Source organism: Capra hircus, chromosome 15 (genome assembly GCF_001704415.2).
Source record: "Capra hircus breed San Clemente chromosome 15, ASM170441v1, whole genome shotgun sequence".
In the NCBI taxonomy this organism is placed as follows: Eukaryota; Metazoa; Chordata; class Mammalia; order Artiodactyla; family Bovidae; genus Capra; species Capra hircus.
The window spans coordinates 58,093,384-58,164,986 of NC_030822.1; the positions used below are offsets into that span (position 1 = coordinate 58,093,384).

Consider the following 71,603-nt stretch of genomic DNA (forward strand, 5'->3'; position numbering starts at 1 on the left):
ATTAAAACTAAATTTAGAAAAAAAGGAAGGGAGCAGAGGGATTGCTTAGAAGCCAAGGGGTGATAGGAGTCTACCAGGAGGGTGGACGTTTCCTGACCGGGCGGCATGGTGGGGAGGAAGTAAGACTGACAGCTGCAGGTGCTGATTGAGTGACTGGCGGCTGGAAAACTCTTTACTGGGCACTTAGCATGTGCCACACTGTGTGCCCCTGAGAGGACAGAGTCTCTGCTGTTGAGGACCTACCTGTCACCTCGCTTGTCACCCCTGTGCAGGGTGCCTGGGCTGCTGGAGGGAGCTCTCCAGGACGGGGACTCTCTGGGGTATTGGGAAGACAGAGGGACATTTGACTTGGATCTTAAAGGATGGTGGCAAGTTGATCACATCCCTGGGCTGTTTTAAAATACATATATATTTAAGAGATTTATTAAAGCATCTTCTCTCGAAGATGGAAGCACATACACATTAGAAACATGTAACCATCATCTTCCACAGTCAAATTAAAATGTGATATATTTTTCCTGTTTTCATAGCTGAAAACTTCAGATCTTAACTGAACTCATTCACCCTGAATATTTAATTCATTCTTCCTGAAAGTATCCAGGACAACAAATAACCAAAAAGCAAACTATTATGAAAAAAAAGTGCATAGAAAAGAAGAGGTGTAAAGAATACCCCCTTTCTACCAACCCCCATCAAAGGCAAACAATGGCATTTTGCTCTTGCTTAACCTAGATAATCTTCAAAAATGACTGACATGTAATATTCTTAACAACAGCAACAACAGAATCTGATATTTAATACGTATTCAAATAGCTTATCAGTGTTTGAAAATGAATACTTGAACAAAGGAAAATGTACTTTGTATCAAACATGTATGAAGAGCCCTGTTTTGCAGCATTCTGTAAAATAAACAGGACAAAAAGCTGGTACAGGGTTTATTGACAAAGGCAGAATTTCTTCAGGCAGGTATATAAGGAGGCTTGGTTCTTTCCCAGGCATCTTCACTGCCATTTTATGGTTAGCTAAACCTACTGGGGGGGTACTTCAAAGGCTGGATACACAGCAATCTATGGCATGTTGCTATTGATGTATTCATAACAGTTCCTAACACAGTTGATCAGAGAAGCTTTAAAGTGATGAACAAGGCAAAGAACAGAAGAACAATGAACAGGAGGCAGCTGGAGTCCAATGCCAGGAGGTTATCTTTATAGGAAAATCAGGTAATTGATCCAGACAGTCTTTGATTCTTGGCAAATAAGTGAGAGAACTGATAGCAACCAGGCAGCTGAGAAAAAAGTAAAAAAGCCAGCAGCAGAAAAGTGGAATCAACCAACCCAATTGATTAGAAATTCCTCTGCATACCAGCATTAACCTGATTGTAAACATAAGAACAGAGACAGCAAAAAAGAACACAGGCATTATCAGCCATTCTCTGGGATGAACAGTAATTGCCAGTGACTTCACACTGAGTGTTGACAGCTGGCATTGAGTTTGGGCGTGTTACCTCCGCGGTCAGTAGCATTGCCATCAAAGGTTGACACCATGTGTCCTGTCCCCAGGATGATCGTCAGGTGCGGACATCGCAATAGTTGCAGCATCAGGTGCTATAGGACTTGTCACGGAGGCTCCGCTCCAAAGTCACGGACACCACTGGGAATCCAGAGGGCCTCTTTCTTGGCCAGGCCCCTCACAAACGCCTTCCGCCCCGCCATTGGTTATCGATAGCTCCGTCACTGTGTACAAGCCAAACGACGAGACTTCCTGGGCTGCATTTAAAAAATGATTGCCGTGGCTCTAGGGAAAAGGCCCAGTCTTTATCTTGACTCTAAAGGCTCTGCCTAGGACTTCACTGGTGGTCTAATGGGAATCCACTTGCCAATGCAGAGGACACGGGTTCAGACTCCGTCTTATGTCTGTGACAAGCTCTCTTTTGCACCTGGTACTTCTCAGAGCACTTCCTCACAGATGTAACTGAGCACCTTCTGTGGTCCTTTGGTTCGTGTGTGTTTCTTCCCGTTATCTTTGGAGCAGGGATTGAGTGTGATTTTTGCTCAGCATTGTAGCTTTGGTGCTTGCACAGTGCTTGGCACATAGTACATTCTCAGCAAATATATATTGGCTGACTGGTGGACTAAAATAATTAGTAAAAGGGGGGATGGTCTTTCAGGAATAGAGGCCAGCAGGAACACAGGTGCTGTGGTTTAGTGTAGGAAGGACTGGAGACTGGCTTATGCGAAAGGGGTTAAGCGAAGAAAAAATTAGGCTAGAAAAGTATGTTGGATATACTTGGAATAAACCGTCTGTGCCCTGCTAAGAACACCCTGGATTCACATTAGGTGCTCCCATTACATCTTGTTCCTCCCTGTCAGAGACGGCACTCTAATTGTTGGCTTGACCCAACTAGACTATCAACTCCTTGAGGGCAGGGGCTCTGCCTGACTCGTTCGTTAATGTAACTCCAGAATCTAGAATGGTATATCTGGTACTTGGTAGGAAGCAACAAAAACTTGCTGAGTGAATGAGTGAGGAAATGAATGAATGCTTTGTATCATGGGAGCTTGAGAGCCATGGTAGGTTTTTAATCTGTTTAGATTTGCTCTGGGAAATGCTGCTTTGGCAGCATGGTAGGAAAAAGAAGGGTGCATTTTCATTTATTTTATCCTTTCATGTTGATACTTGAGCATCTAGATTTCCTGAAAAGGAAGGAGTAAAGGTACAGACTGATTAGAATGGGATAGATGAGAAGCAGGAGACAAACTGGGTGGGTGTTAGAGTCACTCTGGGGAAGATGCTGGTGGATGGTCGGGGGTTAGCTGGGGGTAGTTGGAAGAAGGGGTAGACTTGAGAGATGACCTATTTGAATGACTGCTGGAAGGTAAGGAGTTGGGAGCAGGCAAAGATGATCCCAAGATATTCACGATTTCCATTTGCCAAAGAAAAGTCAAATTTCTTGCTGCAGAGAAAAGGGGCTAGTGAGGGGAGAAGACTAGTGAGGGGGCTAGTGAGTAGCAGTCACCTCCCTCTCCAGTGTTCTTGCCTGGAGAATCACAAGGACAGAGGAGCCTGGTGGGCTGCAGTCCATAGGGTCGCACAGAGTTGGACACGACTGAAGAGACTTAGGACACACGCATGCCAGGCCCTGCAGGACCCTTCTGAGGGGCTGCCCTCCCCTCTTGGAAATGCTTGGGCACCCCTTATTCTAGACTTCAGGCAAAATAACAAGACAGAAGGGAGTGCTCCGAAACAGCATGCTGATGAAAGTAAGCAGCTCATTACCATATGAGACCACATAGATTTCTTTTCCTTCTAAAACACATTCATCTATTTCTTTGTGTTCAAAGCAAGCAATATGGCAACAGACACTTGGGGTTTCTTCACTATTTATTGGTATGCAATAATGGTCTGGAATAAGTTAGCTGGATCTAGCATTTTCCCAATTTTCACTCATTAAAGCGTCCTTCTTATTAGATTTAGGAGTCATTCATTTAACTTCTTCATCGAGATAAACACTCTCCAGAGGATTGGATGGAAGGGGATGTGCTTGGGGCTCATTAGACTGTGGGATGGCAGTAGAGGGTCTGGTGGCTTGAACTAACCTCGGTGGGATGATCCAAACAGAACTTGAAGGAGGCGGGGCTATTTGAGGGGATGCGGGGATACTGTGGGTGTAGGTGGACCATGCCACAGATGGAGATTCCGTGAGGTTGATGGACTCATTGCTGATAGATGAAGCTAAAGAGGTGGGATAGATGGGACTAAGGGGGATATACAGAGTGTTCCAGAATCTCAAGCCGGCATTACACCAGACATGTTTTCCTCCTGGAGCACCAACCTTTCCCTCTCCAGAGGATAAAGTGAGAGCAATTATGGAGGCCATCTAAGCAAGTTGGAAATCCACAGGGGAGGCAGTCAGAGAAGATCATGGGCAGGCTTAACTCCACAAAGGCTGAAGCTGTCATTCACTGGCAGATGCGAAGGGGAGATAATGATCAAGCTGGAACTACATAGGCACTGGCTGGAGTGGCAGTCACAGGTGGGATTTCTTTTCTTGGAGCCTGCCCATGCAGTGAATATGTGGCTTGTGGGGCATGTTTGGGAGTGGGGAAGACCCTGGGCCAGATGTCAGGAGACCTGGGCTTGGTTGGCCTCCAATGTGCTATGACTTACTCGCTTTTCAGAGCATCAGCTTTCTCCCTTAATAAGAGATGGTAGATACAGTGGTGTCTTTTAAAAAACTTTATACATATGAGAATTCCATATAACTTGAACTTGGATATTTCCATTTGGGTAGGGGAGAAAGATCACAGTGTTTTCTCTCTGGAGGTACCAGGTCCCAGCTGAAGGGCGGTTGCAAAAGGCCCTTGTTTCTTTTTTTCTTTTTTTTTGAGAGTAGAAACTGATGGAGGAGAGAAAGCAAGAAAGTAAGGCTCAAGAGGAGGCTAATCTGGAGAGGTGGTCCAGCGGAGTCAGGGAATATCAGTGCGGGGAGGCCAGGGAGAAGGGCCAGGACTAGGGTGAGACTACATCTGAATCTTCGGGGTGAAATTACAGTGGGGTTATGCTTCAGTGGGTTTCGGATAAAGCACACTAGGGCACCTGATTTAAGATGGCATCATTCAGGTTATTCAGGTGCTGACACTCGATTTGCTAGTGAGTACCTTCTTAAATTCTGAACCCTACACTCCCACTACCTCACTCTAGAGGCAGATATCCTGTCCAAACCAGCGGACTGGCCAGAGTGACCCAGAATGGCTCATCTTGGATGGAGGGAGTTTCAGAGAGATAGAGACGAGAGACTTCTTGGACAGCCAGGCTGAGAGAATGGCCAGGAAGGGGCCATATTCTCTGCCCATTTTTAAGCTTTTTTTTTTTTTTTTGCCATTGAGTTGTACGAGTTCTTTGTATACTTTCTCATATATCAAATATATGATTTGCAAAATTTTCTCCCATTTTCCATGTTGCCTTTTGACTTTACTGATGGTTTTATTTTGTGTGCAGTCTTTTATGTAGTCCCAGTTTTTCATTTTTGCTTTTGTGGCCTTTAGTTTTGGTGTCAAATACAAGAAATCATTGCTAAGACCAATGTCAAGGAGCTCATCCCCTGTTTCTTCTTGGAACAGATCTTAAATATAAATCTATAATCAATTTAGAGTTGATTTTCATGTATGGTGTAACATAGGCATCTGGTTTCATTTTTTACACATGGCTATTCAGGTTTCCCAACTCTATTTATTGAAAAGACTATGTTGTGTTGTTGTTTAGTTGCTAAGTCATGTCTGAATTTTTGCAACCCCTTGGACTGTAGCTCGCCAGACTCCTCTGCCCATGGGATTTCATGGGCAAGAATACTGGAGTGGGTTGCCATTTCCTTTTCCAGGGGATCTTCCTGACCCAGAGGTGAAACCTGGGTCTCCTGCATTGCAGGCAGACTCTTTGCCCACTGAGCCACCAGGAAAGCCCAAACCCTCCCCATTGTATATTCTTGCCTCCTTTGTCACAAATGAATTGACAATGGGTTTACTTCTGGGCTGTCTATTCTGTTCCAGTGATCTGTGTGTCTGTTTTTATGCCAATGCTATACTGTTTTGATTACTATAACTTTGTAAAATAGTTTGAAATCAGGGTGTGTGATGCTTCCATCTTTATTCCTCTTTCTGAAGGTTGTTTTGACTATTTGAGAGTCATTGTGGTTCCATGCAACTTTTAGGATTGTTTGTTCTATTTCTGTGAAAAATGCCATTGAAAATTTGATAGGGATTTCGTTGACTCTGGATTGATTTGGGTAGTATGAAGATTTTAACAATATTAATTCTTCCAATCCATGAGCACAAATTTTGTGTCTTTTACAATTTTTTTAATCAATGTCTTATGGCTTTCCTGTGTACAAATATTTCACCTCCTTGGTTAAATTTATTCCTAGGCATTTTATTCTTTTTGATGCAACTATAAATGTGATAATTTTTCTAACTTATCTTTCTGATAGTTAATTATTAGTATATGGAAACACAATAGATTTTTGTTTAATGATTTTGTATACTCAGACTTTACTAAATTCATTTGTTTCCAGGTAAGTCTTTATTGGGGCTCTTTCTGCAGCAGCGGGGAGCAGGAACAAATAACAGGTTCCCAAACTTGCTTGCTCCCTGAGGGGCAGTGTTTCTTATATGGGGTGAGGGTAGGGGTATGTCCAGGGGTCAAGCTGGAGGGGTGGCTTAGGTGTTTTGCTTACCCCTTAGGGCTGTGGTGTGTGCAGAGGGCAGCTCTTCAGAAGTGGCAGTTGGGTTTTTGTTTTTTTTGTATTTTTTGTCTAGAATTTGCCCTAACTGCACACCCATGCCATTATTTTTTGCTCTAATAGTCTTCAGGATTTTCTAGATATAATATCATGTTATCTGCAAATAAGGAGAGTTTTGCTTCTTCCTTTTCAATTTGGATGCCTTTTATTATTTTTTTCTTGCCTAATATGATTTGACATCCAATATTATGTTGAATAAAAGTGGCAATAGTGGGCATCCTTGTGTTGTTCCTGATCTTGGAAGAAAGATTTTAGGTTTGCACCACTGAGTATGCTGTTAGCTGTGGTCTCTCATTTTTCTCTAATAATCTCTTCCCATGTTGATATAGTTCAGTTCAGTCGCTGAGTCATGTCTGACTCTCTGCAACCCCATGGACTGCAGCACGCCTGGCTTCCCTGTCCATCACCATCTCCCCGAGCTTGCTCAGACTCATGTCCATTGAGTCAGTGATGCCATCCAACCATCTCGTCTGCTGTCCTCCCCTTCTCCTCCTGTCTTCAATCTTTCCCAGCATCAGGGTCTTTTCAAATGAATCAGTTCTTCGCATCAGGTGGCCAAAGTATTGGAGCTTCAGCTTCAGCATCAGTCCTTCCAATGAATATTCAGGACTGATTTCCTTTAGGATTGACTGCTTTGATCTCCTTGCAGTCCAAGGGACTCTCAAGAGTCTTCTCCAACACTACAGTTTAAATGCATCAATTCCTTGGCGCTCAGCCTTCCTTATGTAGTCACATCCATATGTGACTACTGGAAAAATCAAAGGTTTGACTAGACGGACCTTCGTTGGCAAAGTAATGTCTCTGCTTTCTAATATGTTGTTTAAGTTGGTCATAACTTTTGCCTTTGATTATTTTCCAGAGTTCTAAAAAAGTTGATTCTGACAAATTTTTGGCCAGTTTTCTCATTGTTATGGAGGAGACAATTTTTGAGAGCCTTTACTCTGCCATTTCACTGGTATCCCTTGGACTATACTTGAAATGCTTTTCTATGTGATTGCCTTCTCGTTTCTCAGAAATTCAGCTCAAATATCTCCTCCATTGTGAAGCTATCTCTGGGTCCTCTGGGTAAGGAGTAAGCTATCCCGTCATTCTCCTGAACCTCTGTGTTCATGCCTCTGTTATTTCACTTTTCATAAAAACAGTTCTTTATATCTGTTCCCATCTCTCCTCCCAGACTGCAAGCTCCTAACTGTGACTTATCGTTCCCCAGGCCCAGGTTAGTTCCGGACACACAGGAAGTATTCACGTATGTAGGCTGAAGAGTATTGTCCGGAGACCTCAGTGCCTGGCCAAAGGCTTCTCAGCTCCAGTCGTCTTGTTCTCCTGCTTCTGTGACTGCCTCATAGTTGACCTCTGTCTCTTCACTGTATTGTGTGTGGAGATTTCTGTGTGATGATGAGAATGATGATACTGTAATAGCAGCTAATATTTACAGAGTCTATGTTAGACAGGAGATATAAAGCTACAAGAATTTTTAAAATATATTTAAAAGATCCAGTATTGATGTATTTTGGTTGTACTGGGTCTCCCTTGCTGCTCCTGGGCATTCTCTAGTTGCAGTGACTGTGGTGCACAGGCTTCCCGTTTTGGGGAGGCTTCTCAGGTTGTGGAGCATGGGCTCTGGCTGCAAGGGCTTCAGTAGTTGCAGCGCGTGGGCTTGGTTATTCCACGGCATGTGGGATCTTCCCTGTCCAGGGACTGAACCCATGTCCCCTGCATTGGCAGACCGGATTCTTATCCACTGTACCACCAAGGAAGTCTGCTAAAAGTTTTATCTTCAATAGCTAAGAGTTTGATACCCAGTAACTCATTTAATTCCAGCATCAGCTCTGTGAGGCAGGTACTATGATCATAACCTTACAGGCGAGGCTGGATAAGGGAAGGAGCAGAAGTGGGGTTGGATGAAGGCTGACTGTAAAACCCATCTTCTTAACTGTCCCATCTGAGGAATCTTTGAGAGGCACTGGAGGAGAAGGAGGAGCCACACTAGCCTTTCCCTTCCCTGGGACCTCTTCTGCCTCCTTGGCTAAACAGATGAGGCTCCCAGGTGTGTTTAGCCCATCCTCGTGCTTTGAAGCAACATGGCACTGAAGTCTCCTTTAGCAGCTGGTTCCCAGGGCAGTGAGGCAGAGAGGGCCCATTTCCCTGGCATTGGGGTGACAAGCGCAGCCCAGAGAAGAGAGGTGACAGGTTCCTTGTCATCATCCCAACTGCAGCACGGAGACAGCCCCAGACTGCTGGGAAAGCCAACCCACACAGAGGTAAGATCTCATCTGCAGGGCTCAGAAACATTTCAACAAATGCTGATGTCAGTCTCTTGAATACAGCCCTGTCAGCAGGAAGGGGGAGGGTATTATGCCAGCATGCATGGGGCACACTTTTTGGCACAAGGGACCTGGTTGCTAAGCAACAGGAGCTGGCTTCCCCTCCTCCTTGTAACCTTTTTCTCTGTTTCTAAGCTTCCAGTTAGCAGATGGGAGGGGCCGGGGCTGCCCAGCCCAGCCTAGCCCTTGGCCCCCTTTCCTGCAACAAGGGGTCTATTCATGGTTTCTGAGCAGAGTTCATTGTCTCTCTTGTGTGTGTATGAGTGTGTGTGTGTGTGTGTGTGTGTGTGTGTAGGACGATGAAGGGAGGAGCCATGTGTGAAGTAGGGAGACCTCAGCCTCCAGCCAAGCTGGCCAGGCTATTTAATCAATGCTGATCCAAGAACAGAGCCAGGACATTGCCTAGCAGACCCCCAGGCTTTCATCAGTGCCACTGACCCACATGGTAAGGCTACACCCTGTTCTGGCCGCTCTCTCTTTCAACCCCACCCTTGACTCCACCCTTGGACTTCTTTGTTGTTGTTCAGTGCCTAAGTCGAGTCCGATTTCTTGCAGCCCCATGGACTGAGCATGCCAGGTCTCCCTGTCCCTCACCATCTCCCAGAGTTTGCCCAATTTCATGTCCGTTGAATCAGTGATGCCATCCGACCATCTCATCCTCTGCCACCCTCTTTTCCTTTCGCCTCTGGTGCACAGGCTGGATCCTAGAGGGGCCCCGTGTGGCCAGCCTTCTGGTTTCATTTTCCCTGGGGGCTGACATCGATTTCCCTCTCTCATCCCCCACATGGCGAAGCCAGGTGCTTTGCCCATAGGCAACTCTTGCTGCTGCTGCTGCTAAGTCGCTTCAGTCGTGTCCGACTCTGTGCGACCCCATAGACGGCAGCCCACTAGGCTCCCCCGTTCCTGGGATTCTCCAGGCAAGAACACTGGAGTGGGCTGCCATTTCCTTCTCCAGTGCGTGAAAGTCACATCAGCCAGTAAAGGAAACACCGGTAGAGGCAGCAAAGTGGACAGGACGCGGGGTGCGCCCGCGAGCACTGGGCCTATGGGCGGTACCCGAGAGGCCTCCAGCTGCGCGGCACGGGGCGCCACCCGCGCAAAGAGCGCAGAAAGCAGCCTCAGGAGCCTGACGGCGGGCCTAGCAAACGCCCCCGGCTGCCCAGCAGCGGCGGGGGTCTCTGGGCGCCTTCGGAGCCGGTGCCGAACTGGAAGCCGCCTCTAAGTTACCTCAGACGGCCGGGTTTCGCAGAAGCCGCTCCCTCTTCCCGGGGCTCAACCGCAAGTCGCCTCGAGTCTAACGGCGGCTCTGAGGAGGACTGCCCTCGCCCCACCGCCTAGCGCGCCACTCAGAGGCTAGAGGCAGGGGGAAGAGGGGACTCTTAGTAAATCATTATAACTCAAAAGGAGGACCTGTGTCATTAAAGACCATTTTTGCAGGCTACCACAGGAGCCTGGACAGGTGAGTATTGAGTTGGGGTAGCGTCCCCGGTGAGGCCAGTTTGTTCAGAGTCTGAATGTCAAGCCAGGCTCCCTTGATCTGAGACAGGAAAAAAGGCTGAGCGTGCCCTGGAATTCTCTCCAGACCAAGTCTGTTGACATGGGAAGGTGGTCTGCAGGGGAGATGGGCATCACTTCAACTTTAGGGACTCTTTCAACTTGAGTGGAGTAGAATTTCATTGAAGAAAGGATCCATAGCATTTACATATTTCTAATTAATACACTGGGCTTCCCTGGTGGCTCTGACGGTAAAGAATCTGCCTGCAATGCAGGAGACCTCGGTTCGATCCCTGGGTCCGGAAGATCCCCTGGAGAAGGAAATCGCAACCCACTCCAGTATTCTGGAGAATTCCATGGGCAGAGGAGCCTGACGGGCTACAGTCCATGGTGTCACAAGAGTCAGACATCACTGAGCAACTAACACACTATTAATATATTATTATACTTAATATTTGTGGTTTACCTTATAAAACCCTTTCAGCCACATAATCTGTTTAGTTTCTTCCTTCCTCCTTCCCTTCCTCTTTCTTTCTCTGCCTTCCTTTCTTCTTTCTTTCCTTCCTTCTATTCAGTGTGCATTAACCGAATTCCCGCTTTGTGCTAGGACTTGAGCCAGACCCTGGGATCCTAGACCAGAGAGAAAGGGGAGCGAGAAAGACAAGTAAAGGAGCGTAATATAGGGTCCCAATAGGTGCCCTGTGGGCTGAAGAAAGCTTCCTGAAAAGATGGCGCTTGAAGGGTCCTAGGGGTCAGTGTGTGGAAAGGGAGAGCAGTCGCCGTGCCTTCATGGAGTGAGAGTGTGTGAAGGTGTGAGGATGGGCATATGTGTTAACATGACCCGAGTCCTGCTGCGGAGGAGTTAGTGCTGGCAGGTGAGGATGGAGAGCTGAGGAGGGCGAGATCACAGAAGATGCTACGAGCCATGCCAGGGTGCTCCTGAAGGCTACAGAGACCTACTGGGTGCTGTGACGGTGAGGTTAGCTCGCTCATGTTTGCAGTTTAGAAAGATCACTCCGGCTTGGAGAAGGAGTGGAGACAAGGCTAGAGAGGGGAGGCTACTCAGTAGGAAGCTGGATTTATCACTCTTATTTCATAAATGAGAAAATTAAAACTTGGAGGGCTGATGAGTTATCACATTCACACAGTAGGCTGTAGACCTGGCTTTGAACTGCTGGTCTGGTGGTTTTTGCCAAGATCTTATTCTCCATTACTCTTCCTCATGGGTCATGAACTTCAGACAAATGTCTGACCTACCCTCCTCTAAGCTTTCTTACTCCCATTCCTTTGCCTCCTCAGTACCCTTTTTCTGAAACACCCAATGCCCATATATGTCATTTCAAACCCTATTCATCTATGAGGGCCTGTCTCAAAGGCTGCCTCTTCCAGGGAGCCTTTCTTGATGTTCCCAATAAGAAGAAAGCTGTCCTTTTGAATCCCAGTGGTAGCTGAACGGAACTTCCCTTTTGTGGCTGAACACAACTTACTTTCAAGGACTCACACGCAGATTCTCTGGGTTGGTGGTGGTGGAGGTCCACATTCATTTATCTTGAACTCCTTACAGCACCCCCATCGTGGCCTGTCCACTTGGGCTAAATGCTATTTACTGGGTGAGTGACTGCATTGTTCACTGGGGAGGGGCTCTTCTTCCTCTGAGATGGGAGGGAATGATGAAGGTGGGATCTTAGGATCTGATGAGGGATGTTGAGGGACTCAGTGGATGCCCTCCATGCTGGTGAGGGGGCGGTGAGAAGTGTAGGCTTCGGAGTCAGCCCAGTCAAGGCTCGGGTGTCTGCTGGGACACTTACTGCGTGGGTGAGAGTAAGGTGAGTATGGCAAGGGGTTCCAGGAGAGCTGGGAGGCCCGGGGGTCTCTATGGGGACACACACCAAGTCCCCAGGGTGGAAAAAGACTTGCAAGTGGCAGCGAGGGTGTGGCTGGAGTTAGAAAGTGAGGACTTGTGCTGGGTGGAGACTTTCTTCTTGGTGAGTGACTGACAGCTGTTTCTGCAGAGCCCGACGCTGGATGGCCAAGCCCCGCAGAGGCTCAGGATGCAGAGGAGAGGCCAGAATCTGCAGAGCCAGGAGACTCGCTACGGGAGCCTGAGACCCAGCAGCAACCCAGTAGGCCAGACTGGGCCACCAGGGAGTGACAGGGCGGGGCAGTGAAGGGACGATCTTCCCACATCCCCCAGCTTCCTTCTCCCCAGATTGTCCTAGGTCAGCCTTAAATGACTGATGGCCAGAGGCTTTCTCACTATCCATCCTAGACTGCTTTCTCTCTGTTTCCCATTTGGGGGCTTGAGTGGGCTCTGAGGCTCCTGTGATCAGAGCTCTGACCCCCCTGACCCATCCCATGATAATGGGTCAGGGGGAGGTGGACAGGTGCAGTGGGGCAAACTCTTGCCGCCGCTTGGTGGCTGTCTGGCTGTCTGGGGTGCAGTGGGCTGGTGGTCAAGGGCAGGGCCCTCAGACACTCCTCTGCTCTCCCCACAGTCTCTGGGGCAGGCGCTGGTGTGTTGGGCGGCGCTGCTGGGCAGTACTGGGAGCCCTGGGGCTGCTGGCTGGTGCAGGCTTTGGCTCCTGGCTTCTAGGTCAGTACTGGGACCTTCAGTGGCTAGGGGAGGGGCAAGAACGGATCCTGGGGGTGCTGGGAGAGAGGAACAGGAAGTGAGTGGGTGTCTAGGGCAGGTGGGGTGACTGCCTTTCCCATCTACTCTGACAGCAAGTGGCGACGGGATGCAGGTCCAGCCGGAGGGCCTCGGGCTCTATGCAGAGGAATGTTTTCATCCTATAGTGAGAAATGTGCTTGAGCAGGTGATCCAGGGAGGCCCTGGTCAAGCTTCACCTGGAAATCTTTCCCATTGTGAGAGAGAGACAAACAGACAGAGACGAGACAGAGGGTGTGATGCCTCTGCGTGTTGGGAGGGACCTGCCTAAAGCAGGGTGGTAATGAGAAGTCCCCAGAGGCTGCCTTCCCTCCCTCTGCAGCAGGTGTCTTGTTCTGCGCCTGGGCCCCCTCCTGAGGGAATCCCTTCCTTTCCCAGCCTCTTTTCTGTGACCCTCTCCTTGTCTTTGTCTTCTGAAGTGCTGTATCTGTGGCCAGCTGCCTCTCAGCCCACTCCTGGAGCCCTGCAGGATGAGATGACTTTGAACTGCTCTGAGGCCAGCAGTGAGGAAGCCCTACTCCCCTCGATTCCCAGAACAGGTGAGCCACACCCCTAGGCGGGGAGACTGCCCTCCCCACCCCCCAGGCCCAGGGCCCCTGCACAGTGCTGGGATCCCTCCAGTTTGCTGTCATCCCCCTGCATCTCCTGTGCTGTGAGGGTGAGGCCCTGGTCCAGCCTCCAGAAGCTGATCTCTGATTCAGGGCTTTCAGCACTTCCTGGGGACTGTTTCAATCCCTAGTGGGGGCACGGCTAAAAACCCAGGCTGCCAGGAGAGGTGGCAACTTGCCATCTGGACAGAGGGAGCCTGCCATGCAGGGCAAGAGGAGCCAGGTGTGTGTTGGAGGCCAGTGCGTGGTGGACACGGGTCTTGACCCAGTAGCAAAGAAGGTGTAGAGGGCTGGAAACTTCACACCACACTATCTCCCCATCCCCAACCCCCCATTTTCTCCCCTCCCCTCCAGGTAAGGGTGGAGGGTCAGAAGATACCGTGCTGCCAAAGCTGGGGTTAGAAACAGTTACAGAAATTATTTAGGATAGGCTTGCCTGCCTTTGCTAGCTGTGTGTGCCTCTGGATACATTACTTCTTTGAGCTTCCATGTCCTTCTCCATGAAGTGGAGATAAAAATATTTACTGCGCGAAGCTGTAAGCATAATAAAAACATAAAATAAAGGAGCTTACCTCAGAGCCCGGAAAAAACCAGATGCTCAATAAGTGGGCACCATCACCAGTACTGTCACAAGATTTGAAATTAGATGCTGCTGCTGCCAAGTCGCTTCAGTCGTGTCCGACTCTGTGTGACCACAGAGACGGCAGCCCACCAGGCTCCCCCGTCCCTGGGATTCTCCAGGCAAGAACACTGGAGTGGGTTGCCATTTCCTTCTCCAATGCATGAAAGTGAAAAGTGAAAGTGAAGTCACTCAGTCGTGTCTGACTCTTAGTGACCCCATGGACTGTAGCCTATCAGGCTCCTCCGTCCATGGGATTTCCCAGGCAAGAATAGTGGAGTGGGTTGCCGTTGCCTTCTCCAGAAATCAGATGACCTGGCTCCATCACTTGCAGATCCTGTGACCTAGGGCAGGTTGCTTGACCTTTGTGCCTTACTTCCTGCTGCAGAATGGGGAGGATGGGCATTCTCATGCCATTGGGTGGCTGTGACCCTTGGTGATGGAGCACGTGTGAAAGTGTTTGGTTAAACACAAACCTGAAGGGCAGCACAGAGAGGGGTTCTTTTGTTCTCAGCATTGGCTGGCTCCCGGGGAAACAGGGAGCCCGACATTGGGTAACCAGGCGATCATGAAGGTCTCTTCAGGGCCCATGGTGAGGGGTCCAGCTCCTCCATCCCACTGCAGATGGGAAATGGCTTTCATGCCGGGGTCTCAGTATCTTTCAGAATAAACACTTCTGAGGACTTCTTGCTGGAAGTACAGCTGAGGGCCCGGCCAGACTGGATGCTGCTCTGCTACGAAGGCTGGAGCTCTGCCCTGGGGGCGCGGGTCTGCAGGAGCCTCGGACATCTTAGGTAACTGGGGCCGGGCCTGGGGCCTGGGGAAGGTGGAGGGTGGGTGGGTCAGGGAGGGGCTCTGAAGACCCTGCCTGCTACCATCAGAGTACTCAGGAAATGACAAGAGGTCATTTTGGTTGTCTCCTGGTCTCTGGGCATGATGGTGCCCAAGCCTGTTTCTCTCCTTTGGGGATCCTTGCTTTTCAACAAAATATAAATCCCAGCAGAAGTCATTCATTGTCAGTCTTGCTCAGTCACTAGCCTGGTGCAGTATCTCCTGTACATTCTGTTATGCTAACCCCCCGTCTCTTGTATTGCCATTTAAAGCCAATTTCCGCCCATTCTTTCCCCTTTCCTATCAAGACTCACTCACCACAAGGCAGTGAACCTTTCTGACATCAGGCTCAACAGTTCCAAGGAGTTTGCTCAGCTCTCTCCTAGACTGGAAGGCTTCCTGGAGGAGGTGTGGCAGCCGAGGTAGGGCTTCTCTGGAAGGGGTGGGCTTGGGGGTGAGACTGAGTGGTGCTCCTCACTTCCATGAACAACCCAACAAAAATCTTCCTATCATGAGAGCCTAGTGGTAAGGACACCAGAGGCGTAAGATAGGATGACAGAGAGGAATATTTCATTTCATACTAGTTCTGCCCTTATACATAATTTATTTGCCCCTCACAAAAATGGCAGGATTGGGTGTTATTGTCAGAGGATTTGAAATGGTACTCTTATTCCCATTTCACAGATGGGGAAACTGAGACTCAGTGAGGTAAAAGGCCTTGAGCAAGGTCACAGAACTGATAATCGGCCAAACCATGTCTTGAAATCAGGCTCTTGCCTCCAAACTAGTTCCCCTTACCCCTGCCACACTTTATTTGGATGGTTCTGGTATCTCAGGAGAGAGATAGTGGACTGCTTGGAACCCAGAGACTCTGCAGAGAAGAGAGGGTTCTGGAACGGACCTTCCCCCGATCCTGGGGGTGGGCGTCCTCAAACTTTCCAGCAGTCCTCTCAACCCTGCTCTGAAGCCTTCTCACCTCTGCAGCCACTGTTCCCGTCTAACCTTAGCCCCTCTGACCCAGCTCCTGCCCCCTGATGCTCCATCAGGGGAACGCAGCGCTCCCGCCTTAGATATCTGAACAGGCAAAGGGAAACAGCCGTGGACAGACTCGGCCAGGAGAGCCGGAGGGCTGTGGGTTTGGGAAACCAGTAGCACCTGAGGATCCAGGTGTTGGATGCTGGGGGCAAGAGATGAGCAAACAGAAGAGAGCTTTGGTCCAGAAGGAGCGGAGGTTTATGCTAAGAAAGAGGAGGGGAGAGGAGGGTGGGCTGTGAGTACACAGCGCTGGGCAGAGGGCTTGGACTAAGTGGAGTCGGCTTGGGCTGGAACAGGAGGTGAAGGACCATGTCCATTCACTCACTCCCCTATCCACGCTGAGCATGCCTGGGGCTTCAGTGGGAACAACTGAATTTTTACATCCATCAGTGCTCCATTTGTAATTCTGGGCTCTGCCCACATCGACCCCCGGAATGGTCAGGCAGAGCATGCTTACTTCCTGGGAGACCTGCTATGAGGAGGGGTCTGAAGGCTTGCGGGGGTGCAGGAAGCAGACAGCTGTGGCCACTGAGTGGCCCTGTCTGCTGTCCCCCAACAACGCCCCCTCCTCCAGGCCCCAAGGGGTGTTGGGCTGGGCTGGGTCCTTGTCCAGCTCCTTGCTGGTGCTGCCTCTGGTTTGCAGGAACCGCTGTGCTTCTGGTCAGATCGTCTCTCTCAAGTGCTCTGGTGAGTCCCCCCAGGGTCTGGGAAGGAGGCGGTGGGAGAAGGAGGTCTCCCTCATGGCCCTGGGGTGGAAGAGCCCCAGTGGGAGGCTCGCCTGCTTCTGGGGGGATGTCTTGCCCACCCACACACTGGGCCCTTCCTGCAGACACAGCTTTGCCGAAACAGAGTGTCGCCCCATGGATGCCTCTGTTCTGTCCCCCACCAGCTGCTGATCTGGGCAGGTGACCTCCTTACCTTACTCCCCGCCCTAGCCTCTGACACACCCTCCCTTCTTACGGAGCATACCAAAGGGGGAGAAGCAGCTTCCAGAATCTAAGGAGGGCAAGGAACTAGGGGCCAAGTAGGAGACAGTGTGTGGAGTTCCTTTCTCCCATCTTCCCAGTCATCTAGCCATCTTCACGTGTCATCTTCAGTTCAGTTCAGTCGCTCAGTCATGTCCGACTCTTTGCGACCCCATGAATCGCAGCACACCAGGCCTCCCTGTCCATCACCATCTCCCGGAGTTCACTCAGACTCACTTCCATCGAGTCAATGATGCCATCCAGCCATCTCATCCTCTGTCGTCCCCTTTTCCTCCTGCCCCCAATCCCTCCCAGCATCAGAGTCTTTTCCAATGAGTCAACTCTTCGCATCAGGTGGCCAAAGTACTGGAGTTTCAGCTTTAGCATCATTCCTTCCAAAGAAATCCCAGGGCTGATCTCCTTCAGAATGGACTGGTTGGATCTCCTTGCAGTCCAAGGGACTCCAACACCACAGTTCAAAAGCATCAATTCTTCGGTGCTCAGCCTTCTTCACAGTCCAATTCTCACATCCATACATGATCACAGGAAAAACCATAGCCTTGACTAGACGGACCTTAGTTGGCATAGTAATGTCTCTGCTTTTGAATATACTATCTAGGTTGGTTATAACTTTTCTTCCAAGGAGTAAGCATCTTTTAATTTCATGGCTGCAATCACCATCTGCAGCGATTTTGGAGCCCCCCAAAATAAAGTCTGACACTGTTTCTACTGTTTCTCCATCTATTTCCCATGAAGTGATGGGACCGGATGCCATGATCTTCGTTTTCTGAATGTTGAGCTTTAAGCCAACTTTGTCACTCTCCTCTTTCACTTTCATCAAGAGGCTTTTTAGCTCCTCTTCACTTTCTGCCATAAGGGTGGTGTCATCTGCATATCTGAGGTTATTGATATTTCTCCCGGAAATCCTGATTCCAGCTTGTGTTTCTTCCAGTCCAGTGTTTCTCATGATGTACTTTGCATATAAGTTAAATAAGCAGGGTGACAATATACAGCCTTGACGTACTCCTTTTCCTATTTGGACCCAGTCTGTTGTTCCATGTCCAGTTCTAACTGTTGCTTCCTGACCTGCATACAGATTTCTCAAGAGGCAGGTTAGGTGGCCTGGTATTCCCATCTCTTTCAGAATTTTCCACAGTTTCTTGTGATCCACACAGTCAAAGGCTTTGGCATAGTCAATAAAGCAGAAATAGATGTTTTTCTGGAACTCTCTTGCTTTTTCCACGATCCAGCAGATGTTGGCAATTTGATCTCTGGTTCCTGTGCCTTTTCTAAAACCAGCTGGAACATCAGGAAGTTCATGGTTCACGTATTGCTGAAGCCTGGCTTGGAGAATTTTGAGCATTACTTTACTAGCATGTGAGATGAGTGCAATTGTGTGGTAGTTTGAGCATTCTTTGGCATTGCCTTTCTTTGGAATTCGAATGAAAACTGACCTTTTCCAGTCCTGTGGCCACTGCTGAGTTTTCCAAACTTGCTGGCATATTGAGTGCAGCACTTTCACAGCATCATCTTTCAGGATTTGAAAGAGCTCAACTGGAATTCCATCACCTCCACTACCTTTGTTCATAGTGATGCTTTCTAAGGCTCACTTGACTTCACATTCCAGGATGTCTGGCTCTAGATTAGTGATCACTTCCTTATCTGTTGCAAAACCTGGAGGGTGTTATGCTGGAGGGAGGCAGTAGTGGCCGATGACCATGGCGTCTCACTTCTCAATCCATCAGGGCCTGAGCATTTATTAAGCACCTACTGCATGCCCAGTGTCTTACCAAATGCTGGGGCAGATTTGAAAAGGCTTGGGTCCTGGGAACTTGCAGCCCGGTGATGGGACCCCACTAACAGCCTCTCTGGTGGCTTCTTCCACCTGCCACCTCACCCATGTCAGCATCTCCTGCCTCTCCTTCCCCCGGGCTCAGTGCGGCCTCCGTGTGCAGTTTCAGGCTGTCCTGCCTGTCCAGCTGGCGGGTCCATGCAGGGCTGGTCAGCCACAGAACGGTCAGGCCACACCAGGGGGCTGTGGTGGAGCGAATCATCACCCACCCTCTGTACAGCGCCCAGAACCACGACTATGACGTGGCCCTCCTGCAGCTCCACACCCCACTACACTTCTCAGGTAAGGCTGTGGTGAGGGTGGAGGGTGGGAGCCGCGAGGGTTCCTAAGACCCCCTGTGCTGTGAACCTCACAATGGTCACTTCATTTGGGGACTGTCATGGACTCTGGCATCACGGGGACCTTGGGTTGCACCAGCTCTTCCACGTGCTCTTTTGGGGGCAAAGGGTCTGGCCCTTATCATAGCTGGGTGGCAGGTGGAATTTGCCTCGAGGTCCCCAGAAGAGCTTCCCAGTGACTCCATCTCCAGCAGGCTGCTCCACCCAGTTCCTAGGCTGGTGCCAGGTTCCAGCTGGGTTAGGATGGATGACAGTTAACTACATAGTTGCTGGGCTTCTTACGTGGCCCTAGTAGTAAAGAACCCGCCTGCCAATGCAGGAGATGTGAGAGACACAGGTTTGATCGCTGGGTCAGGAAGATCCCCGGGAGGAGGGAATGGCTACCCACTCCAGTATTCCTGCCTGGAGAATCCCATGGACAGAGGAGCCTGGCAGGCTACAGTCCATAGGGCTGCAGAGTCAGACACAACTGAAGCGACTTAGCACACAGCACGTGTAGTTAATAGGATAACAGTTAATAAGTAGCACTATGTTATGGTTAATAAGACTTACTTTACCAAATATCCTTTCACCCAACCCCCCATCCTTGTAACAACCCTTTCACCTCCCCATCCTCATGACAAGCCTGATGGGGAGCTGAGGCAGGTGTGTCCAGATGAGGGAAGTGACTCTCTCCCAGTTCAGGAGGCAAACAGGTCCCGGGCAGGGCGCCTCCTCCACAGTTGTCTGCCCTTGAAGGCCAGCTCTGTCTTCTGCATGCATGCGCCAGGCACGCACGCACACCTGTGCATGCCCTCACACACTCATGCAAGGCTCACATAGGTACACAGGCACACCTACTCCTGCATGCTTACTCTCACACCACACACACACACACACACACACACACACACACTCATACACACTCAGCACTCCTCCCTTCCATTGGTTCCTGTTGGGGAATCCCCAGCAACATATGTTGCTCTATACTGTTTAGAGTCTACCATACGCGAGTGCTCTCTGCACTGTTGTTCAACAGCTAATGCTTCTAAATTGACTTAAATATACTTAAAGGGAAATTTGAGGTTTCCGCCAGACTGGAGACCTTATGACTTAGAGTGAATATAACAACCACAAAAATGTATAGACTGGAAGCAAAACAGTGCTCAAGTCCCAGCTTGGCACTGTGCTCTGCAGAACTACTGACTCAGGCTGCTCTCTCTGTGCTTAGAAGGGGAGGATGGAAGTCCAGAGAGGCACAGAGCGGCCCAGACAGTCTCTCTCTCCTCATTGCAGAGCGGCTGAAAGAGAAACGAAGAGGAAATACTTTCTCCCAGTGAAGTGGTGTTTATCTAATGGCAGGTCTATACGCTCTGTAAAATCAGGTTCAAGCTCACCCATAGAACGGGTCCCATAGGATTGGAACCATGTCCCAAGAGGATCTAGACACCCTGGGGAAAATCCAAACACGGTCCTCATTAGGAGAGGTTAGGTACAAGAGCCCAGCATGAGTTTCCATCCCTCATTGGTCCCAGGTGGGAGGTATCACGTGTACCCCGTCCAGCCTAGGACGCCAGGTACACAGCAGTTTCCACACTGTCCTCTGCGTGAATGGTGACCCTCAGGTGGTACAGAGCCTGGCCCGCACAGCCACGCGGGAAGCTGGAACTAGACTGTTTGAAGAAAGGGGCGAGGAGGACTGGCCGGCCTTGGTCCTTGCGCCCAGGCTCGGAGGCAGAGGGGCGGAGCCTGAGTGGGGCCCAGGACCACTGCCTCTCTGCACACACCGTGGGCTCCGTGTGCCTGCCGGCCAAAGAGCGGGATTTTCCGAGGGGCTCGGAGTGCTGGGTGTCTGGCTGGGGCCACACTGACCCCAGCCACAGTGAGTCAGCTCCCAGGGCCCTCGGTGCACAGGATGGGGGGTGGGGGTTGGGAGGCGAGGCATCTGTCCCCAGAAGTGAGGCACCGCGGCCTCCTCCTCCCTGGCCACAGGGCACCACGAGTCCCCTTCTCCTCTGGCATCACCCTCGGTCAGACGGGGGCCCCAGGGTCCTTCCGGGAGAACAAACTGGTATTTCCCCCGAAACCAGGCCATTTCTTCTCCCTCCCCGCCTCCCAGGAGTGCCAGGGCCTCAGCATCAGGGTGTATGTGTGACGCATACCCCTCCCTCCAAGTCTGATGGACCCTCCTGGCCAGAGTCCTGGGCTTCCATGTCCCTGGGGTCCCTAACTCCCTCTAGTGCCTCCGCCTCCCCCGTCTCCATCTGTGACCCTCCCATCTCCCATCTCCCTCCCTGCAGCCCACAGCTCCGAAGTGCTCCAGGACTCTGGTCCCTCTTCTCAGCACCCAGCTCTGCAACAGCTCTTGTGTACAGCGGGGCCCTGATGCCCCACATACTGTGTGCTGACTACCTCCACGGGAGGGCGGATGCCTGCTAGGTGTGGCCGAGGGCCTGCGGGGCGGGGGCTTCGGGCTGGGTGCCTGGCCGATGTCTTCTCTGGTAGCAGAGGAGGAGCCCAGGCAAGCGGGCAGCGCAGTGAGGGTCAAGGAGGGCTGAGGCGAGACCGGATTCATCCTGGAAGCAGGACGGCTTGGAGTGCAAGGTGAGCGCCCAGCCTGGGGTGGGGGCGGGGAGCACGCTGGTGCCCCTCCACCAGGAGGGACTTAACTGCCCGCTTCTCTGTGTCCGGTGGCTGGATCCCTCAGGGGGACAGTGGGGGTCCCCTGGTATGCCTGGATGAGGACATGTGGCGCCTGGTGGGGGTGGTCAGCTGGGGACATGGCTGCGCAGAACCCAGCCACCCCGGAGTCTACGCCAAGGTTCCCAAGTTCCTGGACTGGATTCAGGACGCAGCGGCGCAGGTGAGTGGGGGCAAGTGGAGAAGACCGGTTTGTGAAAGACCCAACCCTCGAAACCGTGACCCTCGCCCCTTGGACCTGGGCCCTGCTGGGGGGCAGGGGAAGGTTTCAGACTGCGAGGAAGTGATGCTTATGACAGCTGAATCCATTCTATCCGTTTAAGCATTCACTCGGGAAGAATCGACCCGAGTTTGTAGCCCAGGTTCCTAAGCTTGGTAAAATTCAGTGTCCTGGTTATAACCATCCAGTCTATCTTATATGCTGTGATATGTGAAGATTACATGGAGTAAGGCCTGCCCAGCTCCAGGCTTGGAGTGAGTGACCCAAGTGTTACGATGCATTTATTTATGACCATTACTCTTCCCTGGTCCCGCCTGCCCTCCCTGTACTAGGGAGAGAGCTCAGCATCTAGCAGTCTGGTTTCAGCAACTAATTCATTCTGTGTGGTCCTGAGCCAACCTCTCCACTTCATCCTTACAGTGGGAGAGGCAAGTGAGAGAACAAGAGCATGTGATTTGTATAAAGTCCTTTACGAATGCAGGGCGTGCATCTTTCTGCAAAGTTGGGCTCAGGGCAGGTAGTGGATAATACACTTTGTAGAGTTTATAGGTCACCTATGTATCCATCTTCTCATTCAAACCTTACAAAAACCCTAGAGAAATGGATATGCTAGTCCTGTTTGATAGAAGTGGAAATGAAGGGGCTGAGTGGTTAAGTGATGTTTAAAAAAATTGTTCTTGGAGTATAGTTATTTACAGAAGTGTGTTGGTTTTGGGTGTACAACAAAGTGAATCTGTTATACAGACATATATATTCACTCTTTTTAAGATTCTTTTGGACATATACACACAGCTATATATATAAAATAAGTGGTCTGTTAAAATGCTAGTTGCTTGGCTCATGGAGGGAGGAGCCACGCTGTGGATCAGCTCCTTTCTCTTTCAGCCCAGGACTCCCTTCCCCACTCCTTTTGATTAGTTTTCTCCCTCTCACTACACACCAGCATGTTTCCTGGGCTCTCTGGCAGGTCCACTAGATGGAGGAGAAGCAGCCCCAGATGCAGAAGGCATGGAAGGATCTCTTTTCAGTGCACAGGAGACAGTCACCACCCACCGGCCAGCCTCTAGGCCACTGTGCCTGTCTCCGTGGGCCCTGATTTCCAGTCTCTCTATCTCAGTGGAGTGCCTCAAGGACGGGAGAGAAGCTGGGACTGGGCTGGGAAGATGGGGTAGCAGAGGGCTGGGGCAGGGGGAGCAGCTGGAGAGGAAGAGGCTGTCAGTGGCAGCGAGGAGCCTGCCCTTCTACACCATCCCCTCTGCGGTCCTGTGCGCATCTTTGGGAGGACGCCCAAGCCTGCCCTGGGCCTGCCTTCTTCACACTCTCAGGCCGGGGAAGTGCCTCCCCAGAGACCCAGACTGGGAAGCTCCTGGGCAAATGGGGTCAAGACTGGGTCAGCCCAGGTTCAGCCCACGGAGCCAGGATCCTCCCAACTCCCTGTAGATCTCACCGGCTTCCTGCTCTCACTTGGCTCTGGCTGGCTCTGCTGCGCTAAGGCAGGAGACCACTGTCAGAATACTCCGCTCGGCATTGGAACAGTGGGGAGGTTTTAAAATGACAGTTCTGTGAACTGGTCCAGGACTTCCGGTATTAAAGCGAAGTACGGTCTCCGTCTCCTCCTCCCATTCCCCCTTCTCTCTCTCACACGCCCACGGGAAGGTGGTAGTCGAATAATTTCCTCCCATGCATGTTTCTTAAAGCTCTGGAGCTCGTCTCTCTAGTGCTTATTTATGTACTTCTTTACATTTGGTAGGACTTCCCTAGTAGCTTCGAAGGTAAAGAATCTGGCTCCAATGCAGGAGACCCAGGTTCGGTCCTTGGGTTGGGAAGATCCCCTGGAGAAGAGAATGGCAATCCACTCCGGTATTCTTGCCTGGAAAATTCCATGAACAGAGGAGCCTGGAGGGCTACAGTCCATGGGGTCACAAAGAGTTGGACATGACTGAGCGACTATATTTGTTCAATCTGCATGTCATGATTGGCAACAAACAATGTTACAGATATCCAAGTGCTCTGATCCTGCATGTCTGAGGGCCACTGAGTCAGCGGCTCCCTCAGGGAGGGTCTGGTGGCCCACAAGACCTATCTCTCTTCAGCTCTTGTTTCAGGACTGGGTTTTCTGGCTTAGGGGGATGTCTTTCTGAGTTTCTGCCCAGTTAGCATTTTCCTGGTTAAGCTTCTCCCTGACTCTCTCCTCTCTAGCAATTAAAATGCAGTTGGTATCTTGTTTCTAAAAACTGCAATGAATTTTTTATGGTGCTTACCCAAGGAAATGCAATTAGCATTTAGCAATAACACAGCTTATTTTCATGAGTTTGTTAGCATTTTTTGAGGGGTAGTACAAATGAAGATTCATTTCTGGAGGGTCTGCTTCCTTTGCAGGAAGTGCTTAGAAAGTAAGGGCCACAATTTACTGTGGTATTATCACCTGGGGAAGTGGTTGCTGGGAGTCTGCTGCCAAATTGCAGAAGCAACGTGGGAGGGGCCCCAGCAGGTGGAAGGTAGCCTCACCCTGTGTTCTGAGAGCCCTAACCTCCAGCCCCCATCCTGAGATCAGCATTTACTCCTCTGCTCTAAGGCTCCACTTCAAGAGGCAGTTCCAGGGCAGCCTGTCTCCCTGGGCAGGCAAGAGTTACCAGCAAATCCATCAGCAATGGTCTTTTTTTGTGTTTCTGTCGTCCCCTATATTTGCTTATTTAGAAGGTTTTTATTTACCGTAATCATTATGATCTGTTAATAATCAGTAACATTTGGATACTACTTTACGGTTTAGCAATCCTGCTCATGTGGTCTCTCATTTAAATCTCACACCATCTATGTGGTGGAGATATTATTTTGCCCGTTTCACAGGTGAGAATATTAGTTCAGAAAGATTTAAGTGACTTCCCAGTACCAACCAGCTAATAAGGGCCAAAGCCAGGATGGGAACCTTGAGTCTTTTTATGCCAAATCCATTTCACTGTTTTGCACACAGATGAACGAGATGGTCCAATATTGCACAGAAGTGTAGAATAGAGGGCTGGTTTAGTCACCTGTCCATAGTAATGCATAGCTATCTCTACTTTTTATACGCGAGGAAATCAAAACCAGGGAAGCTGAGTGGCTCCTGCTTGAGTCCCTTCCTGAGCAATGTTCTTACAGTCAGTTCTGCATGATCTGACTCAAAATGTTACAAATGAGTATCTTCCACAGGAGGACAATAAAGAGAATGCTGGTTAGAGAATTTGCTAATAGCAATTCCCTCTTTGCCTAGAGATGGCCCTGGTAGATTTCACCAGGCTACCAGTCAGATTTCACCAGGCTACCAGTCAGATCTACAGACTCAGAGGCTCTCATCTGCCCTTCCGGCACTGGCACCTGGCAATCCAGCCCTTAAAAATGAGAAGTGAATGTCCTGGGCCGGCTGCTAGAGAGCAGGGCTGGAGATGGGAGTGAGGGAGGGTGGGAAGATTCAGGACTGGAAGGGTTTTAATGAGGACCAGCTGGGGTGCCCAGCTGTGTTGCGCTCTGCAGGGAATTCAGAGGTAGAGAAGTGGCTGCCTTATTGGAGCAATGAGACATTTGCAATAAATTATTAGTGGCCAGCCATGAAGCTGAGTGGCAGTAATTGCTAAGGGAGCTCCAAGAGCCTGTTGTTGACTAAGTCAGGGCAGTTCTGTGTGCAGGAAACCTGTCTCTCTCCCCAGGGATTCAGCTTCCCAACTGCCTGGGGAGAGCTTGCAGCTTCCTGAGGCTTCCCAGGAAGGGGGGCTCCTAGCTGCCAGGGCAGAGCTCTGCTCTTGTCTACTCTTTCTCTGTGCTTTGGGGGTCTGGAGGGTACTGCGGGGTGCAGGCTCTCTTGTTGTTAAACTTTCTGTAGAGTCCTGCTTCTCCTAGGAAGACTTGCCGTGAACAAGGGGGCAGCCCTGTCATTCCTTGGGAACATTTCTCAGGCTGCATTTTTTTTTTCATGCGTTCCCAAACATGAACCCCCCTCCCACCTCCCTCCCCATAACATCTCTCTGGGTCATCCCCATGCACCAGCCCCAAGCATGCTGTATCCTGCATCAGGCATAGACTGGCGATTCAATTCTTACATGATAGTATACATGTTAGAATGCCATTCTCCCAAATCATCCCACCCTCTCCCTCTCCCTCTGAGTCCAAAAGTCCGTTATACACATCTGTGTCTTTTTTCCTGTCTTGCATACAGGGTCGTCATTGTCAGGCTGCATTTTATATTTGGACTTGTTGGGTTCACCCACAATAGGAGGAAACTGGAAGTGTTATAAATGCTAAAAGCTGGTGTATCGGCTGTCAGGAGATGCTTTTTCCGAGTCTCTTCCTTGTTTCCTCTTGTCTCCCTCCTCTGCCTTCTCCTGACCATACACTTAGGCCCCTCCTGGCTGCTCAAAAGAGAACCCACCCACACCTGCTCCCACTCTTTCACCTCCCTCGGCATCCTGGGTCTGGATCCCTCTCCACCTCCCTCCTTAGACACACCAGAATGTGTCTTTGGGTTTGAGTCACCCCAGGGCCCTGCTTCCTGCTAAACTCACTGAAGCCCAGTGTGGTTGATGGCCCTTTAAGCTGTGTCTTAAATACCTCTACCCTAGGAAGGCTCCTTATAGTAGGTGGGGAGCCGCTTCCTACTGAGAGGTGAGGCTGGCGTTTCTTACACCTTCCAAGGCCAGGAAATGGAGACGTGGAACCACAGTAGGTTTCCAGTGCCCTGGAAGCCCCAGGGCTGAGCAGTGTAGGGAAATCTGCTGAGGGTTTTCTCCTGGGGTTGGTACTGGGATGGACCACCCTGGGGATTCAAACAGAATGGAGAGAGGAGTTGTGACTCCAGAAGGGGCCATCTTCCACTAATGTGATTGGAAGGCCAGGGCTTCCACAGGACTAGGCTTATCTTCTGAGCATCTTCTCTTCTGAGGAAGCTCTGGCATCTGATGGCAGACAGTCCTGTCTGCATCTCTAACCCCTTGAGAATATGCTGTCCTGAGCTCGTGACTCAGCCTCCCCGGGGTTTGGTCTCCCATCTGTCAAATAAGGGGTCTGGGCAAGGGGGTCTCCGTGGGATCTGCCTTGTCAGGCTGGCTATAACACAAACCTCTGTTGCCTCTAGAGACATCTGTGTGTCCGCAGCGTCCTCTGGAGACATCCATCTGTCCACAGCGTCCACTTGGGACCCCCATGGAGAAGGGCCCTCTGCCTGGGACAGATCTAAAGGAACAAGCTTGCTCTGGCTTCTGAGGCTCACGCCAGGGCTGTGCTCCGACTGCCCTCTGGGTCCCTGGGAGGCTGAGGCCCCAGGCGGAAGATTTTAAAGCCATCTTTCCCCTTGTCCTATGTGCCCTGGTGAAGGGCTCAAGGGCATGTTTTCTCAGGGGCTCCCCAGCTTACTCCCCGACACGCCAGGCTCTGGGTGGGGTTCCACGGTGCCAGCTCCCTAGAGACAGTGAGGGAACTTCCTCCCTGCCCTGAAGACTGTGGACACTTTCCTTCAGCCTGCTTTTCCTTGGCATCTCCTGAGCTGCCCACAGGATGCCCTGCTCTCCAGCCTTTCCTCCTCCATGTAGCGAAGAAAGTTCTCGGCCTGCAGAACCATGACCAGGAAGCCTGGGTCCGAGCCATCCTCTTTCCAGTGCCGTGTGCCAGGTACACCGAGGGCAGAGTCTTTCCCACGGCCCCTCAGTTAGGGGACCCCATCTTCCCAGATTGCCCAGGACTGTCCCAGTTTTAACACTCTGTATCTCCAGAAATCTGCAGTTTCTGGGTAAAGCAGGACAGTCACGCCAAGTCCATCACCTCTTCTCTGTATAAATGGCAAGATCTAGTGTCCTCCAGCCTCCTCCCATCCCTCTTTGGTCTGTTTGAGCTTAAAAGAAGCCCAGGAGGAGAAGGCTCCTTGGAATTCTTGAGATCTGGACTCTTTTACAAAGATGGTCACATCAGCCGATGCTGCGCTGGCCCAGAGGCTATTGGCCAGAGAGTCCCTCCTTCTGTGGGGTCTGTAGCTCAATTGACTGCCCCTCCTTTCTCTCAGTGGTCTCTCAGCTGGCACCCAGGGCAGCCACACCTCATCTGGCTTAGTGTTTGGAATAAATAGCCTGGCCCCACCAGGCCCAGAAGCCCTGCAGTCTGGGGGAGGAGGGAAAGGTGAGGCAGAAGCAGGACCGCTCCCAGAAGCCAGGGATGCTGATGGCTGGGTTTCCCTTGGTCTCCCTGATGTCTGGTCCGCAGAGCTTGGGCCGGAGCTCTGCCTGTGACAGGAGCTGGCTGTCAAGAGAGGGGGCTGACACCCCCATCCGAGATGGTGGCTCTCTGCTCCTGGCCTGTGGCTCCCGAGGGGCCTGGGGAAGAGTAGAGAAGAGACTGCCAGACTGCGGGAGCCCGCGGGGATTTGGCGGGGTTTGTTTTTCCTCCACGCTGTCTGCAGAGGTGAGGGCATGAATAAAAGAATGAGGAAGATTTACTGTTCCCACCGCTTGGCAGTAGCCCTGTATTTGTACAGGGGATCCGAGGCGGGAGCGGGTGGGGGTGAGGCTGGCACTCAGAGACAGCCAGAGCCTTGTCAGGCTTTCTGCCAGCACCCTGGGGTGAAGATGAAGGTGAGGCTGGGAGGGGCCTCCTTGGACCAACTCTCCAACCAGCAGGGGCCAGAGAGTCCCCTCCGCCTACTCTGCAGCCTCCCCCCTGCAGGAACCCAGGGCAGACAGCTTGCATCCTTGAGTCTCTCAGTCCGGGTGCATGTGCTGGACCTGACGGGCCTCTGCAAGTGGGGACCCTGAAAGAGAGGGCTGGGCTCGTCTGTCACACCTTGTGTCTGGGAATGAACTTTCCTCACGGCCTCGCCTGGCCTGGCCCTGGGATCTAGAACTTTCAGCTGAAAGTGGCTGTGGACAGGGTCCACTCTCACCTGTGTGTGTGTGTGTGTGTGTGAGTCGTGTCTGACTCTTTGTGACCCCATGGACTGTAGCCCACCAGGCTCCTCTGTCCATGCGATTTATATTCTCTGGGCAAGAATACTGGAGAGGGTAGCCATCCCCTTTCCCAGGGATCTTCCCAATCCAGGGAGTGAACCTGGGTCTCCTGCCTGGCAAGCGGATTCTTTACCGTCTCAGCCACCAGGGAAGGCCTTTGCATGCATGTCCATGGCTATACAAGAGTGTCTTGATGACACTGTCCTTTCCTGGGGCCATCAAAAGATGGGTCACTTTTTGAAGCAAGTCGCTTTTAATGGGCCACTCTGGCATTGGGAGGGAGCAGAGAGAGGAGAGTCTGAGTGACTGGGGGTGGCCCCTGGGAGGCGGTATGTCTGGAGGTCTGTGTGCCTCTGTTTCTTTCTCTGAGTGTGTGCACGTGTGCATCTATGAACATGTCTGTGTGCATCTGGGTGTGTCTGGGTGTATTTTTGTCTGGGTGTCTGTGTATTTGTGTGTCTCTATGTGTGCGTGTGTTCTGTGGGAAACCTGGGGGGACTTGAGAGGAGAAGCGGGAAGGGGAGAAATGTGAGGAGCCTGGGGAGGCCTCGGCTGGATAAACCCCCCAACCCTGAAGAGGAAGATCTGATTCTGGGCAGTTTCCTGATGAAGGGCCCCCACCTCTTTTATTGCCCCCATCCATGGTCAGTGTCAGAGAGGACTTCTCTGGTCCAGTCTCCATGGGAGTTGAAATTCATGCCTATCCGTTAATCGAGGCAGAAAAAAGATACCAGAAGGGGATGGCCTCCCTGTGCACCCCCACTCCTCAGAAGTACTGAAGCAGGGCACCCCGGCCACATTTCAGGGAACCCCACTTTCATCAGCCCGGCCCCCACGGTGGTCCCTGGGCTCCTCCTACCTGGTAGAAAAATACCCAGAGTGATTCTTCAGGATTCCCATTCATGAGGTCTCTCAGAAATTAATTGAGATAAATGTGGAGAAAAAGACTAGTGTACAAATAGCTTGTGCTCCAGAACTCTCCTACAGAATTCAATAAAAACTGAGGAGAGTCAAAGCTAATTAGGAAAAATAGATATATAGGGTCAAGGAAAGGCAGTGGGAGAGGAAAGGGGATATGGATCTGCATGTGCATTGGAAAGATCTGAATTAAACCAGCCCTGGACTGCATTGTGTCATTTCCCTGTTCCCAGTGTGTTGAAGCCCTAAGCCTCTGGGTGACTGTATTTGGAGAAGGGCCTTTAGGGGGAAGTTATGACCAACCTAGATAGCACATTCAAAAGCAGAGAGATTGCTTTGCCAACTAAGGTCCATCTAGTCAAGGCTATGGTTTTTCCAGTAGTCATGTATGGATGTGAGAGCTGGACTATGAAGAAGGCTGAGCGCCGAAGAATTGATGCTTTTGAACTGTGGTGTTGGAGAAGACTCTTGAGAGTCCCTTGGACTGCAAGGAGATCAGCCCTGGGATTTCTTTGGAGGGAATGATGCTAAAGCTGAAACTCCAGTACTTTGGCCACCTCATGTGAGGAGCTGACTCATTGGAAAAGACTCTGATGCTGGGAGGGATTGGGGGCAGGAGGAGAAGGGGATGACAGAGGATGAGATGGCTGGATGGCATCACTGACTTGATGGACATGAGTCTGAGTGAACTCCAGGAGTTGGTGATGGACAGGGAGGCCTGACGTGCTGTGATTCATGGGGTCGCAAAGAGTCGGACGCAACTGAACTGAACTGAAGGGTGGGGCCCTGATCCCATAGGATTGGCGTCCTTAGAAGAAGAGGAAGAGACACTGGAGCTCTCTCTGCTTTTCTTATCCACATGGAGCAGAGGCCATGTGAGGATGCAGCGAGGAGGTGGCCGTCCGCCCTCCAGGAGGGGAGTTCCCACCAGAAACCCACCCGGATGATGGCGTCTTGATCTTGGACTTCCAGGCTCCAGGACTGTGAGAAATAGATTTGTTTTTTGAGCCACCCAGTCTTGGTTTTCTGTTATGGCACCCCAGCAGACTCATGGGGAGCCCGGGTGGCTCAGCGGTAAGGAATCTGTCTGCCAATGCAGGAGACATGAGTTTGTCTCTGGGTCAGGAAGATCCCCTGGAGAAGGGGATGGCAACCCACTCCAGTCTTCTTGCCTGGAAACTCCTGGGGATGGAGGAGCCTGATGGGCTGTGGTCCATGGCGTTGCAAAGAGTTGGACACGACTGGGCAGGAGCACAGGCAGACTAGTAGAAAACCAAATCACCACAGGACACACTCACAGACCAGTGTAATCAACACCAGAGCAGCCCGGGGCGCTCCAGCCTGCCGTGCAGCCTGTGGCCCTGGCAATCCTCTTACCGTGTGTGGGAAGCATTTAGAAGAGGCTGGGCGGGAGGGGAGAAGCGTGCTGGCCCCGGAGCCCTGAAGTCTGGGTCCTAATCTGTGGCTTGTTAACCAAGCCCAGCTGTCACTGGTCCTTGCTGAGTTTCTATTTTCTCCTCTAAGTAACGGGACTAATAAAATATGTCCTGTGAAACTCACAGGGCAAATGGGAATACCAGTAAAATAAAGAGAATGCTCTGGAGATTGTGAAGAGCTAGGCAAATGTGAAAGGTTACTGTTCCCAACCTGTAGTGGCAAACCTGCCAGAAGTCACATCTATTCAGTCAAACCCCATTTATTGAAGGTCATCTTGGTACTATGTCCCCTCTAAGCCTAGAGTACCCAGAATTGAATAAAGAAGCACTACCTTCAAGGGGTTTGTGATCTAGTTGGAGACACTCACTAAAAACAGGTCATAATTATTATCTGCTAAACAACACAAATATGGAACATTTGGAAAGAATTTGCTATAACTACCTTACAACCTTTATAGATAGATGCTTATTGCCAAGAAAGAAATGATATGGTAAATGTAGAAATTTTCCTACTATCTTAGTATGTAAGCTTTCAAGAAAACCAGCGGAGGCTAATAGTGTTTTGATTGTAACCACAGACGTGTGGTTTCCATGCCAACGTATTTGTGAGAATGAAAAGCTCGAGACGAAATACTGCCTCAGAAATCACAGTGTGGCTAGCTCGCCTTGGTTGAGTCATATTCTCATTAGGAAAGGTGAGCTCTCTCCCTGCCCCCCTCACCCCCAATGCCCATGCCTGGCCGTAGTGTGTGTGTGCTCCCAATGTACACATGAACACAATGGTGGGTAAAGGAGGGGGGGGTGTCTGGGTGGGGGGAGTCAGATCAGGCTCCTCTTGGAATCCTGAATGCTAACCCTTTCCCATCACTTTATGTTCCTGAGTCTCAGTTTCCTTGTCTGTATGATAGAAGTAATACTGCCTTAAAAGATTTATTGTCTTATACCTGAAATGATATCAAAGGTATTATTATCTTGAAAGAGTGAGTAGCATTGTAGTCACACAGGTAGCAGTCCAGAACACAGCTCAGCATGGAAGGGCTTTCCCATGCCTGTAGGAGCCAGGCCAGCCGGGCTCTGGAGGCTGCCTGCAGTTTGACGCCTGCCTTTAGTTCTGTGCCTGGCTTGTCTCAGCATCTCCCCTGCTGGCTTCTGACCATGCCTTCCTCTCTCTCTTCTCTCCTCTTCCCTTTCCTCTTCCCTCCCTGTCTTCCTTTCCTTCACTGTTATTGAATGCCTGTTGTGTGCTGGATGTAATAAAGATAAATATCTCACTATTCCAATAGAGCCTTTGACTGTGTGGATCACAATAAGCTGTGGAAAATTCTGAAAGAAATGGGAATACCAGAGCACCTGACGTGCCTCTTGAGAAACCTATATGCAGGTCAGGAAGCAACAGTTAGGACTGGACATGGAACAACAGACTGGTTCCAAATAGGAAAAAGAGTACATGAAGGCTATATATGGTCACCCTGCTTATTTAACTTATATGCAGAGTACATCATGAGAAACGCTGGACTGGAAGAAACACAAGCTGGAATCAAGATTGCCAGGAGAAATATCAATAACCTCAGATATGCAGATGACACCACCCTTATGGCAGAAAGTGAAGAGGAACTAAAAAGCCTCTTGATGAAAGTGAAAGAGGAGAGTAAAAAAGTTGGCTTAAAGCTCAACATTCAGAAAACGAAGATCATGGCATCTGGTCCCATCACTTCATGGGAAATAGATGGGGAAACAGTGGAAACAGTGTCAGACTTTATTTGTTTGGGCTCCAGAATCACTGCAGATGGTGATTGCAGCCATGAAATTAAAAGATGCTTACTCCTTGGAAGGAAAGTTATGACCAACTTAGAGAGCATATTCAAAAGCCAGAGGTATTACTTTGCCAACAAAGGTCCGTCTAATCAAGGCTATGGTTTTTCCAGTGGTCATGTATGGATGTGAGAGTTGGACTGTGAAGAAGGCTGAGCACCGAAGAATTAATGCGTTTGTACTGTGGTGTTGGAGAAGACTCTTGAGAGTCCCTTGGACTGCAAGGAGATCCAACCAGTCCATTCTGAAGGAGATCAGCTCTGGATTTCTTTGGAGGAATGATGCTAAAGCTGAAGCTCCAGTACTTTGGCCACCTCATGTGAAGAGTTGACTCATTGGAAGTCTCTGATGCTGGGAGGGATTGAGAGCAGGAGGAGAAGGGGGCGACAGAGGATGAGATGGCTGGATGGCATCACTGACTCTATGGACGTGAGTCTGAGTGAACTCTGGGAGTTGGTGATGAACAGGGAGGCCTGGCATGCTGCGATTCATGGGGTCGCAAAGAGTCGGACATGACTGAGCGATTGAACTGAACTGAACTGATTCCAATAGAAGCTTGAGGTCATGTGTGCACTTGGAGATGTGCACCAGTCCTCTCAGGACAGGGTCAGGAATAAGGAGCCTGGATTGAGCATGGCGTTGGGTAGGGGATTCCGCTTGAGTTGGACCTGGACTGAAGAGATGTTAGCTGAACTGGGGCAGGACTGAGGGGATGTGACTGGGAAGGGAAGAGAGAATGGGGGCATCTTGGGACAAGGGAAGTGTGTGAAATACCTGATATTTCTGGGCAATGCCAAGTGGTTCTGTGCAAGTGGTCCTACGGTGACGGAGCAGGAGCAGGTCTGATGCCAGTGAACACTACGTGGGGAAGAGCCAAGGAGTCCTCACTTTGTTCTGTGGGAGATGGGGAGGAGCCTGAAAGTGTTAAAGCTGGGGCGACTTGTAGTCAAATCTTGTGAGAACCTGTGAATGCGTGATGGAGAGGCTGCTCTGGAAGAGGCATGCAGGGGGCTCTGAGGGTGCACTGGCACCCCATTATAACCAACTGAGTTGGACTCCAAACTTCTTCTAAAGATAAAGTCTTTATTTGGGACCCTTAAATATATGAGGCAAAAGCAGTGTTTTGTTAGTATGCGTTTATATCCCAAATTGGTGTTACCTACTTAGTATAAAATCAGTGTGACTGATAACATCCTTTTGATGAGCATAGGAATTTTTAGTCAGGGACCATGGCATCAGATTGCAGAGTAATATCAGTTTCCAGACTCATTTTGCTCCCAGGGTTTGATTCGGTTGCAAAGCACCAGGAAGTCCTGACTTACACATTTGGGTGCCTGCTTAGCTGTTCAGTCATGTCTGACTCTTTGCAACCTTTTGGACTATAGCCCACCAGGCTCCCCTGTCCATGGGATTCGTCAGGCAAGAATACTGGAGTGGGTTGCCATTTCCTTCTCCAGACTTACACATTTAAGTAGTGGATAATAGCAATGGGTTTTTCACAACTTGACTTTTAGTCTCAGTAGACTCTTTAATTAAAAGGGGAAAACTTCGCTCAGAGACTTGCATAAAAATGTGTTAATTTTGTATTCTAATAGGCTGATGGTCTCCATGTGCCTAAAATGGTATTAAACATACTTTAATTACGATTTAATTAGTTAAAATATCTTCACTTAGGCTACCATAACAAAATACTATAGACTAGGTGGCTTAAATGACATAAATTAATTTTCTCACACTTCTGGACGGAAAGTCCCAAGATTGAGGCCTTAGAAGGGTTTGGTTTCCAGTGAGACCTCTCATCCTGGCTTGCAAATGGCCATCTTCTCACTGTGTCCTCACATGATGGAGAGAGAGAGAAAGCTCTAGTTTCTCTTCTTCTGAGGACACCAAGGGACTTCCCTGGTAGTAAGAAGGCTAAGGCTCCATGATTCCAATGCAGGGGGCCTGGGTTTGATCCCTGGTCAAGGAACTAGATCCCATAGGCTGCAACTAAGAGTTTGCATGCCTCTTGCTGAAGGCAAAAGGAGAAGGTGGCACCAGAGGATGAGATGATGAGATAGCATCACTGACTCAATGGACATGGATTTGAAAAAACTCCAGGAGACAATGGAGGACAGAGGAGCCTGGTGTGCTGCAGTCCGTGGGGTCGCAAAGAGTCATATAAGACTTAGCCACTTAACAGGAAGGACACCAATTCCATCAGGAGGCCCTATCCTTGTTACTTTATCTAAACCTAAGCACCTTCCAAAGGCCATTACATTGGGGATTAGGCCTTCAACATGTAAGTTTTGAGGGAACACAAACATTTAGTCCATAACAGTCTTATAGCACCAAGAAATCTTGATTTTCACAGTTAAGCAGTTGTGAGTAGAAATAGGTTTTCCACAGCTTGACTTTTAGTCTCAGGACAGTCTCTAATTAAGAAGGGAAAACTTAACTCAAAGCCCTGTGTAGCAAGGAGAAATTTTGGCATCCTAAGTAAATGGGCTGGTGTTCTCCATGTACCCCAATGTGATGGGCATATCACATTCTCATTTTGCTTTATATGGTTTTAATATATTTTAAATGAAATTTCGCGCTTCCCAGATGGCTCAGTGGGTAAACAATCCACCTGCAATGCAGGAGACGCAGGTTTGATCCCTGAGTTGAGGACATTCCCTGGAGGAGAGCATGGCAACCCACTCCAGTATTCTTGCCTGGAGAATCTCATGGACAGAGGAGCCTGGTGGGCTATGGTCCATGGGGTCGAAAAGAGTCAGATATGACTGAAGTGACTGAGCAGTCATGCATGCAAATGAAATTTAAATTGGTTATTTAAGAAATCTTGAGTCACATATGAAAACTGAAGAGACATGAGATCATTCCTCCCTTGAGAGTGAAGGGTGTTGCTTGACTTGTGTGTGTTGGTCATTCCCTGGGGGACACAAAGTGACCCTCACCGTAGCCAAAGTTGAACACTTAGGGTTGCACTAACACCCAGTTCTTCAGTGTGGGCATAGACAGACTTCTCTCAAAACTGGCAGGAGTATGTGTGTGTGTGTGTGCGCGCGCACGTGTGCAGGGGTAGCTACACGGGGTCTCTCTTTCCCATGGACAGCATGTAGCGTTTGTGTAACCTTGGTCTCTGATCTGTGGGCTTTGGGAGAGCCCAGCAAACTGTCAGGCTATTGAGAGACCTTGTATCCATCCCGTGTACACTCCTGGAGATTCCTTGGACTACAAAAAGCCCACCAACAGGTGACTGGCAGCAACTCCAGTTACTGAGTACCTACTGTGTGCTGGGCACAGGTTGATGCACTTTGTATGCACTGACATTTAAAATCTTTGCAATAACCCTGTGAGACAACTGCTATTATTATCACCATTTTATAGATGAGAATATTGAGGCAGTAGGAGGTTAAGCATCTCCTTGCCCAAAATCACACAGCTAGTAAGTGATGGGGCTGGGATTTGAATCACCATGCCCCTTAATGTCTCTTGAAGATAAGAATTCACATGAGACCTCTGAGGTCAACTATCTTATCATTGGGAATCAATATAGCATTTCTTAATTTTCCCTACTAATACCCTCAGTGTTAGTCATAGAAAGTGTGTTCCTCTGATGATTTGCGACACACAGTACAACTGGAGAGGAGGATTCAACATATGTGTGAACTCTTTTTTAAAGGTATAGATACTATTTTTTATTATGGAATAAGATTTTTTGGGGGGCTGTGCTGAGTCTTCCACGCTGTGCAGGCTTTTCTTTAGTTGTGGCGAGTGGGGGCCACTCTATAGTTGCAGGGCGCAGGCTTCTCATTGCAGAGGCTTCTTTTGTTGAGGAGTGCAGGCTTTAGGCACTCAGGCTCAGGAGCTGTGGTTCCCCGGCTCTAGAGCACAGGCTCAATAGTTGTGGCGCACAGGCTTAGTTGCTCCCCGGCATGTGGGATCTTCCCAGATCAGGGATCTAACCTGTGTCTCCTGCATTGGCAGGCATTTTCTCTATCCCTGAGCCACCAGGGAAGCCCTGAACTTTTTCGCAGTGTGCTTTTTTGGAACTGGGCTTGAGCCCTCCCTGGTCTGGATTCACGAGGCTATCAGAAAGTATTATGGATCATGAAGTCAGTAAACTGTCCTAGTGGGTCTGTGAGCCAGGAAGTCTCTGTTTAACTTTTAATTGCATGATCCAAGATACAAAAGGGTGGGACAGACTCGGTGCAGAGAACTGGTGGGATCCTGAGGCTGTGGGTACAACGTGGTCCTGGCTCCTGGATCCTCTGCACTGCTCTTTTTTTTCTTCTGGTCTTGGTCCTTCCAAGTAATGAGAAACAGCCCATTAAGGTTCCTCCAAAGATAGGGGGTTGAAATGCTCTAGAGGAGCCTGGAATGAAAGCGAATCGACAAAGCAACTAAATTGATAGGAAACGGCAGAATGTGTGTGTGTGTGTTGGGGGGTGGGGGCAGCCATTGCAAGCTCAGTCTATTACGGGAAGATCCCACAAGGCCAGGCTGGATTTTCTCGAGAATGAAAGCTAAGCTGAACAGACTGAATAAATGAAGACACCAAGTAAACACAGAGCTGCACGGATCAGCAGGACCAGCGCCTTCTGGAATCAGGTCACAGTCCAGGTGGCAGCTGACCTGTTTGCCAAGGTCTCAGAGTGGCCACCACACCTTGAAGTTGGAAAGAGTTTATTTCAGGGTTAACGAAAGGAATCTCCTGCTGGGAGCAATTTTATGAAGCTTGTTATCTCTGGTGTTCATGCCAGAGGAGGAGAATAGCATCAAGGAAGGGCTTAATGAGTTCTTGGGGAGTAGAGGGGGAAAGGGCTGTTAAGGGGGGTCAGGAAGGTGCGGGGAAGCTGACTAAGCTCCTGGGTTTGTCGCTGTGAAGGTCAGCAGCCCCTCCGCCCCCTGGTGCCCCTGCGCACCCAAGTGGATGCAAGTCAGGATGCCCAGTGACCCTTGAGGGCTTCTGCAGTTTCCCGTGTGAGGCACCCACTCCCGGGCTTAGTCTGAGCATTGTATGCAGAGGTTGAGCACCCCTGATTCAGAGCCCAGAAAACTCAAGGGGGTGGTTCCCTAAGTCACACTGAGCTCAGGCTTCTCTACAAGCAAGGAACTGGTTCCAACCTAACCACAGCTCTGTGAATTGAGTGTGTGGCCCTCTTTCCCAGTGGCCAGACCATCACCCTTGGCCCAGAAGAGCACGGAGGGAACCAGAGCTTTGGGAACACCTCCTTTGTAACAAGCACTTGAACCGTGCATGTTAACTACATTGGTTCACTGAATCCTTACAAAAACCCTGCCAGGGGACCATCTGTTCTTTTCTGTCTAAATGGGGAAATAGGCTCAGAGAGGCCAAGCGACACATCCAAGATCACACAGCTGGTGAGGTGTAGGGACAGGGTTCAAGTACACATTTTGTGTGTGTGGGAGGGGGTCCCAAAGATCACACAGCTGGTGAGGTATAGGGACAGGGTTCAAGTACACATTTTGTGTGTGTGTGTGGGGGGGGGTCCCAAACCCCCAAATGCAATGTGTTCTTTGCATTACCCCTGCCTCCTGAGCAGAAGGCCAGAAGCTCACCTCTTTCCTGAAGCCTGGGAGCAGGTGGCATGGTACCTCCCAGCAGGGCCTGGGCCAGAATGGTCCCCTCAGGACTCAGATGCTCTCAGTCCTTGCTCTGACCTTGGACAAGTCTTTTGACTGTTCTGGGCCTCAGTTTCCCGCATGGCACTCCCCGTTCCCTTGTAGGACCATGCACATAAGATGAGAACAGATGTACAGAAGCCCTTTGTCACTGTCAGGGACAGGTTTGCACATGGATCTTTAGGATGACAATTCTATCAGCGTTAAACTGCCCAGGGCGGTCCCTCCTCTCTTCTGGAACTTGCACCCCTGGGGATCTTGGGGAGAATGTTGGTGATGTGTAGACAGACATTCTGGTCTTGAACAATGAAGATCTCACTATTCAACCAAGGAGGAAGTCATTGACAGTTTCTTTCAGAGTCTGCTCTGATCGTTGTGGGAAAGAGTGGGGAAAGATCCATCTAAGAGGCAAAACTTTTGTGCCAGCACAAGAAAAGAAGTAATTTTTCAACTGAAGGCCTGGGCAGCCCACCAAACGCTAGGGAACAACGGAAGGCGCTCTGGCTCAAGAGGAGGGCAGCCGTGGGTCAGTTCTCTGCAGAAGCTCCAGCCAGAATCTCGGGCGTTGGATGGAGGAGGGAGGTGGTGTTGGTAAATGCAGGAGGAGATGAAGGGTCCATGTGGACCTTGGGAGGCCCTGTGGGTTCTGCTCAGCAGGCTTGGCTCCCTGCTGTTGTGAAGGAGCCCTCCCAGGTCCCTTGCTGTCCCATTTATTTCCTAGTGGTGAGGTCCCTGAGGAACTTAAGGTCCCCGAGGAACTTAAGGTCCCTGAGTTGCGAGCATGTGTGCCCTGTTGTGTCTGCCTCTTTGTGACCCCGTGGACTGCTGTCTGCCAGGCTCCTGTGTCCATGGAATTTCCCAGACAAGTTTACTGGAGTGGGTTGCCATTCCTTCTCCCAGGGATCTTCCTGACCCAGGGATTGAACCTGCTTCTCCCATGTCTCCTGCACAGTCTTTACCACCTGAAATGGAAATTGTCCACTGAAATTGCCCCTCTCTTAAAACACTGTCTCTAAAGAGACTTCATCCCTTCCCAGACCACTCCCTTTCTTGCCACCTGTCCCTCAGCTTATTCTTTGCAGACTGTCCAGAACAGACACAATCTGATCAACACCTCCCACTCCCAGTTTTGATCCTTCAGAGACATAAAGGCTTTTATTGTGCTGTTCTTCTTTAGTTTCCATGAGCAGCCACTGAACTGCTGCTCTGTGCCAGGCACCCAGGGTGCGGATAAATAAACTGGCACTTGTATTAATCATCCCTTTTCATTTTCTGGTGTTTTAACCTCTGGGCCTCGCTGACTCTGGAGGGGGTCACTTGGGACACTATAGATTATATATATATATATATATATATATATATATATATGAGAAGGAAATGGCAATCCACTCCAGTGTTCTTGCCTGGAGAATCCCAGGGACGGGGGAGCCTGGTGGGCTGCCGTCTATGGGGTCACACAGAGTCGGACACGACTGAAGCGACTTAGCAGCAGCAGCAGCAGCAGTGGCTCAGAAGTAACGAATCTGCCTGCAATGCAGGAGACGCAGGAGACTTGGGTTTGATCCCTGGGCAGGAAGATCCCCTGGAGAAGAGCATGGCAGCTCACTGCAATATTCTTCCCATCAACAGAGGAACGTGGCAGGCTACAGTCCGTGTAGTCTCAAACAGTTGGAAATGACTGAAGCAGCTGAACACACATACAGTATATTACTCATTCTGTACCATATGTCCTTGGAGCTTATAGCTGTACCTTATCATTACACCTTAGTTTATAACCTTATAGTTATACCTTAGACCTATAGTTTGTGCCTCTGACTCCACTACCCCTATATTGCCCCTCCCCCTTCGCTTTCCCCATTGGTCACCACTAGTTTGTTCTCCGTGTGTGTGCGCTGCTTTTTGGTTATATACACTAGTTTGTTGTATTTTTTAGATTCCACATACAAGTGATATCGTATAGTGTTTGTCTTTCTCTGTCTGACTTCAAGTAGCATGATGCCCTCCAAGTCCATCCAGGTTGGTGCAAATGGGAAAAATTTCATTCTTTTTATGGCTGAAGAGTATTCCATTGTATATACGTACCACGTCTTCTTTGGCCTTCCCAGGTGGCACTAAAGGTAAAGAACTCACCTGCCAGTGCAGGAGACGTAAGAGACTCAAGTTTGACCCCTGAGTAGGGAAGATCCTGGGAGGAGGGTAAGGCAACACACTTCAGTGTTCTTGCCTGGACAATCCCATGGACAGAGGAGGCTGGCAGGCTATAGTCCGTAGGGTTACAGAGAGTTGGACATGACGGAAGTGACAGCACAGACATGCACACCACATCTTCTTTATCCGTTCATCTGTTGAAGGACACTTAAATTGCTTCTATGTATTGGCGGTTGTAAATAATAATGATGCTATGAACATTAGGGTGCACATATCTTTTCAAATTAGTGTTTTTGGTTTTTTCAGAGAGATATATTTTGGAGATAGAATATTCTAGGCTTGGTGAAAGAATGGATGAGGGGGAAGGATGTAGAAGGATGGGTGGCAATGTATACAAACCCTGAGATATGCTGGGTTTCTAACTTGAGCACCTGGAGAATGGGAACATCCTTCTTAAGTTGGGCAGACCACGGGAAGAGGAGATTGGAAGGGAAATTGACACATTCTGATGTGGACTTCCTAGGGGTGAGGTGTTTTCATTATAGGAAACAGCCTTGGTGGAGCAGCTGGAAATCAGACTCTGGGAGCCCATGTAGGTAAGGCTGAAATGTTTCTGGTGTGGGGTTGGCACTCCCTGAGTAGACCTTAGTGGTCTGTACTCTTTGCGGGACTATGGGGCTGCTTCCTTGCGTGCATTAAGAGTTTCTCCAAAAGTTTTTTTGTATCATCCAGCGACTCCAGAGATTCTATGGGGAAGGCTGCGGAGGGCTTGGCAGTAGGGAGTGGGCTCAACTCCTTCCCCCGAGGCTGACTACACCCCTTCGGAAGTTCTGGGCATTCTGGAAGGACTCAGAGGGGAGAAGGGAGCTTGGATAGACACATTTCATCTAACCATAACAATGCTAAAATCAAATGACTCAGCATCCTAGACTCTGCTTAGAAGTGAGATAGATCCCACTCCACCCCCCAAATCTCCTGTTTTTCATATCAGATACAGTGTTTTTCAGAAATCCCAACCAAAGTCTGGGTATTACTGCTCAAACACCCCGAGCCAAAATGCAAGGAAACACAAATAAGTCTAAAGCTTTGGCAGAACAGCTGAGACCATTAGAGCAGGAGAGAGAGAGCTGGCAAAACATCAAAGCAAAGCCAGTTTTCTCCTGCAACTCAAGGATTGTTCCAAAGGCAGTAATCAAGTATCTGGAGAAGTGGAGAATTTGTCCTGGGCTGAGGTTGTGATGAGAGGTTCCTGCTGATACATGTGCTCTTGTTTAATCCTTTTCCAATGTTTCTGATGCTGGGTGAGGTGGTGTCTAGCTTAGGCTAGTGGTCAAAACCCCTAAGCCCAAACCAGCCCCAAAGAGAGGGCGGTGATGTAGGGGTGGAGTGGGGGATGGGGTGAGTTTGGAGTGTGGCTTCCGAGGTGGCTCAGCAGTAAAGACTCTGCCTGCTAATGCAGGAAACTCAGGGGATGTGGGCTTGATCCCTAGGTTGGGAAGATTCCCTGGAGAAGGACAGAGGAGCCTGGTGGACTACAGTCAATGGGGTCTCAAAGAACTAGTCACGAGTTAGTGACTAAGCAACAGTGGAGGGATCTTAGCTGAAGCAGATATGCTGGTCTATGTGCACTTAGATGTCCTTAATGGAAATCTTTGGTGTGTAAATGGGTCTTATTTATCTCCATATACTCAGCCTAATGCTGGCTGGTGCAGGCAGCTAGTGCTTGGTAAATATTTGAGGCATTATGCTGTGAACTGCTTTATGGGAATAAAGTGGAGGCGGTGAAACACTCCAGCCTGGGAGGAGAGTCTCTGCGGAGCCAGCAGCGGAGGAGGCTGGAATCTCCCCAGAGGGAGATTGTGGAAGGTGAGGCTTGATGTGGAAGGTGAGGCTATTAGAGGGATTAAAGGGAGAGAGGAGGACAGACAGAATGAAGGGATAAGGGCTGACAAAGGAGAGCAAAGGAAGAGATGAGATAGCTGATGGAGATCAAAATGCAGGGACAGATGGAGGTCCTGGCAGGACTTCTGCAGGCCAGAGGAAGGAGACATAGCAGTTCCCAGGCCTAGGAGCTCCTTTGCCTAGGCTCCATCCAAGTCCTTGGATGGAGGCCTCAGAAACTAGAGCAGAGACTGTATGCTAAGTGGGCAACTTTGCCAGCAAGACCACTGAGCAAACTGTGGTTCTAATGCCCTTTCTCAGAAAATATCCCCAAATATCATTGTCATGTCATTTATCAACTCAGTGGCTCCCCAATGCTTGCAGCTCTAAGTCTCACCTTTATTCCTCATCTCCTATCCATTTACTCATTAATTAATTCAAAAATATTTATTGAGTGCCTCCTTTATGCCAGGTCCACTCTGGGCACAAGGGTTCCTGGACCAGCCTCATCAGCATCATCTGGTGTATTAGTTATCTGTGGCTACCTAACAAGTCACTCAAGACTTGGTGGCCTAAAACAACAATAGCAATTTGCTGTCCCTCATAGCTTCCGTAGGTTCTGACTTAGGGTTTCTTGTGAAGTAGCAGTCAAAATATTGGCTGAGGCTGCAGTCATCTGAAGGCTTGACCAGAACCGGAGGAGTAGCTCCCACGGTGACTCATTCGCATGGCTGTAAGTTGGTGTTGATTTTTCCTTGGAGGCTTCAGTTCTAAACCCTGTGACCCTCTCCACAAGGCTACCTGAGTGTCCTCAGAACATGGTGGCTGGCGTCCCCTGGGCAATCCAAGACAGTGAGCGGCGAGCTGCAATGTTTTCTATAACCTCATCTTTTTATTTTTATTTTTTAAGTTAGTTAATTTGATGAGATGGTTGGATAGCATCACCAACTCAAAGGACATGAGTTTGAGCAAGCTCTGGGAGTTGGTGATGGACAGCGAAGCCTGGCATGCTGTAGTCCATGGGGTCACAAACGTCGGACACGACTGAGAGACTGAACTGAACTGAATTTATTTTAATTGGAGGATAATTACTTTGCAATCCTGTGATGGCCTCTGCCGTACATCAACATGAATTGGCCATAGGCATACATGTGCCCCCCTTCCTGAGCACCCCTCCCACCACCCTCCCCACCCCATCCTTCCTGGCTGTCATAGAACACTGGCTTTGGGTTCCCTGCATCATGCATCAAACTCCCCCTGGATATCTATATTACATACAGTAATGCATATCTTTGGATAAGAAAGTTGTGGTACATATGCACAATGGAATATTACTCAGCTATAAAAAGGAACACATTTGAGTCAGTTCTAATGAAGCGGATGAACCTAGAGTGTATTATACAAAGTAAAGTAAGTTAGAAAGAGAAAAGCAAATATTGTATATTAATGCATATGTACAGAATCTGGAAAGATAGTACCCGTGATCCTTTGTGCGGGGCAGCAAAGGAGACGCAGACAGGAAGAGAGGGTGGGATGATTGTAACCTCATCTTAGAAGTCACACACCATTGCTTCCACAAGACGCTCTTGCGTCACACAAGTCAGCTCTATTCAACGTGGGAGGAAACCCCATGCAGGTTTCCCAGGAAGCAAGAATCTCAAGGGTCATTTGTGAGACTGGAAACTTGTTAGAAGTGCAAATTCTCAGGGCTTCCCTGTGGTCCAGTGGCTAAGCCTCTGAGGTCCCAATGCAGTGGGCCCGAGTTCGATTCTTGATTGGGGAACTAGATCCCACACGCCGTAACAGTTTGGATGGTGCAACTAAGACCTGGTGCAGCCAAATAAATAAGAAATAAATATTAAACAAAAAAGAATGCAAATTCTCAGGCCTAACCTAAGACCTATGGAATCAGACACTCCTGGAAGATGGACCTATAACTGGTGTTTTTTTTTTTTTTTTTAAGATTTTTTTTGTTGAAGACTATTTTCTTTAAAGTCTTTATTGCTTCTGTTACAACATTGCTTCTGTTTTTATGTTTTGTTTTGTTTTTGCCCTGAGGCATGTGGGATCCTAGCTCCCCAGCTAGAGACTGAAACTTCCCCTGCACTGAAAGGTGAAATCTTAGCCACTGGATCAGCAGCTGCTGCTGCTGCTGCTAAGTTGCTTCAGTCGTGTCCAACTCTGTGCGACCCCATAGACGGCAGCCCACCAGGCTCTGCCGTCCCTGGGATTCTCCAGGCAAGAGCACTGGAGTGGGTTGCCATTGCCTTCTCCACTGGATCACCAGAGAAGTCCTCAAATGGTGTTTTAATAAGCACTCCCAATGATTCTAAAGCACAGTAAAATCCAGGAAACACTGCAATGGTGGATGAAACAGTCTCCGTTTTCGAGTTGCTCATCGCCCAGCTTAAATTATTAAGCAATCATGAAACAGTCCCATAGCAAGCGCAGCGAGAGGTCTGGGGACGTTTCCTGGCCCTGCATTTAAGGTCTGCCTTAGCCTGAACTCCTCTGACCCTCCCTCTTGCTCCTTATCTTTCCCTTCCTACTTGGGCCCTCTGCTGTTGTTGCAGAAACCAATACTCAAGAAACCAAGCACCACACTCAGAGAGTTGGAGAACCAGGTTTATTACACGGGCGGGCTCAGAGGAGTTAACACTCCAAGCTCTGAGCCCTGAACAAAGGGATTGCAGAGTTTTTATAGACAGACTCTAGCGGGCAACACTAACTGTTAATAGGCTGGTTTAAACTAAGGCATTTCGTGCTCGCAGGAACTGCAGTCAAGACGGGGAGGGGGATGCCTAGCCTGGACAGGCATGATTAAGCAGGCTTGCTGGGGCTGGGTGACTGCAAAGAGCAGGACAAGGGCGCGTGAGATAAACTCCAGTTCCTAGTATTGCAAGTCCCCACTTTCTGAGACTATGTGGCTACGTGATCTAGACTTTGCAAGGGGCTAGCTGAGTTACAGAGGCAGAAGGAGGAGGTTATGTAAAATTTTAACTTTTCCTCTTCACTGTCATCGGCCCTCTTTCTTGTTCCCGGGCCCCCACATGGTGCTTATTCCCTCTTCCGCATGGGTGTGACGGCCTCTGGCATGGTGTCTGACACATAGTAGTCGTTTTATAAATGTGACCGTGCTTCCATTCCTTTGTTCTGGATTTCACATGTCAGCTAAAATTGGCACTTGCCAAGGGCTTTTGCCATCTGCCTCTAGAGACTGAACCCTGTGCCACTACAGCTCCTGACCTTCAATACCCCCTGAGGGGGATTCAGGGTGGAGAGTGAGGCACTCTGTGTTCCAGGGAAACTGGTGGAACCAGTCTTTAGACAATCAGATATTTTCAGGAACTGATTTCATGATTCCAATCCTTGCATCTCCTCATATCTAGAAAAGCTCTAAATTCCTTCTGGAAAAGCACTAACTTCCTTCATAGTGATGTCACCTCCTTGTGATTAGCATGAGACTTTTGTAAAACCAGTGCTTGATTGCACTGAACTCCCCTTCATCAGAATCTTATGTACTGGCCTGCCCCCACTGCCTCTTTGGAGCAGTCTCAGAGCTATCCTAGGTGCTGTCTCCTGGGCTGCAGTCCTCATTTTGCCCCAAATAAAACTTTACTTGCAGCTCTCTTGTTGTACACCTTTCTCACTTGTCACCCATTTGGAGGATCTGTATCCTGTGCCTTCCACCCAATCAAATTCTAACCTTTTTTTCAAAGCCTGATGCTGGGTTCCATTTTCACAAAGCATTTCAGACATCTCTAGTTTCTCCCTTCCCTGAATCTCTGAGCACTTAGAGTCTGACTCATACAGTCTAAACCTTGATTCCACTGATGCATTTTGTCCAGTATTTTTCTTTCTCACAAATTCTCCATTTGTGACCATCTTGGCAGCCCTAATCACTGTTTGAAATTGCTTTATTATTCTGCTTTCTTGCTGCTTCCTATCATCACCACCTGGGCCTCAGACCTTGCCTCCACCAATAGGCTTAAATCACTGCCCCTCCCACCCAGGGTCCCTGGGAGAGAAGAGCCTCCAAGGTCAAATACCTCTAAATTGGTTTGTCTTTGTTAATGTGCTCCTACTACATGCAAGGCCCCAAGGTAGAACCTGGACTATTGGAGAGAGTTCCCTCATAGCTAGGCTGGTAAAGAATCTGCCTGCAATGCAGGAGACCCCAGCTTGATTCCTGGGTCCCGAAGACCCACTGGAGAAAGGATAGGCTACCCACTCCAGCATTTCTTGAACTTCCCTGGTGGCTCAGCTGGTAAAGAATCCGCCTGCATTGTGGGAGACCTGGGTTCAATCCCTGGGTTGGGAAGATCCCCTGGAGAAGGGAATGGCTACCTATTCTGGTATTGTAGCCTGGAGAATTCCATGGATTGTACAGTCCATGGGGTGGCAAAGAGTCAGAAACGACTGAGCTACTTTCACTTTCACATTTCATGTGACTGTGGCACATTCGTATCCCGAGGCAGACACCTCCTGTGGCTGAAAGAGCCCAGGGCAAAAGGCCTGCGGATTCCTGGCCCTTCCGCTGCATAATCCTGGGCAAGCCCTCCTCATTCATTCTGACTTCAGTTTTCTCATCTTTGACACGATGCCCACAGCCACCCACATCCAAAGGCTCATAAATACCTAAGGAAAGAATGGATATGGAAGAATGAAACTATAAAACTACCAAAGAAATGAGTGTTAATACTGAAAAGAGTTATCAGTGGTTTATTACCTACATATACAATGTTTACTACACGTTAGGACCTGCGTCAGGTCCTGGATGTAGCATGGTGAAAGATCTCCCTTAATTATCACTTGAGACTTTGGAACAATTATCAGGGAGAACAAGGCAGAGCTAGATAGCTCTTATAAATTAATTATTTGTGGTGTAATTAGAATTTAGCTATTTTAAAAACTGAAGTATAGTTGACTTATAGGCTTCCCTGGTGGCTCAGCTGGTAAAGAAACCCCTGCAATGCGGGAGACCTGGGTTCGATCCCTGGGTTGGGAAGATCCCCTGGAGAAGAAAAAGGCTACCCACTCCTACATTCTGGCCTGGAGAATCCCATGGACTATATAATCCACGGGGTTGCAAAGAGTCGGACATGACTGAGCGACTTTCTCTTTCATTTGACCTACAATATTGTATTTGTTTCAGGTGTACAGCGCAGTGATTCAGATGCCTACATATATTTATATAAAATACATTTTTCTGAGTTTTTTCCTTTATAGCTATTACAAAATATTGAGTATAGTTCCCTGTGCTATACAGAGGATCCTTGCTGTTTATCTATTTTATATATAGTAGTGTGTATATGTTAATCCCAATCTTCTAATTTATTCTTCCCTGTCTGACCCCTCTTCCCCTTTGGTAACCAGAAGTTTGTTTTCTAGGTCTGTAGGTCTGTTTCCGTTTTGTAAATAAATTCATTTGTATCTTTTTTTTTTAATTCCACATATAAGTGATAGCATATGACACTGTCCTTTCTCTGTCTGTACTTCATGCATGTGTGCTGTGTGCTCAGGTACGTCAGTCGTGTTTGACTCTGCAACCCAACCAGTAGTCCAGCTATTATGGACTGTGACCGCCAGGCCCCTGTGTCCATGGGATTCGCCAGGCAAGAAAACTGGAGTGGGTTGCCATGCCCTCCTCCAGGGGATCCTCCCGACCCAGGGGTCAAACCTGCGTCTCCTGCTTCTGCTGTACTGCAGGCAGATTCTTTACCACTGAGCCGCTGGGGAAGCCCCTGCCTTCCTTCATTTTGCATGGCGGTCTCTCGGTTCATCCCTGTTGCTGCAAATGGCATTATTCCATTCTGTTTTACGGCTGAGCAATACTCCTCTGTGTGTATATACCGCATCTTCTTTGCCCACTCGTCTGAAGTGAACACTTAGGCCGTTTCCATGTCTTGGCTATTGTAAATAGTGCTGCGGTGAACACTGGGGTGCATGTATCTTTTCGAATTACCGTTTTCTCCTGATACACGTCCAGGAGTGGGATTGCAGGATAGCACTTCGAACAAGTGGGCAGACACTGTGTGTGCGGGCAGGAGGGAGGAATAGAAGGACTAGGACCCTGACAGGCTGGCAGAGACCAGTTGAAATGGTACCAGTTCACAGACAGCTCCCTAAGCCCTTCACCTTCCTTTCTTCCTGCCCCCAAGGGCCCCAGTGCAGTCCTCAGTTTTGCTATAGGATGTGGCTGCCTGTGTCTTCCCAGTGGGCTGGGCCAAGGAGCAGAGAGGAGGTGGGTCTCTGTGGATTCCTCTGAGCTGGGCTTCATCTGCAAGAGGCCCCTTTGGAGAGCCTTGCCCACTAGGCCATGATCCCACCCTCAGGGCTATCCATCAGGCCCCTACCTTTTAAAAACTATAACATGTGAACTGTAACTCATGTAATTATTTCTCAGATTGTTTTCAATATCAAAAGCAGGTGTCAGTTCTAATTGCCTTGAGGACTGATTCCTCTGTACAACCGACTCAACTGCAGACATAAACATGCTTACCCTCACCGCAGGGGTGGGTGTGGGATAAAAAACATGCCCCCGTGGTTGCCTTCTAATAAGGAGCCATGTTTGGGCCTCTCTCACTAACGTGATGCTCTTGGGGCCCCTCTGCCCTGCTTGGGATGGAAGGCAGTCATCTGCTTGCCTCTGATGAATTCATGTTCAGAGAAGATGACAGCCAGGTGTAGTGGGAAGATCATTAAAGTGGAGTCAGGAGAATGCTCTTGGTCCCAGCCCTGTCACTAACTAGCTGGTGGCCTTGGTCCAGTCACAGAGCCTCCTTGTACCTGAGTTCTCTTCTGTCGGCTGGGTGGGAAGGATGGGGGTGACCCCTAAAGGCCCTTGCAGCTTTCATAGTCTGGGATTGTAGGAGGAGCCTCCAAGCTTGTTTCATGCCCTCTGATTTTATAACTTCTGTCTGCCTCTCCGCAGTACCTTTCTCCTCCTCACAAGCTGGTATTTCTGTGCACATCAGCATCCCACCAGAAGGGACTCAGTATTATACGCAGATCATAGATGAGTGTTGCAATGTGAACACCCTACCCAGCAGCCCACGTGTAATGTGGTATGTCCTCCCTTAAAGAGAACAAAAAGGGAACACCATAGAGGTGAGCTCTGGAGACTAATTGTAAATTTTGTGACTAGTCTAAATTTGTGTCTTTGTCACTTTCAAGCTTAAATTGTCACCTCTCCAAGCCCCAAACCCCAGTATAAGGTAATAGTCTCCAATATCAGTTATTGCTGAAATAGTTTATCCTTGGTCATTAAGGAACTTACCTCAATTTTTCAAAAAGCTGCTGACCTCCTATCATGTGCAAAATTATGGATGCTAAAGGACAGAACAGTCTCTTTTGGGGGAACATGTAGTATATGCTATTCATTGATTATCTAAGAGGATAATCGTACGTTTTGAACATCTTAAGGTCTCAGCATGCTGACCTCGTAATAACAGCAGTGACTAACTTTTTTTTAGTTAATGCAGAAATATTCGCTAGCCACCATGCTAAGCACTATGTAGTTATTTTCCCGTGTAATCTTTATAACAGTCCCATTCTAGGGATGTGGAAACTGAGGCCCAGAGACTTCAAGTAACTAGTCCAAGTCGTATAACCAGTAATGACAGCATAGGGGCTCCAATCAGGTGGCCTGCCTCTAAAACCCATGATATTTATTGTGTGAATGGTCTGCTTGGTGTGAAGTTGACAATCTACAAATATTGCCTGGATGATTAATCAGAGAAGAGTGGGACCTTGGAAGAACAAATGAGTGGAAAGCTTTGCAGTACAGCCCGAGCGGCTTGGGGTGTTCCCTTCCGCCTCAGGAATGGGGCCCAGGCCCTGCCACCAATGAATGGCCTCTGGGTCTTTTTTAGTTCTCACCCACTCTTGCACCCACATTTATGATGTTTTTATTTGAGGGCAGCCTGTGCTCTGGGTCCCTCAGATGACTCCTTTTCACACTGTCTTCACTCCCACCTCTGCCCAGGCCTCCTTTCAGCTGGGCTGTTATGTAATGTAGTCCTGGCCTGAGATCCTGAGATATCCTGGGCTGTGCTCTCAGGGTTCTTCCCTTATCTCCTTCCCAGACGCCCAGGATGGAGACCGGCCAGAGGAGCCGGGAGACGGCCTGGTTTATTGCCCTCAGCGCCCACCCTCTCCACATTCAGAGACTGCCAAGCTGAGAGACGCCCAGAGGCTGGGAGGCATCGGCCGGTGACAGCTCTTCCACTGGGCCTCCACGTTTGCGGTGCCAGTCCCTGGAGATTCAGGGAGCCAGGAATGCCCCCGAGGGCTGGCCACGGAGTCCGACCTCACCACCAGCCCTGGGCGCGGCCGGGCTGTCCTCTACCCTCGCTCCGCCTTTGTGCTTCCTTTGTGTTCCTATCAGAAGCCTGGTCCCTTGGGCCCCTCAGCCTCCCTGCGGTGTCAGCCCTGCCCCAGGAAAGGCTGAGGGTCTCACTCCCTCTAGAATGCAGAGGCTGCCCAGAGACGGACGAGGCGGGGGAGGGAAGGAGAGGGCTGGCTGCCCTGAGGGATGATGCCGGAGAGTGGGGAGAATCGGGGCAACTCCCGGAGTGTGAGCAGGCTTCCTGGGCCCTGGAATCACAAGCTGGCCCTCAATGCTGACTGAGGGAGAGAAAGGCGAGAGGGAATACATCCATTGAGAGCTTGCTCCCGGGAGCCCAGTCTGTGCTAGTCTTTCCGCATGGTCTCGCCTTTGACGCTTACGATGATCTTCTGGGTTGGGTTTGATGATTCCTCACAGATGAGGAAACTGAGGCTCAGAGAGGCTAAGTAACTCAACCATATTTTCACAGCCGTTGGTGGATCTGAGGCTTCCTGGCTGCCTCCCTGCAGTTGGCTCAGATGGGCACTTCTAGGGTTGGAGGCGAACTCTATGCTTCTGTGAATGTGTGTGTGTGTGTGCGTGCGTGTGTGTGCCTTCACATATGGACGTGGATGGTGTGGGAAGTACAGAGAAGGGGAGGAAGGCTTATCCTTCTCAGATTTGCAGATTCTGCCCAAATGTAGTGTCCGTGGGGGTCTGCAGAGATGCCTTCCCGCCCCACCCCAGCTCCTGTTGCTGCCCGCCGGCTCTTCTCCTCCTCAAGCTCAGACTGCCAGGACCGTGGTCCCCAGGCTGCCGCAGGGCTTTGGTGTTGCATGGCGGGCTCTAGTCTCTTTCCGTAACTGGGGGATAATTGCCAACGACATTCATGCGGAGCAGTGTCAAAACCAACTTTATTTTACTTAATTCCCCCCTTCTTCTAGGTGCTAAAAAGCTTTAGGGGGAAAAAAGCCTCTTCTAGAAAATTACACCCTGCATCTCTCTTTCTGCTGCTCCTAGGAAGTCATTTAAGATGGAAATTAGAGCCCATTATTGCACATTTAATTACCTACAAAATGAATGGCATATTTAATAGAAATGGCAAAATCCTCCAACATGTATAAGATTTCTAGTTCCACATCTGCAGACATGTTGCAAAATAATTCATAAACTGGGAGATGTGAGTTGCTGGGGGGTTCTTAGGGGAAAAGCCAAGGAATAGGGCTAAGGATCCAATGAGCTAACATCTCTGCTCCTGGAACAGAGGAATACAGAATTTGTTCCTAATGTGCTCAGAGATGGAGGTCCCTCCTTTTTGGGGGTGGGACAGCTCTAGGTGGGGGCCTGGGCAGGCTGCTCCTCGGCTGAGTGGGGAGAAGGAGGGGCGGCTTGTCCATCTCCAGCCCCTTACCCAGCCCCAGCTTCCCATGTCACCCATGTTGCAGCCCAGGAAGTCTGCAGAAGCAGCGGTGGGGAAGCCTCTAGAAATGGCAGAGACAAGCGGAGTCTCTGAGACAGTCACTGCGTGGCCGGCTTCATCATCCATCTCCCCCCACCACTGCTCTAGCTGTGTCTTCTCTGGCTTTGACTCTAAGCTATTGTTGTATTTTAGGATGTTTGTTCATTCACTTACCCAGGCAGCATTTATGGAACATCTGCTATTTGTGGAAAATCTGTTTGCTCATTCAACCATGCAAATAGGCAACCTTCTTCTTAAATACTATTATTCTTTCCTCATTCACTCATTTGTTTTAAGCAAAGAACTAACCAGCCAACACATATTGAATACCTACTGATCCACTTATTTATGTAACCAGTTGGCAACACTAGACCTACTGTTTGACCAGCCATCTATCTGCGCACCCATCAACCAACAAACTGGCCAACCACCCAACCAATATTTATTGAATGCCTATTCGTTCATACAATGAACATGTACTGGACATTGTGTAGACACTAGGGAAAAAATACACAAACACAACGAGCACATACTATTTATTGGGCGTTGTGCAGACACTAGGGAAACAAAGATCAATACACAGGTCCTGCCTTCAGGGAGCTTAGAGTCAAGTAAGAATATTAATAGCTGACATTTTTTCAGCATTTAATATATATGCCCGGCACTGTGCTGAATGATTTACATAGACTATCTTATTTGCTGTGCTAGGCACCATAAAGAAAAAGGCATAGAGAATTTAAATCAATTTCTCAATGTTACACAACTTTTGAGTGGTGGAGTTTCAGAGTTTGAACCCAGGCTCCTGGGTGGGGTATACATGTGGGATAAGATATATATTGTACACCTTATGCAGGAGAAAGAGAAGATGAATTGGCTCTGCCTGGAGGAAACAGAGGCAATTGGCATTTGATCTGGATATTTTGGCCCAGCCAGGTGGCTTCTGAAATCTTAGTTCCCCGATAGGGATTGAACCTGGGACCTCGGCAATGAGCGTGCAGAGTCCTAACCACTGGACTGCCAGGGAATTCCCTGACCTGTATCTCAAAGGAGTCCATGAGCCCGGGAAAGGGAGAGACATCCTGAATGGGACAGTATTGGGAATGGGAGAATGCAAACACGCGAAGACAGTTTCTGCTGTGGTACCTTCAGTATAACAGGAGAAGTGGTACACAGACACAATTTCAGTACATGATTTGTGGGAATGGATGACAAGTGTGAGATGGTGTGTGATGAATCAGACAGGTGGTCCAAATTAAGTTGTTAGGGAAGCAGAGGGACAGAAGACATCCCACCTGCTGTTGCTGCTGCTGCTGCGGCTAAGTTGCTTCAGTTGTGTCCTGCGACACCATAGACGGCAGCCCACCAAGCTCCCCCCATCCCTGGGATTCTCCAGGCAAGAACACTGGAGTGGGTTGCCATTTCCTTCTGCAATGCATGAAAGTGAAAAGTGAAAGTGAAGTCGCTCAGTTGTGTCTGACTCTTTGCGACCCCATGGACTGTAGCCTACCAGGCTCCTCTGTCCATGGGATCTTCCAGGCAAGAGTACTGGAGTGGGTTGCCATTGCCTTCTCCGAGACATCCCACCAGTTGGAGATAATCAGAAATGAGAGTATGGAGGAGACAGAGTTTAAGACAGACCCTGAATTGAGGCTAAGTAGAATCTCCTAAGCCAGGGACGGGGCTGGGGAGAAGTGGAATGGCATGAGAGGAGGAAATGGGCTGGAAAACCAGTGGTGCCATTTCAGGGTTTGGCGTGTGAGCCGTGAGTGAAGAAGAGTCTGGAAAGATGGTATAGATTGTAGAGGGACTTGAATGGCCATTTGGGGAGATTAGGCTTTATTTAGCAGGCAGTGGGGAGCCACTGGAAGTTTTGAGAGGGGAGACTGCTAATTATTCTGTTTCTTCCCTAAACTGTATGTACCAGGAGAAGGATTCCCATAAGCTCTATCATCCAGCTCCCCTGCTGGCCAGCTTCTGTTAGGCTTGGTCAGTGGGGCCCTGGCAATAGATCCAAGTGTGGGAAAAGAGAGAGGTCAGAAAACATCTCTGCTCTGTCCTGCTGGTCCAGCGGTGTCCCTCCAGAAATCTGTATTTTTAGCATTCACCCTGGGTAATTCTGATGTTCTAGTGGGTCTGGGAATCATTGATCTATACTGTGTACAGGTCACTTTCTCACTTAATCTTGCAACTGAAAACAAGATTTTTATCCATATTTTACAGGTGAGAAAATTGAGGCTCAAAAGCGTTGTGATGTGTCCAGTGTCACCAGCTTTTAAGCAGAATAGATGGGATTATAACCCACATTTCTGACTCCATTTTCATTTGTGGGAGAACCAATACCAAGTTAGAAGAACTTTGCAAAGATTGAGTCATCATACCATTTTCTTGAACCTGTTTCCTCTAATCTCTGCATTGCCAAACATTGCTCATATATTCTTTAATGCCCATCTTCACCATCATCTCCTCCATATAGCCTTATATGGTCCCTAGATAATCATAACCTCATAATCTTGTGGCTAAACCTAGTTGGTGTATATACGCATCTTCTCTCTTTGGTTTTCTCTAAACTTTAAGGGGCAATATGGAACAGTGGTTAGTGCGTGGCTTCTGGAATCTTTGCTCTCTTGGATTCAATAATCTCACTCACCCCCTCACTCAACTTCTGCATCTCATTGTCAGCTAGATGATGAGTGGTTCCATTTATGAAGCCCCACGGCATCATTCTCTGACCACACACACCCCCTGCCCAATCCCTCCAGGCTTATCACTCACCATTTACGGATTCCTTGTTAGTAATTGCCCAATTTTGCCATTTTCTTATTAGGGTGAGGAGGAAGAAGACAAGCCAGTCAAGTAGAGATAATTACTGGGGGGAAGATGGAGCCTGAGGGTAGAGTTTATTCTATCTTATGTCAGGATGAGGCCAGGAAGGACCATTATTTCATACCTAGTACGTAACAGCTACTTAGTGATATGATCGAATTTCACCCTCAGGACAAAATCCTATGAATTTGTCTCTGTTTCCATTTTGCTTAAATAAACTGAAGTTCAGAGAAATAAATTTCTCTAGGCCCCTCAACTCATGGTTGCAAAGCCAGGGCTGGAATTCACATCTGGGCAACTCAGGAGTCCAGGCTCCATCTGCCGCGCTGGTGACCTCTGACATAGGCGTGCTGAGATGGAGTCCAAGGCAGAGGGACCGCTGCAGGACAAGCGAGTCTCAGGCCCCAAGCTGTGCCCAAGGATCTCAGCTCCCCTTTCCAGGTTGCCAGGGGCTCACTCTGCTCTGCCCCATTGCTGATTTCTTCCCAGAGACCCTGGCATTGACTCAGCTGGGAGCTGTCCAGCCCCAACTTCCAGACCTAGTAGGAGAGACTTCTGAGGGAGATAATGGCTTTCAAAATGTAATTTGAACAATGCACTGCTGTAATGTTACCATTGTAAGCCCCATTGTGTGTGTGTCTCTGAGGCAGCCAATTACAGAAACTTACAGAAGAGAATGTATAAGCTGAGGCAACTGTTACTTTTCTGAACAAACGGGACAGAGTTTCAGCCAGCTGGCCAAGTGCTGACATTTGTGGCCTCAGTAACCGTGTTTGAAGTCCCAGGCTTGATCCCCTCCAGAGTGGCATAGAGATCTGGGCTGAGGGTCCCTCTGTCCCCATGCCACCCACCCATGCCCAGCCCATCTCGATGGAACAAGGCTGTCAATACCTGCATGGGGATTTTTGTGTGCACATGGGCTGAAGGCTTCATGTGAATAAAAAGGCATCTCAGAAGAAAGGGAAAATGACTTGTAATACATGTTCTTCAGGTTAAGTGATGAGACGTAGTCAGGTTGCCAGCACCTGGGGACACTGAGTCAAGTCACAATTCAACGCTCGTCTGACTGGTATACAAAGAAAATGCTTGAAATATACTGAGATAGGGACTCCGCTTACCTCCCTCCTGATTTCTGACATGAATCACCCCTCCCCTTTCCTCTCACACCAAAGCTGTCACCGTGGGGTTCCACTGGGCTCCCTGCAGGAAGCCACCCTCCGTCGTCCTCTCTGTCACTCAAGCCACACTTCAACACTCCTGCTCTGGAGGTAAATTTCAAGGGCCCATGACCTGGAGGCCAGTGTGAGGCCATTTCCTACTTCCCGGGGAAATGTCTGCCTCGTCACATCCAGGCTGCAGCCCCGTGTGCTTCTGAGATTTCTGAGGGCTGCAAACTGAATTTCAAAGCAGCTTGTTTGGAATACTCATCATTTCATATGATGCTGAGAGCAAAGTAATCTGCGCTATCCAATGTTGAGAAACTCTCTGATTGAGGATGGCAGTTTGGAGAGGTCCTTTCTCTTGGGGGTTTTGGAGGTCAAGGGCTTTTAGTGCCGTTGTGTGACATGGGGACTTTGGGGGTGTGTGTATCTGTGTGAAGTGACTAGACCAGGTGAGAGGTGTTGTGTGGACAAGGAGCCTCTCTGTGTCCCCGGGATTGGTACACGGAGTGGGGAGAGCCCTGGGTCTTGGATTTAGTTTCTGCTTTGCCAGCCCTGCTTTTCCGGGACTTGAGAATCAGAAGTAGAACAAAACCTCATCACCTGGTAGAGCCCACATTGCAGTTTTGCTGGAGACCTGGCTGTGATATCCAAGACCACCCACCCATCACCACTCCATCAATCCATCAGTGTGTCCATCTTTTCATCTTTCCAGCCTTAATTGCCAAATTAGTCAAAAACATCTTTTTCAAGAGATTCCGAACTTTGATGAAGTTTACAGGGCTCTTCAGCCTGGCCCCTGTCTACCCTCCAACCTTGTCCCTCCTGACTCTCTGCTCATGGTCTCTACACCCTACTGAACTGGTCACACTCTCACCTCCCTTCTACGGCACAATTTGTCCCCTCCACCTCATTTTCTACCCTTCAGACTTGAGTTCATATGTCTCTTCTTCCAGGAAATCTTCCCTCACATCTGCCCTATTGCTCACATCTGGGTAAATATCCCTCATCTGTGCTTCCCCGTGAGGACACCTGTCACCTCTAGGGGAGGTCATGCGTGTCATCTCAGGGTGGACAGATCTATTGATGGTCTGTGTCTCTGGGTTTTAGCCCAGGGGCAGGAAGCTGGTAGATGTGGCCGAGGCTGGTTCTCGGCCTCCACCTTGGAGTCATCCAGGTGACTGAAACCTCACAGAATGGTCCTCATCAGTGGATCTCCCTAGAAAAGCAGCTTCTAGTCATGAAGAGAGCCTCAGATTTTAATCTGAGGTTGGTCCTGGGTATCACAGGGGCTAGGGGATTAGGGGCAAGGGAGGGGTGATGATTAATTTTATGTATCAACTTGATTGGGCCAGGGAGCCCGGAGGGTCAGATGGTACAGTGATAAAGAATCCACCTGCCGTGGCAGGAGATGCAAGAGGTGCAGATTCGATTCCTAGATTGGGATGATCCCCTGCAGGAGGGAATGGCAACCCACTCCAGAATTCTTCCCTGGAAAATTCCATGGATGGAGGAGCCTGAAGGGCTACAGCCCATGGGGTGGCCAAGAGTCGGACGCAATTGAGTGACTAAGCACACACATGCCCAGAGAGCTGGTAGAACAGTTTTTCTGGGTCTGTCTGTGAGAATGCCAAGAGATTGGATTTTGAATTTAGATTGACTAAAGAAGATTGCACTCATCTACGCAGGTAAGCATCATCCAATCCATTGAGGGCCTGAACGGAACAAAAAGACAGTGAAAGCACAAATTCACTCTCTGCTTGAACTCCGCCATCTGTCTTCTCCTGCCCTTGGACATCATTGCTCCTGGTCCTCAGGCTTGTAGACTCAGAGCAGGACTTACAGTATCAATGCCCCCAATTCTCAGGCCTTCAGATGTGGCCTGAATTGCACCCCTAACTTCCCTAGCTCTCCTGCTTGCAGATGGCAGATTGTAGGACGTCTTGGCCTCCACAATTGAGTGAGCCAACCTCAGTATGGCTCAATAAATCTCAATCTCTCTCGATATCTACCTAACATGCTGCAGTCCATGAGGTCGCAAAGAGTCAGACACGACTTAGCAAATGAATAACAATAACATCTACCTGTCATCTATTATCTATCTATCTGTCTGTCGATCATCTCCCACTAATTCTGTTCCTCTGGAGAACTCTAAGGCAGAAGATACATATATATATATATATATATTCATCCTTTTGTGTATGTTTTGGGTCTGATGTCAAGGGCAGTCTAATCCACTCTGAGCCCTGCATTGAGCAAGGGTGGTAGGGAGAGTTACAATACAGCCTTTATTCAGCCATCCAGCAACTTGAAATGCCTTTCAGACGGGGAAGGATGTGAAAGTGGGAAATCCTAAGGAGATATTTTGGGTAGGATGAGGTGGAGCAGACAATCCCACGGCCAGGCAGCTTGTTTGTTGGTAAATGCACCCTCCAGTTACATGTTGCCTGGGTCTCGGGGCTTATCTTCTCTGTCCAGGTGGAATTTCAAAGCCAGCTAGAGCAGAGAATCCTGGGACAGAAGCAGGAACATGTCACCAGTTTTTATGAGAGTCATCCCTGGAATTTTAATTACCTTATCTTCACACTATTATATATTTACATATCCTAATGATGAGATTGCACATTTCAATTAGTATGTAATTATGAGTTCTATTACTTAAAGAAAAATACTTGGGGATAATTACACAATTATGAAGTACAATTAGAAAATGACATATAATTAAATTTAGAAAAGCTTTTGAAACCCTCCTCCTACCCTCCCACCCCACCCTCCTGTACAAAGATTTCATGTATTTTTTCTCTCTCTCTTCTTTCTCTTCTTCAAGAACAAGTGCAGCCCAGTCCAGTCTGGTATAAAACAGGGGTGGATATTCCCCAGGAGGGTGCAGGGGCATGGTATCCTGGGGATGTAAACCTTCATGACCTCATGCGGGTTTAGGAATAATACCTGACGTTGAAAGTTTACCTGAGGTTGTGGGTGGGGGCATTTTTTTTTCAGCCCCTTCCTTACTATTCCATCTGTGGGGAGTATAGGAAAGGAGGGAGTAAGATGGGACCTGGCAATTCCAGGGACTGTGAATGTGGCAGGCAAAACTAGGCTTGCAGTTAGGTTATGGGCAGGCATCTCTTACATGGCTTACCATTGTGAAAATGCTTCCACTTTCCCCAGCTTGTTCAACCCTCAGCACCATCCGATGAAACATGAAAATGAATTAGGTGTTCTTGCCTCCTTTTTGGACCTCCTTCCTTTGATCTCAATGTCTCCACACTCCTGGTTTTTGTCTTTTGTTCTCTGACTTCCCTTCTCACTCTTCTTCATTGCTGTTTTTCTCCTTGGCTCTCAGGTTAAATTTTGTTGTTCTCCAGAGTTCCATTCTCTCTCCTGTTCTTTTTTCTCTCTTTGGCTATTCAAATGGGATAGAGGGTGAGGTTGAGTGGTAGCAGAGAAGGCAGCCAGATGGTGCTAGGAAGCCTCTGTGGCAGAGACTGCTACTGTCTACACACTCATTTTCCCTTCCCTGGGGGCCCATCTTTCCCAGAATTCCTTGCAGTTATTACATGTGGCATGCGACTGTGGGCAGAAGTAAGGTGTCCTGCCTCCAGGCTTGGCCCAGTAAACTTCTCTCTCCATCCTCGTCTTTCTCTTCCAACATCTCCAGGCTGAGTGCTGATGCCCCACATTGCCTTCAAAGTCCCTCTGAAGAAGGTCTGGACCCCAGCATCTCTAGAGCACAACACTCGTATCATTTTCCTCTTGCTTTTCTGTAGTGTTTGAACAAGAAAATCTTTTGTCGCATACAATTATTGAAATGTCCAGGTTTATCTGTTATAGCAGCTGCTTATAAACTAACACATATGAATATGAAATACAACTTGAGCCCAAATGTTTATACTGGCAGTATTTTTTTTTTTTTCTATTTTCTGGTAGGTCTATACAGGAAGCCAACTTCATTCAGAAGTTGGTAAATGAGTTACTATACTTATACATGAGTCTAAGGAGCCTTATTTAGCATCTGCTTTTGTCTAAAATGAGGCACGTCTTACAGCTTTTCATTCTTCAGAATTTCTGAATTGCACAAGAAAATGCTTTTGCTCTGAGGGAGCCAAAGGTCACTGGTTAGTTCTTGATTTCTCCTGGCATCTGAGGCATGGATCATTTCTGGTTGAGTGGATCATTTGCCTTCATGTGTAGAGTTTTAGTCTCCTCTGTCTCACTGTTAGGGGAAGCACACTGATTGAAACCGCCCACCCTGGCCAGGCACCATAGTAACCATTTGCATGAGTTGTTTTATGACAGGAGATCCTGATAAGGAGTACGGAACTAATAAGCCACCACCAACCGGAAGAGTTCGGGAAAGGTCTAAAGGAGACACCGCATGTCCATCAACTTCCCAGAATCCCTCTCGCTAAGATCCATCTTGGCTGAGTGATGTGTGCACCACCAGGAAAGACTCTGAATTAGAATGATTGGCCAAAGACCACCCAGAAACTAATCTCATCACCATAAAACCTGAGACTGCGAGCCACACGGCAGAGCAGTTCTCCTGGGTTCCCTTAACCTACTGCTCTCCACCCGAGTGCCCTTTCCCAATAAAATCTCTTGCTTTGTCAGCACATGTGTCTCCTTGGACAGTTCATTTCTAGTGTTAGATAAGAGCCCAGTTTCAGGCCCTAGAAGGGGTTTGCCTTCCTGCAACATCACCACTGTAGGCACATCCAAACTCTTCCATCTCTCCTTCAGGCTCAATTATCCCAACCCCTCAATTCCACATTCTTGCTATGAGAGTGGGCAGCCTTAGCCCACAGGAGCTGAGATGTGCTGGAGGTTGACCAGAAGTCCCTAAGTTGGGCCTGACCTGGAGCTGGCTCCTTGAGATGTCTTAGCCTCAGGGTGGAAACCCCTCTGGGCACAGTGGCAGGGCCTTGCCTCTCCTGGTTGGCAGAGCGGGCAGGAGAGAAGTCCTGTAGGAAAGGTATTGATGGCAATTCATGCCACTTGCTCCCCAGGGATGTCTAGAGCACCCCAGCCCCCTTACTCTGGCCATGTGCCGACTGAGGGCAGGAGAGGTGGGCTGGCTTCTTGGGATGGGGGCCATTGTGGTGGAGCAGTGTGGAGAGAGGGATTCTTGTCATCTTTTGTAAACCCAAACTCAACCTTAGCTGATGGGGTTCAGTTTGACACAGGCTCAGCCTGGGGGTGGCTGCAGGAGGGATCCTGGTCTGTATGCAGGTCGCCCCTTCTTTCCAGGGCAAGGTTGGAAGTTGGGCCTCACCCTGGAATTGGAGGAGGTGAGGGCATTCCCTTTGCATGTGGAGTTTAGGAGCCTTGGGCCTTGCAGAACTTCAGCTGGCTTCTATAATGACACTCAGAGAATACGAAAGAACTCACTTGTCTACAGTCTCCTACCTTTGGTTTTTTCTTTTTTAAATTTTTATATCAATTGCCATGATACCAGTGCTCTAAGTCAGAGATGATAAAGGGTCCAAGGTCAAGGTGATGTTTCTAAGAGAAATGATCTAAACTGCAGGTCTGATCATATCATTTGTTCCTCAATTTTGTCTTCTTCCCACCTCAGACTCTCCAGATCCCTTTAGGAAAAGGTCCAGACTCTGTCATGCCCCTATTGAAAGGTTGTTGCTGAACCATGATAGGCATCGGGATTCTTGGCCTTCGGAAGAGAAGAATTCAATCTGGGGCCAGGGATGAGGCTTGACCATTCAGAGCTTTTGTGTAATAAAGTTTTATTAAAGCATAAAAGAGATAGAGAAAGCTTCTGACATAGACATCTGAAGGGGGCAAAAAGAGTGCCCCTCTGCTAGTCTTCAGCTGGACATTATATAGCTGCTAACAGTCTGCTAATTAGAGAAGGGAAATGTCTCCAAACTCAGAAACCGGCACCAGGCCTCTCACCCACAACATGCATTGAGATAACATTGCCACCAGGTGAGTCATCCCTGGGCCATAAAACAATTGACATGAATCTTGAAGAAAGGCAGATTTCTAAACAAATATATAGTTTCATTGACATAGATTAGGAGAACAATGTATGCGTATAACATACTGGTGTGTCAAGTCGGTTCTGAGCCTTTAGGCAGAACCAACTTCAAGTCAGAGTCTAGGGTAAATACATAGTACATTAACATAGCTTAAGACAAACATTTCCGTAAGAAAAATGCAGGGGTTAGCTCAAGGTTTGAGAAAAGTTAAGTTCAGGTGGAACTGGGTGTCATTATGACAAAACAGAATTTTAAGAGAAACCTCTTTTTACATTTGTGTAGAGAAGGGGAAAAAGTATAACACTAGTTTGTTTCCTCCTGCTGCTTAAGAGAGAGATAAAAATATCCGGCACTTGCAGCCTCCTTCCTGTTTGGAGACCCCTGGCCTTGCTGTCCGTTACCCTCTCATTATAACCCCTGCCCAACTCCTGCTTCCTTCTCTAGACTCATCTCTCATCAGCCTGCTTCCCCCTTCCTTTCTTCCCAGGCTAACCTGAGTTTCTTTCAATGTCACAGAACATGGGAAGAATCTTGTCACCCCAGGCCTCAGGACAAGTTGTCGGGGGCACCCACTCTTCCTGCTTTCCCCCACCAGTTCCTTCTCCTCCTTCAGCTCAGTTTAGACCTGACTTTCCCCACTTTCTTCATGACCACCTCCTGCCTTGGGCCTTAAGTCTTCCTCCTCTCTTGTACACTCCACACCTCAACCTGCATGTCTCTGAAATAACACAGCAAATGTTTTACGATCACATGCAACAGTATTTCCCCATTAAAACAGTTCTCACATGACAAGGACTGCTGTAACACTTGACACATCTTAGGTTCTGAAAGAGAGAATGAATGAGTGGATGAGTGCAAACTTGTCCAGTCCAGAGCTAACCAGCTTTTAAGAAACCCAAGAGATGATGTTGACTAATATCCGTACTTCCTGGTGGCATTGTTTGTAGATTTCACCTCCCTTCCTCTGCCATTGACCTGCCATCTCTCATCCACTGTGCCACTGGAGCCTCTTCAGGGGTTCTTGGAAGCTCTGAAGTGGAGTATTCTTTTAATTTGGCCTTTTAGAATTTGTGGAAGCAAGGCACCCCTTGGGAGGGCATTGCTTTTAGGCTTCAGAATAATGACTTGCAGAGATTCCCCAGGGCAGAACAGAATAGCTCCTTGAATTTTTTCCTCCCCTCTTTGATATGTTTCTGCTTCTTACCAGTTGATGCAATCTGTTGAATTCTGCTGCAAGCTGCAGGGGGAGAGTGGTCCTGTCTCTTCCCCTAGGGTTGCCCTGCTGGCTGAGCTTTTGAGCAGGAAGGGGGTGGGCTGAAAGGAGATTCAGTATTGGTTCTGTAGCTATCAGCCCTGCCACTGTGGTGGGGGTGAAACAGCTGTTCCCCTGAGAGTGGTTGGAAAAGAAAACACCGTTGACATTCTGATGAAGACGAAGGTAACAGGCCACTGCAGAAATTTCAGAACCAGCCCAAGAGGGAAGTAGGGAAGGTAGTCACAGGATGATAGTTATTTGAAGCACTTGATCCCCCCAAATTCATGGTGCTGGCCTTGCCTCTGGACTTATCCTCCAGGATAACAATCTGACTATATCTTGGCCTCAGTCCCCTGCAGGCAGCAGGCTTACACCATGCTTGATTTTGAGCTTAACAGTCAGTCTAGTGTTTGAGCTTCATGTCTGGTGGAGAAAATACTGAGCTTGTACAAGTTTGTCTGCTTTTAAATCAGATTTAGTATGAATTTCATTATGGCATCATGTGATCTGAGTGCACACAACCAGTGCCTGTGAAGGCAAAACGTAAGCTACAGGAGTAATGGTTTTCAATCTCCTCTCCATCTCCATCTCTTTGGTTTAATGGGCACTTTTTCTTATCCAGTGTGACTAAGTATTTATTCTTGGTTGGGAACCACCTGCCACCTCTCGTAAGGAGGCGTAGATCCCCCACAGCAAGTTCTTTCTCTGATTCTCACTTTCTGGCAGGTAATGTGATGTGATAAATTCCAAATGTCAGTATTTGCAACCAAGCTTTCATGGTGCTTTGCCCAGAGTGCCCGAGTCCTCTGTATATCTTTATTAAGTAATAATAATAAGGTATGTTACTGGGGAGGAAACAGGAACTGAATAAAGAGTAAAGGATTCTGCTCCAACATCTTCAGAGGAGATGGAAGAACTCTGGGAGGGAGAGTAAGAAAAAGGGAGGGATCCTGCCTGGAGGTAAAGTTCTATTTGAAGTGGTAGAGATTTTTGGTGGAGAAGATGAATAAGATCAGTCTTGGAGAGAGCCCTCTGGAGGCAGGAGACTAGGACAAACTTGGCTTGGATTGAGAAAGATGAAATACTAGCCCCTGAACAGAGTGGACCAGATGGAGGCTTTGCAGCAGAGACGGTGGTTTCCAGGCTGAACCACTTCAACTCTGTGGTCAGAATTTAGGGAGCTTCAAGGTCAAACTGTCTGTCTTCTTTCCCCTCACATGGAGGAGGAAAAGAGGCTAGAGAGTTGAAATGAATGGCCTGAAGCCACATAGCTAATCAAGGTCAATAGAAGGTCAACTGCACCTTGGTGGGATTATGAGTAGGAATGGATGAGAAAGTGGTTTAAAGGGGGCCTCAGAGAATGGCACTGGGCTTGGGGAGGATCCCCAGGCAGGCAGAGAAGAGCAGGGTTTGCTGGACGAGAAAATGTGTGGCTTTTTTTTTTTTTTCCCATCATCCTGGCCTCGGTTAAGTGCTAGGGAGTTTCTAGAAAAAATAAAAACACTCTTTTATTGTTGTTGTTGATGAAAACTTGGAAAGTGTTCTTAAGTTGCTTTGCTCAGTCGTGTCCGACTATTTGCGACCCCATGGACTGTAGCCCACCAGGCTCCTCCGTCCATTGGATTCTCCAGGCAAGAGTACAATTAAGGAACTCTGCAGGGAAGAATAAAATGACTTAAGACAGGCTTATAGGAATATCAACTCAATGTATTAGATTTATACAAATTATAGGAACTATATCTCTTTCTCTCACAATGCATATCAGGAGGTATAATGGGTTGAATGGTGCCCCCCAGCTCCGTGTTCTAATCCCTGGAACCTGTGAATTTGAGCCTGTGGAAAAATGGTTTTGTAGATGTGATTAAGTTCAAGAGCTTGAGATGATCCTCTTGGATTTAAAGGGCCCTAAATCCAATGACAAGGATCCTTTTAAGAGAAGGCAGAGGGAGATTTGAGACACAGATGCATACAAGAGGCTTCTTATGAAGACAGGGCAGAGATTACAGTGATGTTACCATTTGACAAAGAATACCTGGAACTATCAGATGCTAAAGGGTTAAGGAAGAGTTCTCCCCTAGAGCAGAGGGGACATGGCCCTGCTGACATTTTGATTTCAGACATCTGGCCTCCTGACTGTCAAAGAATTAATTTCTGTTGTCATAAGCCACAAATTTCTTACAGCAGACTTTGCTGAGTCACCGAGTCATGTCCAACTCTTTGTGACCCCATGGGGTGCAGCACGCCTGTCCTTCACCATCTCCCGGAGTTTGCTCAAACTCATCAAGCTGGTGATGCCATCCAACCATCTCATCATCTGTCACTCCCTTCTCTTGCCCTCAATCTTTCCCAGCATCAGGGTCTTTTCCAATGAGTCTTTGGAAACTAATTTAGGGTGCTGGGGTGGGTGGATACCTTCTGATTTATTCGTTTCTTCTGAGGCCTTAATGTCTTTTTGTTTCTGTAGACTTCAGCAGCACCAAGTCTAAATCAGACTGTCTCTGGCTGTCCAGATTTTCCAGAAAGATTCAGCATCTCAGGAGGCAGCAATCGGCAGTGGTTAAGAGTACAAGTTCTAAATCAGATTGCATAATCTTAAGGAAGCTATTTAATCCTCTGCCTTGAATTCTCGTATGTTAAATGGGAACAGTAATTTTATTTAACAACATAGAGAGTTGGTGAGGGTTGAAGAAATTTATATATTTAGAATCTAAACGTATATATTTACAATCACGTGCAGCATATAGTATGCATGCATGCTCAGCCACTCAGTCGTGTCTGCCTCTTTGCAACCCCATGGACTGCAGCCTGCCAGGCTCCTCTGTCCGTGGGGTTCTCCAGGCAAGAATACTGGAGTGGGTAGCCATTCCCTTCTCCAGGGGATCTTCCTGACCTAGGGATCAAACCCATGTCTCTGGCATTGGCAGGAGGATTATTCACCACTGAGCCACCTGGGAAGCCTCACAGCATATATTTCCGCTTTGAAAATGTCAGATAGATGGTGTGACCAAATAATTTATTGCTCAAACTGAACCAGTTTAAGAGTGAGAAAGAAGCTATTAATAATTACATCAGGAACAGACTCCCAAGGAGAGCAAGAAGAGGTGGTCACCCTGTGAGATTGTTTTTCAGATCAGGATATAGATGACAGTTTCAGACTCTTATCCTATCAGGAAGCCTATTATGAAGGGCTTTAGTCAAGAAGCATGTGGACAACTCGCTGGGATCTTTAAAAACATCTAGCTGGAAGAAAAACAAACTAACAAAAAATGTGTGTGCATATATTTGGCCATTCAAGCCCTTCTTCTGTAAGGAAATAAGAACATTTCCAAGCTGAAGGGTGAGAGAGTTCCCATTTGCACATATGGTTTACTCCTGTTTACTCAGTGTTAAGCCACCGTAACCTTAATGCCTGTGAACAAACAGCATGGGGCAGACGCTGGGGGGAATCAGAGCATGGGGCAGTCTACAGCAGGAAGTGGGGCCTGAGAGTGCTGTCTGTGCAAGTGTGAGTGGGGTTGTCCTCGGAACACCCTCACCCCACGCCTCTACACGCTGGCTCGACCACAGTAAGGATACGAGCCGTTTTCAGGGATGGCCTGTTCTCCAGCCTTGGGCCAGTCAGGCAGATACCCTGCCCTTTGCTTTTCCAGGAGCCTTTTTCCTCTGTAGGAAATACCCAGAGAACTCTGAGTGTTGAAAGTCAAATGTCCTATTGATGGTTCCTCCAGCCCCAGATTCCTTTTCAGACTCATACATTTAACTTCAAGGATTTGTCTCAACATCTCAGAATTTTGATTCTGAATACAGGTAGCTCCCTGACCTCTTCCAAGTGCTTGGTCCCCAATAAGCCCTTTTCCATATTTCCCATATTCAGGAGGTCCTGAGCCTGCACAGGTTGTTTCAATGAAACAAATACATTCTAACAGCAGAGGGTCATGGGTCCCTGCTTTCCTTGTTGAAACCCCTTTACAATGACCACAGGGAAACCTAGTGATTTTGCAAAACTGGGCTTATTAATTATGCTGAGAAAGAGGAGCTTTATCATGACACAGTCTCTGCAGTGGCTCCAAAGGGAGAAGTTAGTGATCAGATAGTGGAGAAGTTAGTAAGCTCTGGGCAAGAATTGGTCAGAATTAGTAAACTAAGTGCACTGTGGGAATAGTCAGTGGCTCTGTCTTTATAACTTGAATGCCTATGGAATTATTGTTTAATCTTTCCCCTCATGATCTTGTTATGAAGCTTGAGGCTCTGTATGAGCTTGTATATTTTCATCTTATTTTGTACTTTAAGCCATAAGTTCATGGAATTGATCTATTTTGCAAGTCACAGTACAGTTTTGAAGTTTGTGGTTTCAGTTTTAGTTCTTACCTCTGAGGACAGGCAAATGTGATTTTCAAAGAGCTGTCTCCTTTTTGATTCAGTCCAGAAAGAAATGCCTAATGGAAGTGAAAATGAATGTTCATTCCTATTGGAAGACTCCATCCACTGCCTCCTTTTGCTCTACTAGGAAAAGTCTAAATCTTGCTGAATTAGGGGCTGGGTTTCCACCATCCACCCACCACTATCATCACCCACCCCCTCCACTGGGACAGCCCACCTTTCCTCACCATCACCCACCACTATCCTGCCCCACTGCCACTACTTGGCTCCGTCACTAACCTACCATCTCAATCAGCACCACATATGAAGCAAGCACTCTGTGCCATGAACTGTGCCATGTGGGTTGATCAGTATTGCTGTATTCCATCACCACTGTAGCTTCTGATATGGATTAGTGGTTCTCAGCTAAAAGATATTGATGCTTGGACTCTAGCCCAGTAGAACTGATTCAGAAATTCTAGGACGGAGGCTCAGGAATCTGTATGTTAAAACTATTCCGTAGGTGATTTTATCACATACATAATATTCAAGCACCACAGATGCATGTTAACCTTGTTTTAGAGGTAGGCCAGGGGAGAGGGGATTAAATAACAATTTCCCATGATCCCAGGAATGCTTGCATCTGAGATGAGTTTGGGAAATAGTCTTAAAAAATCAAGAATAAAGAATGACTTCTATTTAATGATCTATTGTTTATCTCATTTTATAGAGGAGGAAACTGAAGGCCAGAAATGTCGAGTAAATTGCCCAAGATCACATAGCTCACAGGGGCAGAATCAGGATTCAGAAGCACATACATCCTATCCTATGTACCAAGCTCTTTCCTGCATACCAGGGTTGTCTCTGGAAGATTATCTCAGGCTGGCCTGGGTGTTTCTTTGTTTTAGACACATACTGCTCATGTTTCTGTCTGTGCAGCCATGGAGACGCAGGTTCCCAGCTGAGAATGACCTCTCTGCTATCCTAGCCCTTATGAGCAGGCATCTCACCATCATCACCTTCCTTCCTCCTCCATCTGAGCCTCCCAACACCCTTGTCAGGCTCTGTCCTTCTCCCTGACACCTGAGTGTAAGACTTTAATATTTTTTCTCCTTTACTGCTACCCAGTTATCACCTTTTGTCTATATTGCCCCCAACAAATTTCTTTCATCTTTCTCCAATTCTGCAGCTATTTTTCCAGGTCTTCACACTCTCTGAATCCTCGTAAATCTCTGAAACTGCCTTAGTGACACTCTCATTTTCTTCCTCATGTCACCTACTGAGAGATTCTAGAGAATATGTGTATTGGTCTCTGCCCCTGGTTCCTGGCACAAAACTCCTAAAACCCTTGTAAATTCCTAAGTGATATGATCAACAGGAACATCTTTTGTCCTAATGAGAAGAGTCTCAGTGGGCTCCCTGATGGGTCCTGGATGGGGGCTGATCACCAGACAGACCAAGCTGGTGGTTAGAAGCTTGCCATTTTCAGCCCTGCACTGCACCGCCTCCCCCCACCCCTGCCCCCGCCTCACCTTTCTAGACAGTGGATGGAAACGGAAATAGAGTTAATAATAGATCACACCTATGTGAAGAAGCCACCATAAAGTCCCAATATTATGGGTTTTAGAGAACTTCCAAGGTCACACATGGTGGGAAGGCAACTCATCCCAACTCCTTGGGATTCCAAAGCTTCTGCATTCAGGAGCCTCCCATACCCCTCCCTCTGTATCTCTTCATCTGGCTGTTCATCTGTATTCTTTATCAGTGGCTTTAATAAACTGCTGTGTATAAATGTTTCCCTGTTTTGTGAGCCATTCTAGCAAATTAATCAAAGTTGAGGAGGGACTCTTGGGTACCTCTGACTTCTGACAGATCTGTCAGAAGCTCAAGGAATAATCTGGATTTTTTTTGAATTGCAATTAAAGGATAATTGACCTACAAAGTTGTGTTAGTTTCAGGCATACAGCAAAGTGAACCGGTTATACATATACATATATCCACTCATTTTTAGATTTTTTTCCTATATAAGCCATTATGGAGTATTGAGTAGATTTCCTTGTGCTATATATATATAAAACCTGAACTTGTGATTGGCATCTGAAGTGGGGAGAGCGAGTAGTCTTGTGAGACTGAGCCTTCAGCTCTAGGGTCTGACTCTGTATCCAGGCAGATAGTGTCAGAGGTGAGTTAAGTTGCTTGGTCAGGGGAAACCCCACACATCTGGCGTTATTAAACTGTAAAATAAAAAAAGTGTGGAAGTAATGTGAGCGTAAAGGAGAAACTCACAGGAGAACTGGGTTTTCCTCTTCTCAGAAGGAAAGGACTGAGGCTGTCCCAATACATCTACCATGCACTCATAAGGGCTTTATCCTCCGAAAATGACTTTGCTGTCACTCCAGGCTCTAAAACCCAACGGAGCCCAAATTGCTCATGCCACGCCCTGCCGACGGGAACCCCACTGAGTCCATAGTTTTGTTAAAGTAACAAATGATAACAAACGCATTTGTGTTTAAAAATCACTGTGCAAACAAGTGACTAAGCTATTTGGACCTTCCGTTCAATATTTGGACTCTTGCTGAAATTTAACAGATTGCCTCCAACATAATGTTGATGTTGATAAAAATCAGAGTGAATTTGGACATAAACACTTTCCTAAATTTCATATAACACAACACTTTAATATTTATTCAGTTTCTTTTCTTAGTAACCAATTTTTTTTCTGCATAATTCTAGCTTTTGTAATGTTTAATATCCAGCTCTCACAAGTGTCTTTCATATTCAGTCTTTGCTATTTCAAGAAATGGTTGCTTTTCACTTTATATTCCATTTGAGATAAGATTTCCAACCTAGTACAATGGTATTTAGTAAGGATATAAAATAGGGGCATTAATTCTAACAACAAATCTATAATCAGCATTTATATTAAAAAAAATCTTTGGCTGTTCCAGGAAGTGTCTGAATACTGAATATATCACTACCCCTCCCACCAAGGCTTGCAAATAATTACTTATTGGATTACAGTGACAATTCTCTAATCTCAGATTCAGTTTTCTTCTTTATTGTAATGCAGAACTTTAATTCACCAGTTGTGAAACTAGTTTATACACATAACATAGAAGCATGACATGAAGTATTATTTTCTGGCAAAAAGTCCTGTTCATGGAGTGACCCTGAGTAATATACAAGCAATGACATTCACTTTCTCTTGTGTTAAGTGCTCAGAAACTCTGCCTTTTTTGCTTCTTGGGCTAGATTCTAGCTTGGATTGTATGTTAGTTAGAGCTATCTAGCCACTATAACTAGTAATAGTCACTGTAACTAGGACTGGCCACTGTAACTAGGATTAGCCACTGGAACTACAACCCCTCAAATCTCAGAGGCTCACAACAAAAAATTTATGTTGATTGGGTTGAATTTGCTATTGGGCATCTCCCCTCCAGATGGTGACTCAGGGACCCAGCCACGCTCCTTTTTTGTGGTTCCACCGGGTGGCATATTTGGTG

General features: G+C 48.4%; 1 protein-coding gene and 1 pseudogene across 1 annotated transcript; one reads left to right on the top strand and one right to left on the bottom strand.

The window, feature by feature from the left end:
* LOC102177906 lies at positions 959 to 11,686 on the bottom strand (annotated as a pseudogene).
* TMPRSS5 (transmembrane protease, serine 5) lies at positions 11,815 to 50,934 on the top strand. Its single transcript, XM_018058925.1, is given in 13 exon segments — positions 11,815 to 11,939; positions 12,609 to 12,706; positions 13,201 to 13,320; positions 14,664 to 14,802; positions 15,148 to 15,261; positions 16,518 to 16,561; positions 18,746 to 18,973; positions 20,792 to 20,890; positions 21,309 to 21,333; positions 21,335 to 21,376; positions 21,378 to 21,447; positions 21,716 to 21,871; positions 50,779 to 50,934. Coding segments are annotated over 13 exon segments (1,416 nt in total).